Here is a 57174-nt window from a genome sequence, read left to right as displayed (position 1 = left end):
CTACCTTGTTTAGCTCGAATAATGTCAGGATCACATCTAATCTTATAGTTGTTCAAAAATGATCACAGGCTTTGCATTTGGTGACAGTCATGGTGGGCAGCAGCACCGCCGGCCAGAGCTGTTCTGTTATAACTGTTGCAGAATCTGCAGATGAGCCAAAGAGAGTGGACTTTAATCTACCAACAGACAGCACACCTTTGACAGGAGGACAACCTGTCTGGGCTAATTATGTTAAAGGCGTGGTGCAACACTACAGAGGTATCCTTACAGATTCTTCAGAACTTTCACAAACTTCATTGTGTTGCTAATTTGATATCAAACGCTGCAAAAGCAATCATGCAACAAGGAATTGGTGAGGCATAATTCACTGATTTTATTGTAGATGCCTTTTATTAGCTCAGCTTTGACACTTGCATTACAGTTTCCACATAATATCATATTTTTAAGTTTGTAACTAACAGACTAAATCTGAGCATGTATGACTGCATTTCCTGACAAAAAAAGTTAAGTCTTCTATGAAACAGATTGCAAAACTAAAAGAAGCTGATCATGTGGTTGGGTTTGTGCACAGCTCAGCCCCTGCCTGCATTTAAAGCTGTAATTGCCAGCAGTGTGCCACTGGGGGGTGGACTGTCCAGCTCAGCTTCTCTTGAAGTGGCAGTGTACACCTTCCTCCAGCAGCTGTGTCCAGGTAAGAAGAAATTATGTGGGTTTGATTTGAAATAATTGGTGTTCTGGATGACCGCACACCATCCATCCATCCATCCATCCATTATCTGTAGCCGCTTATCCTATTCTACAGGGTTGCAGGCAAGTTGGAGCCTATCCTAGCTGACTATGGGCGAGAGGCGGGGTACACCCTGGACAAGTCTCCAGGTTATTACAGGGCTGACACACCGAGACAAACTACCATTCACACCTACGGTTAATTTAGAGCCACCAGTTAACCTAACCTGCATGTCTTTGGACTGTGGGGGAAACCGGAGCACCCGGAGGAAACCCATGCAGACATGGGGAGAACATGCAAACTCCACACAGAAAGGCCCTCATTGGCCGCTGGGCTCGAACCCAGGACCTTCTTGCTGTGAGGCAACAGTGCTAACAACTACACCACCGTGCCGCCCTGTGACCACACACACCAGTCATTAATCTCAAGTTAATATGCACCATCGTAGAGTTTCATTCAGTGACACCAGCTAAGTTTGAGGTTTTATAGTTTGAATGTAATGCAGATGATAGTTTAGCTGCTTGAAGATTGATGAATGAATGCAAAAATAATTGTCTTCTCCAACAGATGATGGGGATAAAGTAGCAAAGGCACTAGCATGCCAGAAGGCAGAACATACTCATGCTGGAGTACCCTGTGGTATTATGGACCAGTTTATTTCAGTGCTTGGCAAAGAGGGCCATGCGTTGCTTATTGACTGCAGGTAGATTGTCCAGATGCTATTCTCTCTTTCAGTTAAAACAGCAAAATGGGAGATATTCACTATATAGTAGTATTTGAATCCCAGTGGCTTTTTTGGTAAATGCGCTGTTTGTGATCCATCTCAGATCATTGGAAGCCACTGCTGTTCCCCTGGCTGATCCTGGTCTGGTCATCCTTATCACAAATTCCAATGTGAAGCATGCACTGACAGGAAGTGAGTATCCTAGCAGACGAAAACAGTGTGAGGAGGCAGCAGCCATTATGGGCAAGAGCAGTCTAAGACATGCCACATTGCAAGATCTGGAGGGTAAGAATTATTGAACGTGCCAGAGAAGCATACATTTTCTCCACAAGCCTGGTTTCAGTTGACCGTGTAGGACTGTCATTTCAGATAAAGTTATCCACCCATTTGCTCTTTTGTAGATGCCAAAGACCAATTGGACAGTGTAACGTATAGACGAGTATGTCATGTGATTGAAGAGATTGAGCGTACAACAAAGGCAGCTGAGGCTCTTAAAAGAGGAGCTTATCAAGAGTTTGGAAAGCTAATGGTGGAGAGCCACAATTCCCTCAGGTAATGTACATTACATACAGAAGAATTTTAACTGCAAAACAGTGGAAGTGAAGTCAACTTAGAAACATGACAATTCTGTTTTAAGCAATATACAAGAAGTTTGTCCTCTAATATTTTATTCAATAAAGAAATACTTTCCTACCTTAACTATAACAAGCCATGTTTCTATTTGGTAGGAAAATGGCTGAAATATTTTTAAAATTCAGTTTGTAAATAGGGCGGCACGGTGGTGTAGTGGTTAGCGCTGTCGCCTCACAGCAAGAAGGTCCTGGGTTCGAGCCCCGGGGCCGGCGAGGGCCTTTCTGTGCGGAGTTTGCATGTTCTCCCCGTGTCCGCGTGGGTTTCCTCCGGGTGCTCCGGTTTCCCCCACAGTCCAAAGACATGCAGGTTAGGTTAACTGGTGACTCTAAATTGACCGTAGGTGTGAATGGTTGTCTGTGTCAGCCCTGTGATGACCTGGCGACTTGTCCAGGGTGTACCCCACCTTTCGCCCATAGTCAGCTGGGATAGGCTCCAGCTTGCCTGCGACCCTGTAGAAGGATAAAGCGGCTAGAGATGATGAGATGAGATGAGTTTGTAAATACTGAAGAAAACACATTTGAAATAATGGCTAAACTGTCAAGTCTTCTACTCAACAGTACTGTATGAATTAAAATAATCATATCTCTTTCCAGAGACCTTTATGAGGTGAGCTGTCCAGAGCTGGATGTGCTGGTAACTGCAGCAATGGAGGTTGACGGAGTCTTTGGGAGTCGTATGACAGGCGGAGGGTTTGGTGGTTGTACAGTTTCATTGCTTCAGTCTGATGCTGCTGAGAGAACTATGAAGCATATAAAGGTACTGTATATGACCATTCTGATTGCATTTACAATGCCACTTGTCTTGTTTTTTAAGTGACCACCTATTTTTCCTTAACAGGAGCAATATAGTGGATGCCCAACATTTTACATAACCACCCCATCAGATGGAGCTCGGGTCCTCAGTATGTTTAAGGAGAATCAGTAATGAAGTCAAAATGGCATTTCAACAGCTAAACACATAAGAAGGAATTAATTCATAAATCACATGTCATGGCAAATATTCCAAATGGAAAATCCTGATTTAATATAATCTTTCTAATTGTATACTTTTTTCAGTTTCACAATAAAAAGGAGCAGTGTGTGTGCATTTATTTATAAAATACAGGACAGTTATTCTTATGTATTGAATGTGAGTATACTTTTAGTACAGAAGAGGGTACTCAGTAACATATTCAAAGACCATAATTAGGGTTGCATATCAGCAAGATACTGTACTCTTGTGCTTGTAAATATGCTATAAGCTACTCTGTGAAAATATCAAGAGCAGAAGCTACAGAATCTTTATACAACACAAATAACCTGATTTTTTTTTTTTTAAATCTTGAACATAACTCAGCACAATGAGCTCACTTCTGGTGACACACAGCAGAAGCCAATGATGTAGGCTAACATGCAGGATAACGTTCACACAAATTTACACCCAAGTTCAATTTCTCCGATCCAGTCCACCTACTGGGAAGGGTTTGGGAGGTGGGAAGAAACCAGAGAACAAAGCGGTATCCAGACCCATAATCAGGCTCAAACCTGCAACCTTGGAGTTGTGATGCACTGCCCTCAAGCATGTATTATTTTTCTGTAACAATGTGGTTGGTTATTCCTGTGTTATAACTGTGTTTTCCTTACATATTCAGTCAGAAGGCAGAGTATCCTTAAGAGGAAAAATTACGCATTATGGGGACGTTAATGGTCTTTCACGTTATTTTGTAAATGTCGTCGTTGTCACTGCCGAACCCGAGTTGGGCTTGAGGCAAACCATGTTTGGTTGACTTGGCCAGAATTGCACCAGTAGGGTGGCCAGTTCCTTTTTGTGCACTCACACATATGAGCAGTTTAGAGTAGCCAGTTAACCTAACTGCATGTCTTGGACTGGGGGGGCGTCCAAAAAATTGCGATGAAAGTTGCGGGTGTTTTTTAGGTTTTTGTCGCGATTACATTGCGGGAGGAAGTGAAAGTTGTGAGAAATTGTTGCGATTTTCTCTTTTTGTGATTAAAATTGAGTGATATGTTAAATACTAAGTTATTACTGAAAAACTATTGATTAAAACAAAGACACTGAGAAATGGTCCTATAAACATCTTTACCAATATAAAAGATTACTAGGACTACAAAAATGCAGAAAAATAGGCTTTACTTATCCAAATGCACCTGTTGGTTCAAAAGTTAAAGTGCATAGAACCTCACAGCACAACATGAAGTTGCCTTAAAATATAATATAAATGCCTCAGCTTTCATGTAAGAAAAAAAAAACCTATTAATACTCGTACTGTGTGCAGGCAGTCTCTCCTGAAGACTAAATTAAACAATAATTATAAACTAATAAAATAAATGGCTCAGGCTTCATAGAAGAAAAAAAACAATTTGAACAGAATCTCAGTATGATGCTGAAGCTGCCTAAACAATGGAAAATAAAATACCATTTTGGTAAAAATGTTGGCATCCATTAATTTCTTGTATTAAGTAAAAAAATAATATAAAGTGCACACAGTCCTTCACTGTAAACATAACACACTTTCAGTAACAGAATTTAAGCCTATATAAACACTGCCTCGCACATGCTGCTTCTCTTGAACGTATACACGGAAGGTGGAAGGTAGTTTGTCGACGTCACCTCAAGACAACGCCAACGATTGGTCAAATTTGTGGGAAAGTTGCGGTGATTGGATATAATTGCAACACCGCCTGAATTTGCGGGGATGGGGAAAACAATGAAAAGAATAATAAATGACAGGTTAATATATACAGTTGAGGCTAAAGGACTGATAGAAAATTATCAAAGTGGTTTTAGAAGAGGCAGAGGCACCATGGATCCTTTAGTATATTTAGAGGATACCATAAGAAGAGCCCATGTGAATAAGGAATCAGTTGTGGCTGTCTTTTTTGATATTGAGAAGGCGTATGACGTGATGTGGAAGGAGGGCCTTTTGATTAAATTAAATCATATGGGAGTCAAGGGAAGAGTTTTTACATGGGTTAAGGAATTCTTATCAGATAGAACAATAATGGTGAGGATTAACGGAGTGACAAGTGAGCGGTATCAGGTAGAAAATGGTATCCCACAAGGGAGCATTATCAGTCCTTTATTGTTCTCCATTATGATAAATGACATTTTTAAGGAAGTAGAGAATTTTGTGGATGTAGCATTGTTTGCAGATGATGGTGCTTTATGGAAAAGAGGGAGAAATATTGAATTTGTGGTGAGTAAGATACAGCAAGCAGTTGATGTAGTGAATAAATGGTCCAATAGATGGGGTTTTAGGATCTCTATTGACAAAACTAAAATAATGGTTTTCTCAAGAAAGAAAATGGCTAAGGATATAAAAGTGAATCTCTCTGCTAATGAATTGGAAAGGGTTGACTCCTTTAAATACCTGGGCTTATGGTTTGACCAAAGATTAACGTGGGCAGTGCATATACAAAAAATGATTGATAAATGCAAGAAAGTAATAAATGTAATGAGATGTCTATGCGGAGTGGAGTGGGGAGCAAGCAGACATGCTTTAAGAACAATTTATACAGGTTTGATTATGTCTGTGCTTGACTATGGAATTATAATATATGGGTCTGCAGCCAAAACACTGTGGAATAAGCTGGATGTGATCCAAAATCAAGCATTAAGGTTATGCTGTGGTGCTGTTAAAACTACTCCAGTGCCAGCTGTCCAGGTGGAGATGGGAGAAATGCCTCTTCATCTTAGAAGAGAACAGTTAGCCATTGTGTATTGGGCAAATTTAAAGGGTCATAATGAAAATCATATGAGTCAACCAGTCCTGAGGCAATGTCAAGAGCGTGGAAATGCCCAAGTCAGAAGTTTTGGTTGGGTGATTAATGATAAAGTTAATGAGATAGGGTTTAGTGAATTAAAGATAAGTCCTACTGTGCCTATCCCAGCTGTCCCACCATGGGTCTTTAAAGAGATATCCATTGACCTGGGGTTATTAGAGGAGATGCAAGAGAGTAACATGGACAAATTAAGGGTTCAGAGCTATCTTATGGAGACGAGGATATAATTCTATATACAGATGCCTCTAAAATGGCTGGTAAAAGAGTTGGGGTTGCTTTTGTTATCCCAAAGTTAAAAGTCAAAGTAGGAAAAAGAATCAATGATGATCTAGTGGTTTATACAGCGGAGTTGGTTGCTGTGTGGTTAGCCCTGCTATGGGTGGAAGTTAACAGGCCAAGGAAGGCAGTAATTGCTTCAGACTCCAGCTCAGCTTTGATTAGCATTAGAACGTCCCAGTCAAAATCAAGGCAGGACATTTTGTATGAAATATTACAAGTTGCAAATAATCTGTTAAATACAGGAGTTAAGATAACTCTTGTATGGGTACCAGCTCATATAGGAGTTGTAGGGAATGAGATGGCAGATAAGTGCGCTAAACAAGCAGCTGGAAATCCCAGCATAGATATTGAAGTCGCTTACAGCAAGGCAGAAATTAAAAGTATGATTAAAAACATAGTTAAGGGAAAATGGCAAACATTATGGGACAATGGCCAGACTGGGAGACAGTTTTATAATATCCAGAACAAAGTGGGAAAGAGTAGAAACACCAACAGAAGTAAGGAAGAGGAGGATGCTTTTTCGAGAATGAGGTTTGGACACACAAGATTAAATAGTTCTTTGGTGATAATAAAAAAGCATGCAGATGGAAAATGTGAATTCTGTGGCAGCCCAGAGTCTACAGAGCATGTTATTTTGCAATGTCCTAAATACCAGGAAGAAAGACAAAGATTAATTTTACAGTTGCAAGGGAAGCAATTAGTGTTAAACTTGGAGGACATTCTGCAAAGAAGTACAGGTGAAATCTGCTTCAATTATGTATTTAGTTTCTTAAGGAACACAGGTCTAATTAAAAGAATTTAGGTTCTTTTTTTTTTTTTAAGCTCAAGTATCACACCCCAGTCCAGCTGGTGGCGGTAATGCACCATTGAAGCTAGTTGCCAACCGCCATAAAACCGAAAGAAGAAGAAGAAGAATTCGCGGGGATTGGTTGAATTTGCAAATCGCAACATTGTGAAATCCTGGAGGGTCTGATACGTGTGCTGTGATCATTAGGGGGTACACAATGTTTTTAGTTGAGTAATTTTTAGTTGCTTTTATATTTGAGAACCACAGTAGTAGTCATATTATTAAATTCATTTTAATATTGTGTGCTAAATCACTGTATTATTAAATAAACGTTTTGTTGACAATTGTTGTAGGTATGGTACAGGTAATTTACTTAATATATAGATTTAGGCACTGCCTAAAAGCAGAGCTCCCATCTGTTTCAGGGTTGTAGAATTTTCTTATATCATAGCCATCTGTTTCTGGGTTGTGGAATTTTCTTATATTATAGCCAGCCTCTTCGTTTTATTTCTTTATCGGCTAACACTGGCCACTAGTTGGCGTGTATGACTGGCAATTACTAACACTGGCCACTAGGCGGTGTGTATGACTGGTAATTACTAACACTGGCCTCTAGACGGCGTGTATGACTGGTAATTACTAACACTGGCCTCTAAGCGGCGTGTCTTCTTCTTCTTTTGGCTGCTCCCGATTAGGTGTCACCACAGCGGATCTTTCGTCTCCATTGCTCCTGTCTTCCGCATCCTTCTCTACCACACCTGCCACTTTCATGCCCTCTCTCATCTCATCTATCTCCTCTTTGGCTTTCCTCGTTTTCGTGTGCCTGGCAGCTCCATCCTCAACATTCTCCTTCCCACATGCTCTACATCTCTTCTCAGGATGTGCCCATACCATCTCAGTCTCATCTCTCTTAGCTTAATTCCCAAGCTCTTTACATGTGCTGTCCCTCTGATGTACTCGTTCCTTATCCTGTCCAACCTTGTCACTCCCGTCGCAAACCTTAACATCCTCAACTCTGCCACCTCCAACTTTGCCTCCTGTCTCTTCGTTAAGGCTATGGTCTCCAATCCATACATCACAGCTGGTCTCACTACTGTCTTATACAGCTTACCTTTCACTTTTGCTGAGACTTTCCTATCACAAATGACTCCTGAAATCCTTCTCCAACTGCTCCACCCTGCCTGCACTCTCTTTCTCACCTCACTATCGCAGCCCCCATTTTCCTGCACAGTTGACCCCAGGTACTTGAATTCACCAACTTTCTTTATGTCTGCTCCTTGCATCTTCACTACACTCTCATCCCCATTCTCATTGATGCACATGTATTCTGTTTTGCTCCTGTTCACCTTCATTCCTCTTCGTTCCAATGCATACCTCCATCTCGCCAAGCCCAACTCAACCTCCTTTCTACTTTCACCACATATCACAATATCATCCGCAAACATCATGTTCCATGGTGACTCTTGCTTCACTTCATCTGTCAAGCTATCCATCACTATGGCAAACAAAAAAGGACTCAAAGCAGATCCTTGATGGAGTCCCACCTTCACCTTGAACCATTCAGTTATTTCAACTGCACACCTCACTGCTGTTCACTGTTCTCATACATGTCTTGCACCACTCTAATATACTTCTCATTCACTCCACTCTTTCTCATACAATATCATAACTCATCTCTTGGCACTCTATCGTATGCCTTCTCCAGGTCTACAAACACAATGTAGCTTTCTCTGTACTTCTCCATTAACATTCTTAGAGCAAAAATTGCATCTGATGTGCTCTTCCTTGGCATAAACCTGTACTGCTGTTCACAGATTGCTACCTCTCTTCTCAGTCTCGCCTCCAATACCCTTTCCCATAGCTTCATGGTGTGGCTCATCAGTTTTATTCCTCTGTAATTACTGCAGCTCTGTACATCTCCCTTATTCTTGTATATTGGGACTAGCTCACTCTTTCTCCATTCATTTGGCATTTTCTCATTCTCTAGGATCTTATTAAACAATCTCGTTAGGAACTCCACAGCCATCTCACCCAAACATCTCCAAGCCTCAATTGGGATACCATCTGGTCCGACTGCTTTCCCAGTCTTCATTCTTTTAATGGCTGCCCTCACCTCATCCTTACTAACCAACTCTGCTTCCTGATTTGCTGTCTCCAATGAATCTGACCTTTTCTCTCTTGGATTCTCCTCATTTAATAAATCCTCAAAGTACTTTTCCCACCTTCTTAATACACTCTCTTTGTTTGTCAGCACATTTCCATTTACAACCCCGATTCCAAAAAAGTTGGGACAAAGTACAAATTCTAAATAAAAACGGAATGCAATAATTTACAGATCTCAAAAACTGATAATGTATTCACAATAGAACATAGACAACATATCAAATGTCGAAAGTGAGACATTTTGAAATTTCATGACAGCAACACATCTCAAAAAAGTTGGGACAGGGGCAATAAGAGGTTGGAAAAGTTAAAGGTACAAAAAAGGAACAGCAGGAGGACCAAATTGCAACTCATTAGGTCAATTGGCAATAGGTCATTAACATGACTGGGTATAAAAAGAGCATCTTGGAGTCGCAGCAGCTCTCAGAAGTAAAGATGGGATGAGGATCACCAATCCCCCTAATTCTGCGCCGACAAATAGTGGAGCAGTATCAGAAAGGAGTTCAACAGTGTAAAATTGCAAAGAGTTTGAACATATCATCATCTACAGTGCATAATATCATCAAAAGATTCAGAGAATCTGGAAGAATCTCCATGCATAAGGGTCAAGGCCGGAAAACCATACTGGGTGCCCGTGATCTTCGGGCCCTTAGACGGCACTGCATCACATACAGGCATGCTTCTGTATTGGAAATCACAAAATGGGCTCAGGAATATTTCCAGAGAACATTATCTGTGAACACAATTCACCGTGCCATCCGCTGTTGCCAGCTAAAACTCTATAGTTCAAAGAAGAAGCCGTATTTAAACATGATCCAGAAGCGCAGACATCTTCTCTGGGCCAAGGCTCATTTAAAATGGACTGTGGCAAAGTGGAAAACTGTTCTGTGGTCAGACGAATCAAAATTTGAAGTTCTTTATGGAAATCAGGGACGCCGTGTCATTCGGACTAAAGAGGAGAAGGACGACCCAAGTTGTTATCAGCGCTCAGTTCAGAAGCCTGCATCTCTGATGGTATGGGGTTGCATTAGTGTGTGTGGCATGGGCAGCTAACACATCTGGAAAGACACCATCAATGCTGAAAGGTATATCCAGGTTCTAGAGCAACATATGCTCCCATCCAGATGACGTCTCTTTCAGGGAAGACCTTGCATTTTCCAACATGACAATGCCAAACCACATACTGCATCAGTTACAGCAGGGGTCACCAAACTACGGCCCGCGGGCCAGATCCGGCCCGCCACCCCCCTTTGACCGGCCCCCCAGCCCCTCTGCCCCCCATCACTTGAACCGGCCCTATGAGGCAATCCCCAAAAGTGGTCATGGCCTATTTTTTTAAATTGCTTTTTGGCAAATAATAACATGTCTGCATCTTGTATTTTGTTGATTTTATCAATTAAAATTGATATTTAGTTATAAAATGAGCTATTCATATTTTCCGAATTTTCGTCATATGCTCGCGATCAAGCAGTGACAGGCAGCGCATGCGCAGAGAACTGTCAGTGTTCAGGACAGCAAAATGGCTAGCGGTAAGCGAAAAGCTGACAGAGAGTGCAGAGTTTTTAAAGAACAGTGGACCACCGATTATTTTTTAGGTCAGTGTAAGGACCGTGCAGTTTATCTTGTATGTAAAGAAAGTGTGCCGGTTTTCAAAGAATATAATCTGCGTCATCACTATGAAACCCGCCACAAAGAGTATGCTAGTTTGTGAGGGCAAACAAGAGAAGACAGGATTCGGAGGATGAAATGCGGACTGGCTGCACAACAGACTGTATTCCTTCACCAAACCCAGATCAACCAGGCTGCTGCTACTAGCTACCCATGGAAAGCCGTTTACTGATGGGGACTTTGTTAAAGTATGCATGCTTGCTGTGGCCGAGGAGGTGTGTCCCGACAAGAAGGATGCGCTCAATGCGGTGAGTCTCTCCGCACCTACTATGACCAGGCGAACCGAAGATTTGGGGGACAACTTGTATGACCAGCTGAATGAGAAAGCGTCAGAATTCGAGTTTTTTGCTTTGGCCATGGATGAGAGCAATGACGTGCAGGACACAGCACAACTGCTGTGATCTATTGATCTATTGCTCATATTATTATAATTTCACTGTTTTTTAAAATGTATTTATTTTATAGGCCTATTTATTTGACCTTTATTAAGTGCTGCATACAATTATTATTTATATTATTAATAATATCAACAGGCCTACCTACAATTTATAATTTTCCACTCACCTTTGCCAGTGTCAATCACCTCAAATAGGCAGATGTTTCTTACCTTGACAGCTTTGATATTATTTTTATTAGAAAATAAATAAATGGAATATCAGTGGTATTTCAAATTAAAACAAAGTGTGAAGACTTGATTACTACTTTTGCAAACCACTAGTAAAGATAAACAAATATGTGCCAGGAATCAAGTGTTGATATAGTAGTATGGATATAGTAGTGGGGATGGCCGTGCCAGGCTAGTAATCTCTACTACACAATGAGGCCTGCTGGTGGTCATATTTGTCTGGGTCATACAATTCTATGTGATATAGCTAACCCGACCCCGGCCCCCATCACAGTCAGGAACGACAATGTGGCCCCCAGAGAAAAAAGTTTCGTGACCCCTGAATTACAGCATCATGGCTGCGTAGAAGAAGGGTCTGGGTACTGAACTGGCCAGCCTGCAGTCCAGATCTTTCACCTATAGAAAACATTTGGCACATCATAAAACGGAAGATACGACAAAAAAGACCTAAGACAGTTGAGCAACTAGAATCCTACATTAGACAAGAATGGGTTAACATTCCTATCCCTAAACTTGAGCAACTTGTCTCCTCAGTCCCCAGACATTTACAGACTGTTGTAAAGAGAAAAGGGGATGTCTCACAGTGGTAAACATGGCCTTGTCCCAACTTTTTTGAGATGTGTTGTTGTCATAAAATTTAAAATCACCTAATTTTTCTCTTTAAATGATACATTTTCTCAGTTTAAACATTTGATATGTCATCTATTCTGAATAAAATATGGAATTTTGAAACTTCCACATCATTGCATTCCGTTTTTATTTACAATTTGTACTTTGTCCCAACTTTTTTGGAATTGGGGTTGTACATCTTTCATCACTCTTACCTGCTGTACATCCCTTGCTTCCCTGTTTCTCTGCCTAGCTAGTCTGTACAGGTCTTTCTCTCCTTCTTTGGTCTCCAGTCTTTTATACAACTCCTGGTATGCATCTGCTTTCACCTTCACTACAGCTCTTTTTGCCTTCTGTCTCGTCTCTCTGTATAACCGCCTGCTTTCTTCGTCTCTCTGCTCGTCCCAATTCTTCTTTGCTAGCCTCTTCTCTTTTATAATTTCCTGCACTTCTTTGTTCCACCACCATGTCTCCTTGTCTTCCTTCCTCCTTCCCGATGACCACCCTAGCACCTTCCTTGCTGCCTCTCTTACTAGTACAGCAGTAGTATTCCAATCTTCCGGCAGACTTCCATGACCACTCAATGCTCGTCTCATTTCTTCCCTAAACTCCTTCTGATGTTCAACCTCTTTTAGTTTCCACCACTTGATCTTTGGCTCCACTATTTCATGCTTCCTCTTTTTCACTTTCAAGCTCATCCTGCACACGACCACTTGATGTTGTCTAGCTACACTCTCCCCTGCCATCACTTTACAGTCTCCAATCTCCTTCAGGTTACCCCTTCTGCAGAGTATGTAGTCCACCTGTGTAGATCTTCCTCCACTCTTAAATGTCACCCTGTGCTGCTCTTTCTTCTCGAAGTATGTATTGACTATTGCCAAATTCATCCTCTTTGAAAAATCAACCACCATTTGCCCTTCCACATTTCTCTGTCTTACACCATATCTGCCCATCATGTCCTCATCTCCTCTGTTTCCCTCGCCAACATGTCCATTGAAATCTGCTCCTATCAGCATGCGCTCCTCCCTCGGTATACAGGTAGTCGTCGACTTACGACCTATGCGACTTACGACCGATTGACTTTACGACCATCTGGTTATGACTGGCAAGTGTTTCCCAGCTGAGCTAGCTGAGCATACGAGTTTCCGCCCCAGCTCCTGGCAGCGCCTCTTGCTGCGTACAACAGTTTCCGCCCCAGCTCCAGGCACATGCGCAGTCTCTCTCGCGCGCCCTCGCGCACTCCGTCATACAGTTTCCGCCCCAGCTCCAGGCACATGCGCAGTCTCTCTCGCGCGCCCTCGCGCACTCCGTCATACAGTTTCCGCCCCAGCTCCAGGCACATGCGCAGTCTCTCTCGCGCGTCCTCGCGCACTCCGTCATACAGTTTCCGCCCCAGCTCCAGGCACATGCGCAGTCTCTCTCGCGCGCCCTCGCGCACTCCGTCATACAGTTTCCGCCCCAGCTCCTGGTTTATGAAACGAGCAAATGCTCCCGCCAGCCCGAGCGCTGCAACAGCTGATGATGACGTAGACGACCCACAGCCAAGCACCAGTGATGCCAGCGGTCACTAAATTTTGTATTTTGCTATGTTTTACATTTGTATTTTGGTATGTTTCAAACTAAAATGTTTTCTATTTTTCACACCTGTATTTCGTATTTTTTGTTTTGCACATATTAAACGAATTGTACTGTACACAGTGTAGTATGCAGTGTTCGACTTAAACCAAATAATGAGCCAAGGTAATGAAATAAGAAAATGTTGATAAAATAAGACTTTAAGATGATTACAATATCATTACACATCACAATATACTTACGTTCATTTAACATAGGCCGACTTACAACCAGATTGGTTTACGGCCGGTCAGTCGTAACCAAATGCAGTCGTAAGTCGACGACTGCCTGTACTTTCTACCACTTCATCCATCTTTTCCCAGAAAGACTCTTTCTCTTTATTCTCACATCCAACCTGTGGGGCGTACGCACACACAACATTGATTACCACTCCTTGAATCTCCAACTTCATGCCTATCACTCTATCTGACACCCTCTTCACATCAATCACACTGTTGACCAACTCTCCCCTCAAAACAATACCAACACCATTTCTCTTTCCATCGACTCTATAATAAAACAACTTGCATCCATCTCCAATGTTCTTGGCCTTGCTTCCTTTCCACCTCGTCTCCTGCACACACAAAATGTCCAACTTCCTTCTTTCCATCATACGTGCTAACTCTCTCGCTCTGCCAGTCAATGTCCCACATTCAGTGTTCCTACCCTCAATTCTAAGCTCCTTCCCTTCCATCTTTCATGCTCTCTCCTAATACGCCTTCCCCCTCTCTTTCTCCTTCTCCGTTTTGGCGCAACAGTAGCACACTTTCCACCGGCACCCTGTTGACCAACAGTACCATAGGCAGTCGTTGTTAACTCGGGCCCCGACCGATCCGGTATGGTATTTCTCTTTTCATTCCGCATGTTAGATTTGGCACAGTTTTATGCCGGATGCCCTTCCTGACGCAACCCTCTCCAATTTATCCGGGCTTGGGACCGGCACCAAGAGTACGCTTATGCACCCTCAGTGGCTGGACTAGGCGGCGTGTATGACTGGTAATTACTAACACTGACCACTAGGCGGCGTGCACTTACTAACACTGACCACTTGGCGGCGTGCATGACTGGTAATTACTAACACCGACCACTAGGCGACGTGCAGTTACTAACACAGGCCACTAGGCGGCGTGCATGACTGGTAATTACTAACAGGCCACTAGGCGGCGTGTATAACTAGTAATTACTAACACTGGCCACTAGGCGGCGTGTATAACTAGTAATTACTAACACTGGCCACTAGGCGGCGTGTATAATTAGTAATTACTAGCACTGACCACTAGGCGGCGTGTATAACTAGTAATTACTAACATTGGCCACTAGGTGGCGTGTATGACTGATAATTACTAACACTGGTCATTAGGCGGCGTGTCTCATCTCATCTCATCTCATTATCTCTAGCCGCTTTATCCTTCTACAGGGTCGCAGGCAAGCTGGAGCCTATCCCAGCTGACTATGGGCGAAAGGCGGGGTACACCCTGGACAAGTCGCCAGGTCATCACAGGGCTGACACATAGACACAGACAACCATTCACACTCACATTCACACCTACGGTCAATTTAGAGTCACCAGTTAACCTAACCTGCATGTCTTTGGACTGTGGGGGAAACCGGAGCACCCGGAGGAAACCCACGCGGACACGGGGAGAACATGCAAACTCCACACAGAAAGGCCCTCGCCGGCCCCGGGGCTCGAACCCAGGACCTTCTTGCTGTGAGGCGACAGCGCTAACCACTACACCACCGTGCCGCCCGCGGCGTGTCTCATCTCATCTCATTATCTGTAGCCGCTTTATCCTGTTCTACAGGGTCGCAGGCAAGCTGGAGCCTATCCCAGCTGACTACGGGCGAAAGGCGGGGTACACCCTGGACAAGTCGCCAGGTCATCACAGGGCTGACACATAGACACAGACAACCATTCACACTCACATTCACACCTACGGTCAATTTAGAGTCACCAGTTAACCTAACCTGCATGTCTTTGGACTGTGGGGGAAACCGGAGCACCCGGAGGAAACCCACGCGGACACGGGGAGAACATGCAAACTCCGCACAGAAAGGCCCTCGCCGGCCACGAACCCGGACCTTCTTGCTGTGAGACGATAGCGCTAACCACTACACCACCGTGCCGCCCCCAAATAAATTATTATTATTTTTAAATATTCGTGCTCATCCGCTGGTTCCCCTTCACCCAATCTATGTTATGAAAGCTGAAGCAGCTATGCCACAGAAAGATAAAGATACATGACTTCAGGGTAATTCTCAAGAGGTCATATTCTAACAGCAGATGTTCGGGAATTATCATCCTTTTCATTTTCTCCCCTCTGAAATTTAACCTAAATTCAAAATGTCATACAGCAAACATTCATTCAAAGCACCTCATTTCATACAAGATTAGTCTGGGCAGTTTCAGTAAGGACTTAGAACTCAAAATGTTACTCATGTGCTTCAAATACTAGTTAGCTATATTAACAGCTTAGCTTTACAAGTCTAAAGAACTTTAGGTCAGACATGTCTTGGTTTTATTTCTCGCATGTCAGAGTTGACTGTTTACTGCCGATTTCTTAGCAAGCTCAGGAGAGCTACATAAGGTGGACATCAAAGACATAGAGCAGTTCCCACCCCAAACAAGCATTCACACCTCATTCAGAGGAGCCAGTTAACCTAACTGCATGTCTTTGGACTTTAATCTTTATGACATAGCACAGAGAAAATATATTATTAAAAATTAAAGTCCAAAGACATGCAGTTAGGTTAACTGTGGGAGGAAATCCACAGGGAAATCATGCAAACTCTCCACAGAAAGGCCTCCATTAGTCATGAGATTTGAACCCAGAATCATCTTGTTGTGAGGTAACAGCACTAACCACTGCACCACCTTGCTACCCATGTCTTGGTTGATTGATTAAATTTGGGTGAATAATCTCTGAACCTTTACGTCGCACAGAAAAAATACATGGAATTTCATTAAGAGAAAGGCTTTTTTTGTTATTATTATTATTTCTAGAAAAATAAATTAAGTTTAAACTTAACTAATTATATTATTAGGCCATCATAATCCCAAAATTTGAACATCACATGGAGCACCATTAATTCCATTATTTTAAAATGTATTGTATTTGCTATATTTTGTTAAGCCAATTTTGTTATTGTATGTGCAATAAACAATAAAACAAAAAAAATAAACCAAACAAAAAAAATAGTAATACTATTCTGTGACTATGTATAGAGAAGAACAATCAGACAATCCATGATGGCGTTTTAGCAAATTGAATCAGGAATGCCCAACCAACATTGACTGACTAATGTGTTGAAGCCAATATGTGTTAAAACTCAAAAAATTTTATGATGATGATTTAGTTTCAGCATCCACATATTGTTTCAAGACCAGTTTTGAGACAATCCAATGAAAACCCTGTACCTCAATTTGGCTTGCCAAAGGACTGAATACTTTTTTTTTAAAATAACTTTTCTAATAAATTGTTTTTGCCTTGTCATCATGGTTTATTTTGTGTAGATTAATGGCAAAAAAGTAAATTTAATCTACTTTAATTTAAATCTGTAACAATAAAATGTCAGAATTCACTGTATGTGCCAAGTTTTCCTATTTGGCATAATACTGGACATTGAAGTGCAGATGCTGAGAAACAAAACATTGTGAGTATTATACTGACGTGGTATAAATTTTGTAGGTTATCACAAACAAACTGCTTGATTGTATGATCTGCATTTCTTGGAAAAAAATCTGTGGAGCTTAATGACTCTTGGGGCTTTTTTGTTTGGTTTGAGTCAAGGAATTGAAGGAAGTAAGAATTTTTTCCGAAGTGTCTTATGGTGCATGAGTCACATGCTAAAATTTAAAAGATTGTTCCATAGCCACCATCAGGCCTGTGGGGTTTTTCCATACTGCATTTTTCCTCCATATTAGAAGAAGAAACATAGAAGGAGAAATAGAATCATTAGAAGGAGAAATAGCTGCAAGCCAAAATCATCAGGGTCCAAGTTACTTTGATAAATATGTTCTAATGTGCAATTACTGTTAGGGAATCCCCAGTGATCAGGTAAAACAGTACTGATTTCATGTAACCTGGTTTAAATTAAACTGACTGTCTGCATGTCCAAATACACATGTATTGTTGAAAAACTAAATCCTAAGGAGCTGTGGTGTTTGATGGTATTTCTGGGTTTATGTGAATCCCTTCACTTGTCTTAGTACTGAAGTGCACCTTCTCTGCAAATTTGGTGTTTCTCCGACTTTGCTCCCCATACCATTTTAGCGGAGAATCAGACTTTTAATAGTAATAATAATAATCCTATCAAAATTACCTGCGGTAAAATAAATTATTGTAATTATTATTGTTCTACTGCCTTGACACATACAGTATGCAGCATGAACTTTATTACACAAGTGGTGGAAAGAGTACAAAATATACTTGAATAAAAGTACTGAGTAAAAGTAATCAATGAAACAATACTTAAGCAAGAGTAAATAAATAGTCTGGTGAAAAACTACTCGAGTAATTGCTTTACAAATTACTTTTCATATGTCTACAACTCTCGGGTGGCACGGTGGTGTAGTGGTTAGCGCTGTCCCCTCATAGTAAGAAGGTCCGGGTTCGAGCCCTGTGGCTGGCGAGGGCCTTTCTGTGTGGAGTTTGCATGTTGTCCGTGTGAGGGTGCTCCGGTTTCCCCCAAAGACATGCAGGTTAGGTTAACTGGTGACTCTAAAGTGAGTGTGAATGGTTGTCTATGTGTCAGCCCTGTGATGACCTGGTGACTTGTCCAGGGTGTACCTTGCCTGTAGTCAGCTGGGATAGGCTCCAGCTTGCCTGCGACCCTGTAGAACAGGATAATGCAGCTAGAGATAATGAGATGTCTACAACTGACACATCTAATCTGAAAATGTTACATTTTCTATCTTTTCTTATGTTAACTAACCAAAAGAATTCTACTGAAGTGAGCACCATCTTGCTTATAAACACTATATAAAGAAAGGTAATCTTCTATTTTTGTCTAACCTTTTTGATTTTTCATTTAATTTTCTAGGCATCAATTTTAGGGGAATTTTAAGCCTTTATTCATCACAATGAAATTCTTTCTCTGCATTTATGTGAGAAAGAAAGCATACCCAGAGCATTGGGCAGCTGTGCTCAAGGGCACTTCAGCCATGGATGTAGAGAGAGGAGAAAGTGCTGTTCATTCACTCCCCCCACACACATCCAGGGAATCAAACCAGCAATCTTTCGGTCCCAAAGCTGCTTCTCTAACCTTTAGGCCATGGTTTCCCTGTGGAGGTCCCCATAGCTTTCCCCATAACCTACACAAGTTACATTGGCTTAAGATACATCCATCCATCCATCCATTATCTGTAACCACTTATCCTGTGCAGGGTCACGGGCAAGCTGGAACCTATCCCAGGCAACTATGGGTGAGACGCAAGGTACACCCTGGACAAGTTGCCAGATCATCACAGGGCTGACACATAGAGACACACAACCATTCACACTCATGGCCAATTTAGAGCCACCAATTAACCTACCCTACATGTCTTTGGACTGTGGGGGAAACTGGAGCACCCAGAGGAAACCCATGCGGACATGGGGAGAACATGCAAACTCCACACAGAAATGACCCCGTCGGCCACTGGGCTCAAACCCAGAACCTTCTTGCTGTGAGTCAACAGTGCAAACCACTACACCACTGTGCCACCAGCTTAAGATTCAAAACATAAAAAAAACACTGTTTGTCCCACTTTTGTTAAAAATAGCCAAACTTTAATAATTCACTTTAATGTAAATGATTCTCAAAGTAGGGTTCAGGGTCCCCAGGAGCTCATGAAGCATAACTAAGGGGGCTCTGATTTTTATTTTGTTACAGTGGTGAAAATTAACAACCTACACAAGTATAGTATACACAAATGTGCGTTATTATGTTTATTAATGAGTTCTTATAGTAATTAGTCTGCTTTATTGGACACTTCAGTAGGTTTAATCCAAACCTCAATAACTAAGTACGTGGCTTAAAAATAATAATACAGTGAACCCAATGTGTTCTGTCTGGAGGAAGTGCAGAAAAAAATTGTTCATATAATGTTTACAAATTAAATATATGCTGAGGAAGTCCATGGAGTTTATGTTACACTTAGAGTCCCAGGCTGCAAAAAGTTTGAGAACCCCTGCTTTGTGATGTTTTTCTTTTAATTTGTCACATCGTTTTAATATTCCTGAAGCGCATTATCTCATTTCATCTCATCATCTCTAGACGCTTTATCCTGTTCTACAGGGTCGCAGGCAAGCTGGAGCCTATCCCAGCTGACTACGGGCGAAAGGCGGGGTACACCCTGGACAAGTCGCCAGGTCATCACAGGGCTGACACATAGACACAGACAACCATTCACACTCACATTCACACCTACGGTCAATTTAGAGTCACCAGTTAACCTAACCTGCATGTCTTTGGACTGTGGGGGAAACCGGAGCACCCGGAGGAAACCCACGCGGACACGGGGAGAACATGCAAACTCCGCACAGAAAGGCCCTCGGCGGCTACAGGGCTCGAACCCGGACCTTCATGCTGTGAAGCGACAGTGCTAACCACTACACCGCTGTGCCGCCCGCGCATTATTTTCTCATCTCATTATCTGTAGCCGCTTTATCCTGTTCTACAGGGTCGCAGGCAAGCTGGAGCCTATCCCAGCTGACTACGGGCGAAAGGCGGGGTACACCCTGGACAAGTCGCCAGGTCATCACAGGGCTGACACATAGACACAGACAACCATTCACACCTACAGTCAATTTAGAGTCACCAGTTAACCTAACCTGCATGTCTTTGGACTGTGGGGGAAACCGGAGCACCCGGAGGAAACCCACGCGGACACGGGGAGAACATGCAAACTCCGCACAGAAAGGCCCACGGCGGCCACGGGGCTCGAACCCGGACCTTCATGCTGTGAAGCGACAGCGCTAACCACTACACCACCGTGCCGCCCGCGCATTATTTTATTTTATTTTATTTTATTTTATTTTATTTTTTACACTTCCTTGCCTTTTTCCTCCCCCTGCTGGACAAACACTGGTTAAAATAAAAACAGCATACTGCTGTACTACCGACTTAAATAGTGCACTAACACTGGTATATATCAGTTCAACTGACGCCATACTATTTAGTATGGTAGTATACGGATTGGCCGTAGAGGTTACACTTTCCCGGAAGTAGATGTACAGGGCGGAGCCAGAGTTGGAGGCAGTTAGCTGGTTGGTATTTGCTGTGGCGGCGGTAGTTTAGTGAAAGCTGGATAAATCGTATACAATTGTGTTCTAACAGTAGGGAAACCTTCAACAATTATCTCTTTAGATAATCTGTAGGACGCACTTTGTTTGTTGGTGGTTTTCTAAACAGAAGAAGCCTTGGGAAAGTGGCTCGACATCCGTAAACACAGTGGACATCGCTGGGACAGGAATCAGGTGAGTTGTGGATGGGCCCGCGGTATTGCCTCTAGTTTAGCTTGCTGTTAGCAAACTTAGCCCAAGAGCTACAGGTGCCTACTACCGCTGGAATGGTGGCAGCTAACAGGACGAGGTGGTTGGCGCTGCTGTTTAATGTGTCGTGTCATAAAACGAAGCTTTACATCGAATTATTATTGGTATAAATTGTCCTGTTTTGCCTGGTGATTCAGCCCATTCAGACTTGTAGCTGCTTCGCTAGCTGTTAGAGCTAACTTTCAATATCGCTTTATGTAGCTAGCTAATTTAGCCGATTTATCTAACTTATTATGATTAGCCAAGTGAAAACAACCTAGAAAATATCAAATCGTGATTTTGAACTAGAAATCAGTGCTTCTGACTGTACTGTCGGTTTGTTTAATAAAACATCCAAGCTTTAAGTTAGACAGAGGTGTATGCTAGGAAAGTTTGATAAGCAAACTAGGGTATTAAGTCATCTGGTGGTTTATTTGACATTAGCTAGCTCACTAATGAGTAGTCACAAACTGCAGTGGTAGCATGCGTTGATTAGATTACACATTTGTATGTAGGAGACATCATGAAGACACTATCAGTAGTCTGATGGCGCCTGCACAGTGTTGTGTTGAGCAACAGTTCTGAGTAAACGAGGTGTGTCCTTGTCGGCAGGTGAATCTCCAGCAGTGTGGGTTACAAGCTCTGGCCGCTGTGTGGGGGGTTGGGGGCGGAGTAGTGTGCTGTGTTTCTGTTCCACCGGTCTGTCAGGTTTTAACAAAGATGACGATCACATCCGCCTTAAAGCTGCTCGTATTACTTTCTGCCCTGTGGTGGCCTTTAGTTTTCTTATGGCTCGTTCGTTATGCAAACCAGGGAGCGTTGATCATCCGTGTAGGGTGTAGCTCTGCTGAATAGGTTAAATGCCATTTTTACTACTCAGTCGGGTACAGTATGGTGAGGTATACACGTGAGTGTCCCAGATAGTGTTTAGAAAGTCCTGACCTTAGGTCCACGTTCCTGTTATCTCCCATTCAATTCAGTTTATAAACAAAGGGACGTTTATACGTTTGTAATAAAATCTGTCTGTCCTTCTCGCCAAGCCTGTTTTAAAGGCTAAACCAGTTGTTCTGCAAATTATTACAAACCCATGTGTTGAAACAATTTCACTGACCCCAGCTATCTATTAAAGACAGGCACTTTTGTCAAACATATGCTCTTTATTGTATTTAGCAGAATATTTAGTGCTGTTTATTTGTAAGATTTTCACCCCCAGAACCCAAACCAGTTACGTTGTGTTGGAATGTAGGTGCGAAACACATTCGTATATTACTTTTGTTAAGGCTGCAGTTAGATTTAATTTGATATAATCAGTACTTATTAAGCATTTAGATTAATTCTTTCATTCAGTTTCTATACTGCTTATCCATTGTGGGTTGCGGGTGAGCTGGAGCCAATCGCAGCTGACACTGGGTGAGAGACAGGGTACACCCTGGACAGGTTGGCACTCTATTACGGAGCTAAAACAAGCCCCTTTTACACAGCCTGTTCATGGTAGGATACTTAATGCTGCATTTAGACTAAAATCACCCTCAAATTGCTACCTACTTCTCTTCACTTTCTCCTCCAACGTGTTTCTGATTGCACAGCAACTTTGCTTGCATTTGAAGAATGGTATAAATATGCACAGCTAACAAAATCACCTGAACACTCAGTTCATCTGCCGTTATTGTTTTGAAAGCAATGTGTGTATGCTCGGGGTATTCATATTTCTGACGCATATAATGTTGTACATCAATCTCGACACTTATGCGCCGTTATCACATATTGCACCTCTGGTTGCGGAGTGGCTGCACACTGTAAAAAAGAAACACCGGCACGGCTTTATTTGGCTCAGTGAAGCTGGAATATTTAGGGATTTTCTCAGTGTTGTGGAATATTTTGTGAAAAGGGCTACAGAGGGACGAACAACCTTTACACCCATGGGCAGTTTTAGGCCAAGTTTACATTAGACCGTATCTGTCTCGTTTTCTTCGCGGATGCACTGTTCGTTTACATTAAAACGCCTGGAAACGTCGGGAAACGGGAATCCGCCAGGGTCCACGTATTCAGTCCAGATCGTGTCTGGTCCGGTGCTGTGTAAACATTGAGAATACGCGGATACGCTGTGCTGAGCTCTAGCTGGCGTCGTCATTGGACAACGTCACTGTGACATCCACCATCCTGATTCGCTGGCGTTGGTCATGTGACGCGACTGCTGAAAAACGTCGCGGACTTCCGCCTTGTATTACCTTTCATTAAAGAGTATAAAAGTATGAAAATACTGCCAATACTGATGCAAATACTGCCCATTGTGTAGTTATGATTGTCTTTAGGCTTGCCATCCTTCCACTTGCAAGTGGTAAGTGACGCGCATGCCCGACATGCACTGGGATCTCACACACAGCGGCTCAGTCCCGAATCACTGCTCGTGCACTTCACTCGCGCGCTCTGTGAGCTGCGCAGGGCCGGAGTGCGCACCCTCCAGAGGGCACTCGCTGTTCAGGGCGGAGTGATTTGGAGCGCAGGATGCCTGCGGAGCCGAGCGTATCCGTGTATTGGCATTGCTGTGTGCACGCTAATCGTTTTAAAAACGTTAATCTGATGATCCGCTGACACGGTCTAATGTAAACCCCACTTTAGAGTAGCCAGTTGACCTAATCTACATGTCTTTGGTCTGTGGGAGGAAACCGGAGCCCCTGGAGGAAACCCACATAGGGACAAGGAGCAAATGCAAACTGCACACAGTGATGAGCACAGCTAGTCTACTTGAATGCATATAAGTAGTGCGAATATGTGTTCTTTCATAAGCTGTAATGCACAATTCAAGCTTTGACCGAATTTCAGTTGACTCCATATTTTGCTCCGTACTTTTTCATTTGTCCTATCTGCAGGGGTGTCCCACTGTGATGCCAGAGAGTGCTCGCTCACACTCTCTTTCTCTCTTTGTCTGTATTCTGTATGTGTGAGTAAACATGTTTTGCCTAATCATAACGCTTAATTATAGCAGCTGTTCTAGTAGTTGTCAGTCATTTGTATCAATGCAGCATCATTAAAGATTGTTGCCCTTTGGCTTTGCTTCACTTTGAAAACCAGCTATTGCATTGACTTTGAAATGAAATTTCGAAGGAGAAGAATTGGGCGAGTGAGTATGTGCAAAGATCTTTTGATGATGACCATATGAAAGCTATAGAAAGTGTTACAGCCAACTTATTTACAAAAATTAGCACCGAAATAATTTCATACTGCTTACACAAAGCATGAATGTTGCCTTGCGTTAATAACTTAATGAAGACAGTAAGCTTGAAAGAGCATGAGCGCTCATTTTCATTCTTATGTGACTATATTTAGCTAGAATTGAATTACATGTTTTGCTGAAAATATACAATACCAGAGAATTAAAATTAGTCAGCTCCATTTATTTACTTCTGTTCAGTGCTCCATAGAAATTTTGCAGCCCTGGAAGTTATTTAATAAAGGTCTGTGTAAATTGTGTGTATATACATTTTTTTTTTAATAACACTGTCATATCTCTATACTAAGCTTGTGTTTATACAGCCTCATGCATTTAATCTCATGTCTCAGAAAAGACAGGAAAGAGGTGAGCCTGGGGACTGTAGCTCTCTGGCCACACCCAGTAGTTGTTCATATTTTTGTTTATCTGAGAGGCGGATGTAGAGAAAGGAAGAAAGGATAAACGAGGCATTTGCACTTCAACAGTAACATTATTCTTCTGACCAGGTCGCTGTGAGTGTGAAGGGAGCCGTCACTAAGAGTAGTGTCTCATGCTGGTTTGTGAGAAATGGAGGAAGTCACCTGCTTCCACAATTCCACATCCCCTCCCTGTGCCTTTGCTTAAGCAGTGTAAATTTTAATTAAGTGTGCTTCTGGTGCTATAATAACTCTAGCTGTCCAGTGTTTACTCCCTCATTGCTTTGTGTACCCTTAATGGACAACATGTTGTCCATGGTCGTACTGGTCAAACCTGAAAAACACACACACCCAGTGTGCTAGTCTTGCTTGCTTGTGTTAGAAAATTGGGAATCTTTCTTTCATTTGAACAGGTATTTAAGACTTAAAGTGCATATCACTGGTAAATTTAGGAGCAAGATCAATGTAATTCTCCTATTTTATATTAAACTTTGGTCAAATATCTGTCGCATTTTGCATTTTGTGCAGTTTTTTTTTACACCTTGTGCAATACCAGAAAAATTCAGTTGAAATCAAGCCATTTTAGGCGAATTGGTCCGCCTTTGAAAAAACTTGGCATTTGGATTTCCCGGGAAACATTAATTTTCGTGATGTCACGTGCGGGACGCCTCCCTCTGAATCCCACGTCAGTGTTGGTTTGTTTATGAGAAAATGACCTGGTGGTTTTCTGCAAATTTCTTCAATGTTATCACGTAATTATTAAAATGGTTAATGGATGTATCGTAGGAGGGTGTAGCAACATTATATTCTTCATCCAAAGGTGAAGTAACATTGCGCTCAGGTGACAATTCCATATTTCAATGCAAAATCGCTAGCTGCTAAACTTGGTCTACACAGGCTGTGCACTGAAACCGTGCAAGCTTGCGCAGCCTGCTGGCGCTTCCGCAGGTGACGTCACGAATCTGGCTCCAGACTCCCTTGGGATTTTTCCAGACGTGTTTTATTTTTTTCTACTGTAGACAGATGGCTTTGTGCAAAATTTACCCTTCTGGATGAGTGTGTAAAGGAACATTCTTTCATATTTAAAACAAACAAACAAAAAAAAACTAATTTGGTCCAGGATATGCACTTTAAGGCTATTTGTTCTCAGGACACTGCAAGCAGATTCCATTTCAAATGTCCTAGACTGCACTGCTTCCCATGGCAAAGGAGCGCGAATAATAATGAACAGATTTACTGTTCAGTATGAAATCATGCTTAGCTCTGCTTTTGCATGACTATAAGTTTGTTTATAGCCACATGTAGCCATATTTATGTGAAAAAACAAGGTGTGCATAAAACATTAAATTAAAAAAATCCATAATTCACTCAAGCATTTTTAACCAATGTGATCTTAAACTGTCTGTAAATCAAAACATTTTGACACGTGTAAAATAATAAAGCCTAAATAATCTGTGGCTCGAGAAATATGAGGAAGTTCTTTGTGTTGGCTAGTCTGTTATACATTGTAGTTTCTGTCCATGATTTCATATTTAAAGCTAGAGAAATGGTGGACATTGGATGGAAAATAATTTTAATTATAATCCTAGTTGTGTTGCATGATTGTTCATTTTATTGCTGTCGTAGGAGGCCATGCAGATTATTAATTTAAAAATATGCACATGCGGGTCCTATCATGGAGGATGTCTGTTCATGCTGATGACAAAAATACAGGTGACTTATAAACATGAACGTGAACCATCAAAGCAGAAAGGAAAAAAAATCCTAATTGATCAATAAAGCTTGTAATATGACCATGGAGAATGACAATGCCAACGTTGTGAGAAATGTGTAAATTTGGAGCTTTGTTTGGATCTTGCAGAACAAGAATATGAGCCTTGGGAAGACACTTCTTTTCATGTTAGGACAGATTTGGTATTATCCTTCCTTTAGATCACCATTACTGTGTGCATTTTACACTTCCTTTCCTTTTAGTGCTTCAGTGCAGTAGTATGCCAAGAATGCGCTGATATCAGTGTTGTGAGGGACAGTCAAAACTTAGTAAAACTCTGAACTAATACCTCTGTTAACACAAAAACACTTCCTCCTAATTACTCACAGTTCATGAAACTGTGCCATCCTGTATTGTATTTAATATTTGGCTCTAAATGTTAGGACGTGGCGGCACGGTGGTGTAGTGGTTAGCGCTGTCGCCTCACAGCAAGAAGGTCCGGGTTTGAGCCCTGGGGCCGGCGAGGGCCTTTCTGTGTGGAGTTTGCATGTTCTCCCCGTGTCCGCGTGGGTTTCCTCCGGGTGCTCCGGTTTCCCCCACAGTCCAAAGACATGCAGGTTAGGTTAACTGGTGACTCTAAATTGACTGTAGGTGTGAATGCGAGTGTGAATGGTTGTCTGTGTCTATGTGTCAGCCCTGTGATGACCTGGCGACTTGTCCAGGGTGTACCCCGTCTTTCACCCGTAGTCAGCTGGGATAGGCTCCAGCTTGCCTGCGACCCTGTAGAAGGATAAAGCGGCTAGAGATGATATGAGATGAGATGTCAGGACGTATCTGGTATTTTCTGTATCAGCAGCCCTGGATTGTAATAGAAACAGTATAGCATAATAATAATCAATAGTAATGATTAGTTTATGGCTTCTTTGGTCTGAGTGAAATTAATGGGTTTTCTTTTTAGCACACAGCAGTGGGAAGTTCAGGGCTCGACATGGGGGCAAGTGGGGGTTAATTTCCACTTGCCTTCCAATATTATCACTCTCCCCCTATTTTGCGAGTACTACATTCATTTTATTTTTCTATTTATTGGAAAACCATAGAATAGTTGTGAATTGCAACATAAAATGAAGATCACACATTGAGTTGAAGTTTGGTTATTGATTAAGTTTATTATTCAGTTTGGCTATTGGTTACTTTTTACTTTTGCTTGTAACGGACAATAACAATTTTATAATTGTTTTTCTTCTTAAGCAAACTCTTCCATACTCACTTTCGATTGATTTTCTTTTTGTAAAATACATTTTAAATCTCATCTCATTATCTCTAGCTGCTTTATCCTTCTACAGGGTCGCAGGCAAGCTGGAGCCTATCCCAGCTGACTACGGGCGAAAGGCGAGGTACACCCTGGGCAAGTCGCCAGGTCATCACAGGGCTGACACATAGACAACCATTCACACTCACATTCACACCTACGGTCAATTTAGAGTCACCAGTTAACCTAACCTGCATGTCTTTGGACTGTGGGGGAAACCGGAGCACCCGGAGGAAACCCACGCAGACACGGGGAGAACATGCAAACTCCGCACAGAAAGGCCCTCGCCGGCCCCGGGGCTCGAACCCAGGACCTTCTTGCTGTGAGGCGACAGCGCTAACCACTACACCACCGTGCCGCCCTACATTTTAAATACAATCATGAATTTCTCTGGAGTTTTCAGGCTTAGCTCCTCTTGCCGTATTCTTTAACCACTCATTTCCTTGTTGTTCTTGAAGCATTTGCTTCTATTTAACATTTTTCTTGATAGCGGGGAGACAGTAATGCCTTTTATCTATTTCTCTGTTTGAACAAGCAAAAACAGCACAAAAATTAACCATATTGAAGACAGATTAAGCCTTGCTTGCATGAAAGACGGTGTCTGTCTGACCCCAGCTGTAATTCACACGTGTGACATCATACACAAGGGGTCTATAAACAGTATGTGTACCATACTACAACAGCGGGGGTATATAAAATAACTTGCAAAGCAGTAAACGAAACCGAGACTAAGAAAACAGCCAAGACATAATGGCGGATACGTAGTGAGGGACGCTTTTAGGAACTGAAATAAAAGATCAAAAAGCCTCATTTTTGTTGTGCTAGTTCGTAATATATGCTCATTCCAACTTGCCCGGTTGGGCATGTCGGGAACATATCCCAGTTGCCCAGGCAATCGGGCAGTGCTTAAAGCATATACGCAGAGCCATGGCCTCACTTTTGTTTGTAAATGCCTTGAGACCTCAAGAATGGCACAGGAATAGTTTTAAGCATTAACAATAAGTCTAATATAGTAATTTTTATGATTAAAGTGATTTCATATAGGTAGCGGTCTGAGCGAATGGCCTTGACATCTGTAACGTCACAGCAGGAAGTGTATCGGTCTCATTGCCATTTCCGCTATACTAAAACACAGAGCTGACTGCAACACCAATCTCCATTTTGAGCTAATTTATCGCCATGCCATGTAGATGTGTTGCTGGTGGGTGCAGCAACACGACAGAAGGTGGATTTACATTGCATTCATGGCCCGAGAATGCTCAAACTGCAAAGATTTGGATGCATTTGCGAGTTGTTCACGGGCACATTGGGTGCCTACGCAGTGGTCTCTCCTCTGCTCTGCACATTTTATTGAAGACTTGTATGAAACCTCTGATCTGTTGAGTGTTTGCTATAAGCCTGTATTGAAAGACGGTGCAGTACCAACAATTAAAGGAAAATAAAACTACAAGAAAAGGAAAGTATTTATTTTATTTATTAATTTTTTTAAAAGGAAAGTGAGTTCAATTGCACCAGTCCTCCCTGAGTGAGCCGAGGGTTGTTGCTAAAACCCGGGACGGAACGGGATCGGACATATCGCTCGGGCAGTGACCTCCCTGCAGTCGTTGCTAAAACTGGTGACATCCCGTGCCGTCCCGGGTTTTAGAAATTGCTTGAGCCCAGCAGTAATGGCGGAGTAGTCAATATGAAGAAAAGTGAATGAGTGGAGCAGCCGTCTTATTTCTAAACTGGGTATTGCTGCCATCTTGCCCTTATATGGAAGAAGCGAATGAACGGAGAACTGAACGAACAACCGAAAGTCAGATTGTTTTTGAAACAATCAGCCACAAGATTGGCCTTCGAGAAGCGAGAACACAGACGGGTAAGCTCCGACTCTCATTTGGATTAAAAAAAAAAAGTTTATCTGCGTTTAGATTAATACATGTAACTTGTATTGTGTGTTTAAGTTACCAGTATAAGATTATTTAATTTGCTTCAGAATGTGATTTATATAATTAGCCTTTTACGTTTTATCAGTGAAAATGCATGCATGTACATGTATGTTGCATAAGTTATAACACCTATCCTGTTTTAATGAGAGTCAGCCAACAATCAATGAAGTCAAATCAGTCTTAGTTGAGCAAGCCGGTAACAGTATTTCTTACTTTCACCATAAATTTTTGTTTATATGACTTTGGTCTATAGCTGTAAAAGGCCTCGGCCTTAAAACCGGTTACCGCAGTGACGTCACGTACTCAGGGCTGGCTGGCTCAACGGGGCAGCTTGAATGTCAACTTTGCGGTCGATTTTAACTCTCAAAAAAATTATATATTTTTTTATTCCCATTTATGCAGCATACAAGAGTCAAGGATGGAGATACTATCCACTCAGAAATTTATCTAAAAATAAAGGCTCTGCGTATTTCCTGTAATGTTGAGCCCTGGAAGTTGGGATCGGTCTAGTTTGACAGTTCTTCTCTCCAGTTGGCTATGCTGCATGCAGCAGTGGTTCAAAATATTTAAGGTCTCCTAAGCTAGCTGCACACTACGCCGATTTTCAGCGTACCGAGCCAACTGAAGTCGTGAGTCAGGCGTAAAGACTAGTTTTCGATGGTACCGACTCATCTCACAGCCGATTCGAAAAACTAATCAGGAGCCAGACTGATCGGCGAGAGTCGCTAGCAATAGCCAATCATATCTTTCGCATATAACACGTGACATCATTAAACACAATTTCTAGCGCGAGAAATACGTGTTGGTAGCACCTAATGCAGGTATATACTGTAATTCCATAGACTGAAGCTTTATCCATAGACACAGTGGGCTGGAAAGCCACTCTGCTCAAGTTGTGTGGCTGAATTCCAAATCGCTTTAACTCCCCTATACAAGTGCACTATTTAAGGTTGGAAATAATAGCTCATGCAGCCTAGATAGTGCGCTACATATTCCATGTTGTGTCATTTGTAATTCAGCCTGTAGCATCTTCAAGTGTTGGATTTAACAGTAACTATATCCAATAGCCAATCACAAAGCTATTGTCACGTGATATTTAGCGGAATGTTTATGATGCTTAGTTCGCATAATCTCGTTTGGTGTCGCTTCAATCGCGACTGCACTGGTCAACAGTCGGGGGATATGTGCGTGCCCTGTCGGGAGTCGGTTCTGAAATGGGTCGGTTCGGTACCGCGTGGATCGGCGTAGTGTGCGGCTAGCTTTAGATGCTTCTGCTGTCTTTCTGGTGTGTTTATGGTCAAAATCCTTGCAACAACATTAGGATATTTTCCCTGCAATCTTGCTCCAAACTGTGGTTCAAGCTTTACTATAGTGTCATAATAGTTATTTCGCAGGTTTACTAACATTCATGATATTTTATGCTGTTTTGAAATATTTAAAATAATGTTTGATGTTTGATCAGTGGGTTTTTTTTTTTTTTTTTTTGGGGGGGGGACAGTTCCAAGCTAGAAGGGAACTTGGCAGAGTGTATACCTCTGCTAAGCCATGTATTGGCAACATCAAAATCAAGTCACTTGAACCTAGGATAATACTAAACCTGTACACCAAACTTCATCAAAATCCCTTCACTATGTTGAGTTATGTTGGGAAAAGATAAAAAAAAAAAAATCCTCGATCCACATACATGTGCTGATTTGCATCAAAATCTAATCAGTTGTTCCTTGGCTCATGGCCCACCTTTTCTCAAAATTTGTTCACTACTTTAAGTTGTGTTGGAAATGGAGACAAAAACATAACCTTCTCCAGCAAAGTTGGCAGAAATATTAAAGATTTATTAGATCATCTTGCCAGTGGTCAGACCAATCACAAATGGCATTCACCTGGGAAATGAAAGGTGTGCATTTGCTTCAGGTTGCATTTACTTTCACTTCATACCAACTTTCTCTTGATGAACTCTGACCTGTGAATTTTCTAGCTTCAGTCTTGTGAGCGGGCGGCACGGTGGTGTAGTGGTTAGCGCTGTCGCCTCACAGCAAGAAGGTCCGGGTTCGAGCCCCGTGGCCGACGAGGACCTTTCTGTGCGGAGTTTGCATGTTCTCCCTGTGTCCGCGTGGGTTTCCTCCAGGTGCTCTGGTTTCCCTCACAGTCCAAAGACATGCAGGTTAGGTTAACTGGCGACTCTAAATTGACCGTAGGTGTGAATGTGAGTGTGAATAGTTGTCTGTGTCTATGGTGGGGTTTACATTAGACCGTATCAGCGGATCATCAGATTAACGTTTTTAAAACGATTCGCGTGCACACAGCAACGCCAATACACAGATACGCTCGGCTCCGCAGGCATCCTGCGCTCCAAATCACTCCACCCTGAACAGCGAGTGCCCTCTGGAGGGTGCGCACTCCGGCCCTGCGCAGCTCACAGAGCGCACGAGTGAAGTGCACGAGCAGTGATTCGGGACTGAGACGCTGTGTGTGAGATCTCGGTGCATATCGGGCATGCGCGTCACTTACCACTTGCAAGTGGAAGGATGGCAAGCCTAAAGACAATCATAACTACACAATGGGCAGTATTTGCATCAGTATTTGCAGTATTTTCATACTTTTATACTCTTTAATGAAAGGTGATACAAGGTGGAAGTCCGCGACGTTTTTCAGCAGTCGCGTCACATGACCAACGCCAGCGAATCAGGAAGGTGGATGTCACAGTGACGTTGTCCAATGACGACGCCAGCTAGAGCTCAGCACAGCGTATCCGCGTATTCTCAATGTTTACACAGCACCGGACCAGACACGATCTGGATTGAATACGTGGACCCTGGCGGATTCCCGTTTCCCGGCGTTTCCAGGCGTTTTAATGTAAACGGACAGTGCATCCGCGAAGAAAACGAGACAGATACGGTCTAATGTAAACTTGGCCTAAGTGTCAGCCCTGTGATGACCTGGCGACTTGTCCAGGGTGTACCCCGCCTTTCACCCGTAGTCAGCTGGGATAGGCTCCAGCTTGCCTATGACCCTGTAGAACAGGATAAAGCGGCTAGAGATGATATGAGATGAGTCTTGTGAGCTGATTGAAAACAAGAAGGCAAAACGGTTGTCTTTTTGTTTGTTGTTAAATGTGAAGATTACTTTTTATAAATTGGTGAATACCTGTAGTCACCTGCCTCTCTAATTTCCTACTGTTGGTTGGTGCACTTTTGGAGAAAACAAGCAAATGTTCCCTCTGTGCTCTCTACAAATCCAACAAACTGTATATGCTGTGTAAGCATGTTCACTCAGCTGGTTGGTTCCAAATGCAAAGATTTCTGCGTACTGTAGATAAATATTTGATTAACCAGTACAATTTCTATTTAATCCTGTTTACTGATGGGGTTTTTCCTGGTAAATTCTGGGTTTTCTTCCTGCCTGCTTGGTTTTTCTCATTAGAAATGTTGGCAGTCTGTGTGTGGTGCAAAATTGAGTTTATTCTGTAGTGCTATACTAACATACAGAGTAATTAGTTTTCCCTGCATGGAAGAAATTGCTACAACTAATTTAGCTTTGCTCAGTTCTTTGCTCCTACATGAATGTCTTGTATTAATAAAAACCTTCAGGGGTAAAGCCACTTTATACATAGATGAGTGTAGGTTTGGCAGCTCCAATGTTACTTTTATGGTGAAAGTAATGGCAGTTTTTTCCCCCTCTGTAATATGGTCTTTCATCCAAAGTTTTTTTTTTTTTTATAATTATCCAGCCTCTGCTTCAGGTCTTTTACTCTATGCTTTATAAAATTAGATTCGGAGGCTGAGCTTATTCCTAAATAGAAGACCTCCCACTCTGTCATTGTCTACTAAGCTGCGGTTCATGAAGGCCCTATATGCCTGGCTGCCTCTGTCAGGGCCCTTCACCCCCTCTGACTCTGTCCCTACTACTGAGTGAGGATGTAGTGCAGGAGCCAGGAGTAGTCACATGCTTGAGGATGACTAAACTAATAATGCAAATAACTGTAAAAATATGTGTCTGGGCTGAGTCACTTGAAGGGAAAAAAAATAGGTGTAACCAGCTGACACATCTGCTTACCTTGCAGGAATAACCATTTCATTTGGTTTGGATTGCTGTATATATCATTGCTTAGTTTGTGGATGTACAGGATGCAATTGCAGTTAAATGTTGACTTTGTAGGCAGGGTTATAATTTTATCTTCTTTTAGAGTGATGTATTTTATAATAGAATGCTGTGTTTTTGTTGTGTTTTGGGTGTGATGCAATTTTAAAGGGTAACATATAGCCCTAAGCGTAAATAGTCAACGTTATGTCAACTAGTCCAAGTAGCATTTTTTTTGAGTGGTCTCTGAATGGTGGGATCGAAGGAAAAGTGGATGGACCTGCTCTGAGCTTTCTTTAGAAACTGGCTCATTTTCCAATGGTTTCAGTGCAACAGGTGTTTTTATCAGCTGCTGTTTGTATGGGAGGTGGTACTTAATTCCTCAGGAGAACAATAGGTGCTTCAGTTGAGACTGAAATGACCTCCAACCCCTTGATCATCTGTGAGACTGGGCAGTTTATTGGGAGTGGGGGCTGAGAGTGAGAGACAGAAAGGGGAGGAGGGAGGGTTTCAGTCACCAGCCTGTGGCCCCTCCTCTGGAGTTCCTGTCCCTCTTATTACCATCAATTTTTGTTCCTTTGCTTTTTTGTGTACATAAATATCCCTGTTTTTGCTGGCAAGTGCTAATAAAGATTTTTAGTTTGTTCTGTATTCACCTGAGATTTTTTTTTTTCTGTTGTGGAAAATTTTTGACTTCTCTTTGTACTTCCTTATAATTGTCTCCTGTTGTTCCTCTGTCTGTCTTTTCTGGTGTGTGTGTGGGCAGCAAAGAGAAACAGGGAGAGGGCAGTGTGAGGCCCTTGCTCGTCCCGGGAGGATGAAGAGGTTCCGGCGACATGGGCATGACTCTCAGAGGGACAAACTGAAGCAGGAGCTCTACCAGTTCAATAAGGTGATTAAGACTGGCACACCAGCCGTGGTACTTTGTTGCTGTGAATAGCATTTGAAAATGTCCATCTTTCTCTTCCTCTGTTCTCTGTGTAGACTGTAGAGCATGGCTTTCCCCACCAACCAAGCGCACTGGGCTTCAGTCCCAACCTGGGACTCCTGGCCATTGGCACCAGATCTGGAGCCATCAAACTGTATCCTTAACCCAAAGTGGGAATAGGAATGTGTTTTGGGGTTAGAACTTAGAAGAAAATGTTGAGCTGTTGTGCTCTTCTGTGTCAAGTTTCCATTTTCCTGGGAACCCTGAAGTGTGTTTAATAGAGGGTTATATTACAATTTTGTGTGAGCCATTCCTGTTTTCTCATCTTGTGACACACCCACGATTGCCGTGTTCTGTAAAGGGGTGTGTATATATTCTTCCCACAGAATTGCATAATGGCTGACTATTATTGCTCTGTAGTCAGGCTTATACATTTGCAAAATTGTAATTCATCCCCATTTCATATCCCTTGTTTGTGTGCTTTTACTTTATTCTATAAACAGCAAGGTACATAATTAGTAATCTCAACTTTTTATTTTGTAAACATGAATGTTGATGCTGATAATTCTCCTCAGTCTGTTTCAAAGGTTGCTGAATCCTTGTCTTTCCATTATTTTTCAAGATCCATATCCTTCTGACATGGTGGTACTTTGCATAATGATTTGTTTTACTTAACTGTCTCTCAGCTATGGAGCCCCAGGAGTTGAGTTTATGGGGCTGCATGATGAGAGTGCTGCAGTTACACAGGTGCACTTTCTCCCATACCAGGTATGTCTGCAAACTACACTATAATACTTTTGGATTTTTGTATGTGTTTTTCTGCAGCCGACACACTGCATTTCACAAGGGAACACGTCACTGAGGAATGTCTGGAAAAACAGATGGTTTGTGTATGTAGCATTCATCACTGCTGAGGCAGTTTTTTATTATTTTCATAAATATTTACATATGAAATATTGAGCTGCGGAATATACTTGGTTTGTCTTGGAGTGGTGTGATCCCAAGAACAGCATATGCCCTCAAGTGTTTTATTCTTCACATATTAAGGACATGCCAGTTTATTAATAAATACCATGTGATACTTTTTCATGAACCTTATAGCAGCTATGGACAGTCATTTTACCTTCCCAGCCCCTCTCTCTCTCTCTCTCTCTCTCTCTCTCTCTCTGAGGTTAATAAGACATAAACCACAGCTTGTCATGTTACCTCTGTCCTGAAGACTTTCCTATGGTGTAAAACCAACTGACTGTTACAAAGTGCTGACACTTGAGACTCCTTCAATAAATGCTACAGACACATCTCCTTCCAGAAAGTTTCAACATAATTTATTCTACATTTTTCTTTAAATGCAAACACATTTTTAAAGTTTATTATTAGCCTTAGAGGATTGTGGAGTGTCAGCTGTACTAGTCCCTGTGAATTAGCTGTTTCTGTTAGAAATGACATTTATTAGAAACAGTTATTAAACCTGATTTAAATTACAGCCAGTTCTCAGTTATGACTGTCAGAGCTGTGCTGTTGTGGAAAATGAATCAACACCTTCTGACCAGTCAGATTTAAGAATACAAGAGTGCTGTGGTATAAATGTCTTTAAGCAGACGGAGAATGGTTATTTATTGAAAACATTTTGAGATTCTGAGTGACCCCTGACTGTTTACAGGCAGGATATTTACAAGTTTAGCTGCCAGTTATCCAAATACCACCTTGTTATGTTTAAAGGTTGAGCTGGTGACATTACTTGATGACAATAGTCTGCACATGTGGACACTTCGAGCCCATAAGGGTGTGTCGGAGCTGCTGGAGATTGGACGCTTTATGCTCACTGGCCCGCCTGGGTGAGTCAGTTATGGTCACAAAAGCAGTCTGTAATACTTTATCATGTGATTTATTATTTTTTTAAAATCCAGGAACACACTGACCTGTGAGATGTGTATCTACATGACATATACTAACTCATACACTGCTGATACTCACATGCTGTGATGATGCTATATGGTCCGAGTGGACGTACTTTCCTTTTACTCAGACATATTGACTAACATGCTTTTTTCAAGAGCATGTCATGTTTGACTCATGATGTGACAATTAATCAACTGAAAATGATCAGTTATTGGTAATTCTTCGGTAATGGAATGACATTCACAGCGAAGTGTGGTTATTTTTTTATTTTATTATTTTTTTTGCTGCAGTACTCAAGATAATGGTATTTAAATAAAAAATTTCACGCTGTATGGGGTATCTTTTGACCCTAAAAAAGCTTAGTAAAATTGGTTGTTTAACTCTGAACGCAAAATCTTTTATGAGGAAAGAAAAGTGAGTAACGGAATTACATCAGAAAAAACTAAACTTTAATTTATTAAAATTCAAACCAAGATTTCTCTAAAGCGACATTGCTATAATTGGGGTGATGATTTTTAAATCTGGTTTTCAGTATATTTTGCCTTGGATTCCATACTTTAGCAATGTCACTGAGCTGACAAGTTAAGGCAGTCTTAATTTCATAATTGTGGCCTCTCTACTGAAGAACTGCCCTTATAATGCATAAGATGAAATAATGTTTCATATTTTGGTAAGTTTTTAAAGCTTTAAAGTTTCAACATTTTTAAATTCATTTTGGTATCTGTGCTGTTTATATGGCAGTGCCATTCCTAGTGTGACGCGGGTGACTGCTGTCCTGGCCCACTCTTCAGGTGAGCTGCTTCTGCTAGGTACTGAGGGGGGCCATGTATTTGTGGTGGAAGTGCCTGGATTTAGGGAGCTGGAGGAGAACAATATCAGTGTGGAGGATGTTCAGAGCAGGTAGAGTGAAACTCCTTTCTCATTGGATCCTAATTCCCTTCTTTCATGACAGCTTGGTGAGTTTCTTGCTCTAACATGCCTACTAACCCTGGCAATTAGCTGATGGTTTTAATAGGGTGTCTGAGCAGGGACATGACTAAACTGTCCTGACCTTAAGGACTGGAGTCAGGCACTTTGACCTTTTATAATGTTGTTGTTGCTGGAATCACAGTTGCTGTACATTGCGTGCTTGCCATAGGCCCCTCCCCCTCGCAACCTTTAGGCATGGTTGGGTTCTGGCCAGTGTGGAACTGGCGATTTAGCTGGCTGGTTTTTGGCATCCTGCTAATTTTCTGTTAGGTATTTGGCAGTGCTTCCTGTTGTATTGCACAGATTGCAGGCTTTATTATTATTATTATTATTATTATTATTATTTATTTTTTATTTTATTTTATTTTTTATTATTATTATTTTTTTTTAAGTGTTCACAATTGTTATCATCGCAGCTTGGAGGATTTTGCTGTACGTCACTTTGCTTGTTTATTTTTATTATCCTGGTGTGTGTCCTGAATTTTGTTCTGTTCTTTGTTGCAATATGTTCCGACCTCTTGATTGGTTTTTATTTGTTGACCTTGAGCTCAGGAAAAGGCCCTTGACTAAACCTAAACATCTCTATTTTCTTGAATCAAGTCTTCTGACATTTCTGACTTTCTCCCTGTTTTGCTCTGTCTGTGCTCTGATTTGAGTTTGGGGGATACATGACCTTTTTTTTTTCCAGAGATTTTTCAGATAGTTTGCATGCCTTACATGCAAACCAGAAGGCATGCTTTGTTGTATGTGCTATCTCCAGCATTCACTATATCTGTTGTTCTTTTCAGAGTTCCAGAGGAATATGTGGGCCGCAGAAACCTGGAGTGTGTGGAGGCCCTGCAGGAGAATCCTCTCAACCCACGGCAAGTGTTGATAGGCTATGGCCGAGGCCTGATGGTTCTGTGGGACGTGGATCGTCAGTGTGCCATTCAGCACTTTTTGGGCACACAGGTACGTGTGTGTCATATATGTGTGTGTGTGTCATATATATATATATATATATATATATATATATATATATATATATAGTATGTATGTATGTATATATTTTATATATATATATATATAGTATGTATGTATGTATATATTTTATACATATTATATATATATAGTATGTATGTATATATTTTATACATATTTTATATATTTATATATATATATATATATATATATATATATATATATATATATATATATATATAAAATATGTATAAAATATATACATACATACTATATATATATATATATATATATATATATATAATATGTATGTATAAAATATATACATACATACATACATACTATATATATATATATATATATATATATGTGTGTATATATATATATATATATATGTATATGTGTGTGTGTGTGTAGAAATTCACTTTTTTTTTTTTTTTTTTCACCAGTCAGCTGGACTAGTTACCAAAGTAACTAGCCAAACAGAAAATCAACTAGCCAAAATTTGTTCATGTATGAATTTTACTTCTGTCAAAAATAACACAAAAGAGAGTAGTTACCATTGTTCATGACTAATGTGCATTTATTTCAAGACCCGAGTATTTTGATACTGTTGTTAAATACATAAATGAGAACAACACAGAGCACCATAATATAATATCAACAAATAATAATATATTGGAAAACTTGGCAACTTGGTGTATGAGTATTGAAAACAAATATACTTACTATCATGACTATAGCACCCAAAATATGTCCAACATGCTTTCTGTATTTAACCATTTATGAGAGAGAAAGCATTAGGAGCTTCATATTGACTAGGAATCAACTTGGAAAAAAATTAATTATTCCATAAAAATCCTATCGCAGCCAAGGCCTACCCTGCTCCCACGTTTACTTATAAGTCCTTTGTCGTTTCTCCTTCTCGTACGCTTTATCGGTGGCCTTGTTCTTCTCTTCAGACCGAGGTTGCTTTGTCCCCGTCTCTGGCGGTTTCTGTACACCTTTCAGAAAATTCCACATCGCGACGTAGCTTTGGCAGATGTAGATGTAAACAACAACAAAAACATGTGTTTAAATGGGCGATAATGTGGCCACATCTATTGAATTTGATAACGTGATTACTGTGATATTCAACGAGATGCGTTATATGCATGCGCAGTAGTGAAAAAAAACGACAGCCTGACTCGTACACGATATGATTCGGAATTCTTCGGTATTTTCCGTCCTGCCGATAAACACATCGATTAACACAGACACGGCACACGCTTAATATGTGGCGGCTTTAGTTGACGGTGTGTCTGAATCTTCGCTTCATGTGTATATATATTTTTTTTTTATTTTCAACTAGCCAGCCGGGCTGGCTAGTGACAGGAATTACCTGCCAAATGACAAATTAAGTCACCTCGAGAGACCGGACCACTGCGAATTTCGAGCCGTTTTTTTATTTTAAAAAAAGTGTGTCTCAGAAACTGGGTACTGTGGGGGTACCTCACTAAATATACTCAGTAAATAAAATATATGGTTTTGAATGGTGATGTTGGTTTTAATTTGAAATAAAATGATGAAAGAAATAATACAGATAAAACTAAATCTTTGATGTAAATACTCTATTCAGAATTTGGCAAAAATTCTGCGCACTTGTGGAAAAATGGCAGCTTGATCTGGGACATGATAAATGGTTGACTACATCGCATTCCCTTCAAAAGGTTGTAGTCCACTGAAAAGTCTACAGTTTTCACTAATTATATTTTAAGTTGTAATTTTATACACCTAAGGATTGGTGTGCTCACAGAATAATCATAACCATAATCATAAATGGTCAATGCATTTATTTTTTCTCGTCTTGACTATTGCAGTTATTCTCTTTTATGGTCTCCCTGCCACATTGCTCAATCGCCTGCAGTACATCCAAAACTCAGCAGCAAGAGTCCTCACACTCACCAAGTGCACTGCTCACATCACTCCTGTTTTACAGCAACTGCATTGGTTGCCAGTTATCTCTCGGATCAAATACAAAATCTTGCTTTTAACCTATAAAGTTCTTCATGGTTTCGCCCCTTCCTGTCTCTGTGAGCTAATTCATTTGTACTGTCCCTCCCGCTCCCTCAGATCTTCTGTCTGTGGACTTCTGACTGTTCCACGTTTTAAACTGGCATCTATGGGCGGCAGATCATTTAGTGTTGCTGCTCCTAAACTTTGGAACTCGTTACCACAATCACTTCGTGACTGTTCCACTCTCTCTTCCTTCAAAGCTAACTTGAAAACTTTTATCTTTACCTCACACTATTCTTCCTAGTTTTTTTTTTTTTTTTGGTGGTAACTCTTGTGTAAAGTGTCCTTGGGTTTGTGAAAGGCGCTATATAAATTGAACTTATTATTATTATTATTATTATTATTATTATTATTATTATTATAACCGTAATAAAACGTCATGCAAAATATTTGATCACCGTTGTAACTCCATTTTCCACATACCCAAAACCAGCACAATCGTGTGTTTTGATCTAAACGGAAAGCCTCAGGGTCAAGGTCACTACCTCACCAAAAGTAGTAACTTAAAATTACTATGCAATATAAAAAATTTGATTATAAATCTGCGATTTTGTTTTTTAAAACGAAAGCTGAAAGTTGGGTATAGAACGTTTCTTACAGAATGTTACAGTGGTAGCTGGTCTTGTGTGAATTTCTGAGCTATAAAATGAGTTGTGGTCTATTTTTTACCGTAGTGTTATTTGTGTGCGGGGAAGGACACACATTAACAATTTGCATGTGTAGAATGGAATTTTCCACTTCAACAGTTAGAAGTTGATCGTGCTTCCATTTGCGGTCTTTCTGTTACGCGGGTGATCTGTTCGGACGTTATCACTGAAAAGGTGAGTTTTGACAGTTTTATTTTGTCTTAGTCTTGCAATCAATTTTACAAAAGCATTTGAATTGTAATAAAAAAAAAATTTCCACAGTGGAGGCCAGATAAAGCAAGATACTCTCTTTATTCTTATTAAATCTGACAAAAGAAACATTGAGTGTTAGGTAAATGCAAAAAAAATAGTAAAATTAGAAAATTTATTTTTTGACCATAATGTCCCAAATGAGAGACCAGTTTCTGAGACGGAATTCCATAAACTCTTTTGCTGCGAACTTTCACATATAATGAACTAAGTTTGTGCCCCCCTGCCTTTAGTGACAATGAGTCAGTCTTCAAAAAAAAAAAAATTTCACTGAGCCCTTCTCTTCCCACCAAAGACAAAAAAATAAGTAACCAAGTCCACAGTCAAGTTAACAATACGTTCTTAACATCATAAAACAAAGGCTTAACTAGCCTTGCTTAGGTGTCCGTTACTAACAATTCTCGAGAACGGCAATAATTGACTTCAAAAAAATCCCTTAAAAGGGCTTTATTTTATGAGCTAAACACAGTTTTACTCGAGTCTTTACTCCCTAACAATTGTTGTCTTGGCTACTTCTAAATGTAAGATACTCTCCATCTGTCAGAAAATGCAGGTGATAGATGTAATCGCCAGAAGAATTTTATTTAAAAACATGCTGGCAAACAGATCCATATCAGTGTAGGGCTGGGCGATATGGAGAAAAAAAAATATCTCGATATATTTTTGGATATCTCGATATCTATGCAGGAAAAACAACCCCCAAAAAACAGACACACCAAATTCAGCAAGGGTTTTTTTTTTTTTTTTTTTTTTTTTTTTTTGAAGTGCAAACAGGTAGGCAGCCAAGTGCCTAGAGGTAGACAGGTACTAGTAACAAAGTGCTTGTGCACCATTTTTAACATGAATTATCAAACCAAGGAAGTAGTATATTGCCTTATTTTAATTACAAACATAAAACCTGAGGGTAGGCAGTTCTTATAAAGTGCGTCTTAAACATTTTAAGTAACAAAAAAAACCCCCTCATTTCATAAATATTAATTTGACTTATAGAAATAATACATATTGCCTTCCTTTTCCTTAAAAACAAAACTCCAAACTCATCTCACCGCATTAACTCTCAGCCTGGCACACTCCTCGTACAAAAGTTTGTGGCGTACCTGTAAATGGTTGAACAGGTTCGTGGTGCTCGACGCTTTGGTTGCCACCAATTTCTTGCATTCCCAGCAGTAGACCTCTTTCTGTTGTTCGTCCGACGGTTTAAAACCAAAATATCTCCATATAATGGAGCCATTTGTCCTTTTTTTTTGGTACGAGTTCTGCCGCCTCCGGGCTTTCTGTGGGCGCCGCCATGTTGAATGAGTTAACACGCCGCCTACACGCGAGGGGAGGGGGTACAAACACAAGAAGGAGGTGGGGCGGGCAGCACCATAGCACAGTGAAGGAAATTAAGCACAGTGGCGAAATCATATTAATTTGGAGCATTATCTCGATATATACGATATGCCAAAATCTTTTTTGTGTTCATAAAACATATCGATATATCGCAAATCTCGATATATCGCCCACCCCTATATCAGTGATCAAAAATCAGAATCGAGAAACGGGCAATGGCCAAGCAAGGCACAGACAGGATATCAAAGGCTGAGACAAGGCGCAAAATACAAAAGAGTTGGAAACCAGAATATCAGCAGTGTTACAAAAGACTTGGTACAATGAAACACAAGGTACAGCGCATATACTTCACAAAGTCTGTGTGTAGTGAGAGTCCTTATAAGTTCGCACTGTGATTGCACATAATCCGGATCAGGTGCATGGTAATTAGTCCGAATGGCACTGTGCGTATGCATATGAGTAGCAGTTCGAGGCATGTCGGTGCATGGGCAGATGTGACACTGTCAAAGATGAACTTTATATCTTGGACTGTTTAAAGCATGGTGAGAAAGCAATGAATTTGTCTAAAGAATATGGTATCCTGGAAAATTCAATTTCAGCTTTTAAAGCAAATGAAAAAAAGAGCTCAGAGACTTCATCCACAACTGCAGTCAACATGATGGGATGAAAAGAGAAGGATGAGGCAAGGAAATGATGGCAAATGTGACTTTTATTTCCTTTACTTCACAAATATGTAAGTGAATTAAGCATAAATATAAATTAACAGTTGTTAACATCATCGCAGCTTGGAGGATTTTGCTGTACGTCACTTTGCCTGTTTATTTTCGTTATCCTGGTATGTGTCCTGAATTTTGTTCTGTTCTCTGTTGCAAGATGTTCTGACCTCTTGATTGGTTTTTATTTGCTGACCTTGAGTTCAGGAAAAGGCCCTTGACTAACACCCCCCCCCCCCCCCCCCCCCCTTAATCTTTTTATTAAACAAAAAAAAACCTCTAGGTTCTTTTGAAGTATTTTCTGTAGATTGAGTGTTCCAGGCAGAAATATGGTTTATTGGGATTTCCTTGACCAGTCATGCATATTTCTATTAAAGAAAAACAAACCTGTTTCTACATTTCCATCAGGTCTTAGTTAAATTTTGATGTGACTGCTGGAAGTGAAGATGGTGTACTTTTTTTTTTTTTGGGTTGGAAGTTTGTTTGGAAATTTGTTTAAATTACACCTAGAGGAACAGTGTATAATTAACTGCCCAGTGGTAATATGGTTCCTTTTAGAACTTCCTCACAATGCTTCTTCTTTATTGTTCCCTCTGCAGCAACTGGAGAGTGTGTGGTGGATGGCGGATGGAGGAATCATTCTTAGTTCCCATAGTGATGGCAGTTATTGCCATTGGACTGTAACTGGAGAGGACCCACAGACAGAACCAGAGAAACAAGAGACACCATATGGTAAAATGTCCAAATAATTAGCCAGAAGAAAAAATATTGGGGGGCGGCACGGTGGTGTAGTGGTTAGCGCTGTCGCCTCACAGCAAGAAGGTCCGGGTTCGAGCCCTGTGGCCAGCGAGGGCCTTTCTGTGTGGAGTTTGCATGTTCTCCCCGTGTCCACATGGGTTTCCTCCGGGTGCTCCGGTTTCCCCCACAGTCCAAAGACATGCAGGTTAGGTTAACTGGTGACTCTAAATTGACCGTAGGTGTGAATGTGAGTGTGAATGGTTGTCTGTGTCTATGTGTCAGCCCTGTGATGACCTGGCGACTTGTCCAGGGTGTACCCCGCCTTTCGCCCGTAGTCAGCTGGGATAGGCTCCAGCTTGCCTGCGACCCTGTAGAACAGGATAAAGCGGCTAGAGATAATGAGATGAATGAGAAAAAATATTGGGGATTTCCTCCAATTAATACTGATTTAACTTTTTGGTTTATGTTCTTTGCTATATGAAGACGTGACATGTTACTATGTAAAGGAAACACAAAGTGAATTATTTTCATGTAATGGCACAGTCTGGAGTGTGCTATTCCACTTGTACCACAGCTATTTGTTCACGATTACAATTTTTGTTTAATTAATGAACACTTCACACTTTAACGGTTTATAGTTAGTTTTAATGTTGTAGAACACCTGAGAGATAAGTTAGTTCCTGTTAAGTGATAACGTTACGGTGATGGTCATTCTTCACCAGCCTCTCTCTGCTCTGAGTCCCTGTGTATGAGCTGTTGCTATAGAAACAATAACATATTAGAACAAGCACATTGATGTTCATGTTACAGTTGGAACTAGCAGCTGTTGTACAAAAATAATCCACTCTTTCAGATCAGTCAGTTTGGGCATATAAGCAAGTGGTGGCAGAAGGCATTGTAATGGTTATCTTAAGTTTATTACCTGTGCTGATTTCTTCAACATGTATTGAATTAATGATGTTCTTGTGTTCAGGATCCTTCCCATGCAAGGCGATTTCCAAAATTTTGCAGCTATCAACAAGACAAGGGTCAGTATCTCTGTGTGTGCGTGTTTGGAGGGGGGGGTTGTTGAGATCCTTGTGACCCTGGGACAGGTGTTTGCGCTTGCAATGTCATTAACCAGAATTTTCCAGTGTGACTCACCACTGCTGGTTAATTTTTAACCTCTGCTCAGAGGTTTATAGTTCCGTCTTAAATTCAGTTATAAAGTCCTTCCAAATGCAGCAGTTTTTCATTCTTTACTCTAACTTTATTTACTCAGTTTTCATTCAAATTATTCTAATGCATTTCGCATGGGAAAAGTTAATAACATTTCCATCTCAAGTGTACGTTTTATCTGAAATGTCGTATATCCAGGTCCATAGTGCAGTTCTGATACAGTACACAAGACTACAAACGTGGAACAGTGAGATGAGTGCAGGACAATAAATACACAGTACAGTACACATTAACTCGCCAGGACAACAGAACAGTATTGTGTAGGAAAACTAGTGTAACAGTTGTTGAAAATATATTGTGTAGTATACAGCAATAAATGTGCCAGCAATGTTGATGAAGGTAGCAGCAAAAAGTGGCTCATCCATTTGAACCTGGATCTGTTGTTTGTGGTATGTTTTATGTTTAGTAATTATTTTGTCTTCTCCCAGACCCCCGTTCCTCATCTTTAGTGGCGGCATGCCGAGGGCCAGCTATGGAGATCGCCACTGCATCACTGTCATCCACAGCAAGACTCATGTGGCACTGGACTTCACCTCCCGCATCATCGACTTCTTTGTCATCAGAGAAGGAGAGCGCCAAAAAGGCAGGGACACCTTTCAGAAATTACATAACTGGACATTCTAAATGATAAACACTTTGCACACATTGCATGAATCAATGCTTCTACTCACTAATTTGTTGAAATATATTGATATCAAGAGTTGTAGTGGTGTCAATAATGTGTGTGTATTCTGCAGGGGACCCAGTTGCTCTGGTAGTGTTGGTGGAGGAGGAGCTGGTGGTGGTTGATCTGCAGACTGAGGGCTGGCCTGTGTTCCAGACCCCATACCTAGTGCCTCTGCATTGCTCAGCAATCACCTGTTCTCACCACGTCTCTTCAATCCCACTTAAACTGTGGGAGAGGGTGTATGCTGCTGGCAAACTGCAAAACACAAACTACTCAAAAAAGGTATTCAGTACACAAGACACCCGCTCTTATACTTAGCTGCTGGAACACTTTGCTTCCTATGCAAATGATGTACTATATAGTTCGATTTGTTTAAAAATCGAAGAGGGAGTCAAAAATCACCCATAGAATAAAGATAGTGGTGCTTCAGAGTTTGTGAACCCTTTAGAATTTTCAATATTTCTGCATTAAATATGACCTAAAACATCAGATTTTCACACAAGTCCTAAAAGTAGATAAAGAGAACCCAGTTAAACAAATGAGACAAAAATATTATACTTGGTCATTTATTTGAGGAAAATGATCCAATATTACATATCTGTGAGTGGCAAAAGTATGTGAACCTCTAGGATTAGCAGTTAATTTGAAGGTGAAATTGGAGTCAGGTGTTTTCAATCGATGGGATGACAATCAGGTGTGAGTGGGCACCCTGTTTTATTTAAAGAACAGGGATCTATCAATGTCTGATCTTCACAACACATTTGTGGAAGTGCATCATGGCACAAACAAAGGAGATTTCTGAGGACCTCAAAGTGTTGTTGATGCTCATCAGACTGGAAAAGGTTACAAAACCATCTCTGAAGAGTTTGGACTCCTCCAATCCACAGTCAAACAGATTGTGTACAAATGGAGGAAATTCAAGACCATTGTTACCCTCCCCAGGAGTGGTCGACCAACAAAGATCACTCCAAGAGCAAGGCGTGTAATAGTCAGTGAGGTCACAAAGGACCCCAGGGTAACTTCCAAGCAACTGAAGGCCTCTCTCACATTGGCTAATGTTCATGAGTTCACCATCAGGAGAACACTGAACAACAATGGTGTGCATGGCAGGGTTGCAAGGAGAAAGCCACTGCTCTCCAAAAAGAACATTGCTGCTTGTCTGCAGTTTGCTAAAGATCACATGGACAAGCCAGGAGGCTATTGAAAAAATGTTTTGTGGACAGATGAGACCAAAATAGAACTTTTTGGTTTAAATGAGAAGTGTTATGTTTGGGGAAAGGAAAGCACTGCATTCTAGCATAAGAACCTTATCCCGTCTGTGAAACGTGGTGGTGGTAGTATCATGGTTTGGACCTGTTTTGCTGCATCTGGGCCAGGATGGCTTGCCATCATTGATGGAATAATGAATTCTAAAGGAAAATGTCAGGACATCTGTCCATGAACTGAATCTCAAGAAAAGGTGGGTCATGCAGCAAGACAATGACCCTAAGCACACAAGTTGTTCTGCCAAAGAATGGTTAAAGAAGAATAAAGTTAATGTTTTGGAATGGCCAAGTCAAAGTCCTCAAAGTCCTTAATCCAACTGAATATTGTGGAAGGACCTGAAGTAAGCAGTTCATGTGAGGAATCCTACCGACATCCCAGAGTTGAAGCTGTTCTGTACGGAGGAATGGGCTAAAATTTCTCCAAGCTGGTGTGCAGGACTGATCAGCAGTTACTGGAAACATTTAGTTGCAGTTATTGCTGCACAAGGGGGTCACACCAGATACTGAAAGCAAAGGTTCACATACTTTTGCCATTCACAGATGTATATGTATTGGATCATTTTCCTCAATAAATAAATTACCAAGTATAATATTTTTGTCATTTGTTTAAATGGATTCTCTTTATCTACTTTGAGGACTTGTGTGAAAATCTGATGTTTTAGGTAGTATTTATGCAGAAATGTAGAAAATTCTAAAGGGTTCGCAAACTTTCAAGCACCACTGTACTTGTTTCACTTGGATATAAACATCTGTTGGCTTAAGTCAGGGCTTGACATTAAGAGTAGTCCGACTGACTGGGGCAACCAAATGTTTGGTCCGGACCAGTCAAATCCGCATCTGCCTGTCCAATGGGACAAGCTGAATATTTGTTGAAAATCATCATCTCATCTCATTATCTCTAGCTGCTTTATCCTGTTCTACAGGGTCGCAGGTAAGCTGGAGCCTATCCCAGCTGACTACGGGCGAAAGGCGGGGTACACCCTGGACAAGCGCCAGGTCATCACAGGGCTGACACATAGACACAGACAACCATTCACACCTACGGTCAATTTAGAGTCACCAGTTAACCTAACCTGCATGTCTTTGGACTGTGGGGGAAACCGGAGCACCCAGAGGAAACCCACGCAGACACGGGGAGAACATGCAAACTCCATACAGAAAGGCCCTCGTCGGCCACGGGGCTCAAACCTGGCCGGACCTTCTTGCTGTGAGGCGACAGCGCTAACTACTACACCACCATGCCGCCCAAAAACCATTTTTATAATTATTCAAGAGTTACATCAATAAAGTTCCAGCAAAACTAGTTTAATCACCTCAATCCGGCTGTTACTGTTTACGAAATTCCAGGGTAGCCGAGTACAGCAGGTGCGTGTGTGGGTGTTTTTTTTTTTTTTTTTAATTTATTTTTTTTTTTAAATTTTTTAATTATTAAAAAAAAACAATAAAAAAAACCCAACCCACGTTGTAATATCTAATTATAGATCATTAGATGTGAATTCATCAAGATTGGCTAAATGGCTATTAAATGCCTCAATAAAATAAATATCTATGGTGAATCTTCATTTCCTTCAAACATTCATTGTATTTTCTTTTTGTATGGTACACATTAACGATCACAAACAACAAAAAATATTTTGTGGGAATTTTACAACTGTGCTGAACTCTTATGATTTTTCATTCACAATGTGATTCTGGCACCCTTATCCTGTCCAACTTGTTTTCTTTGAGTTTCATTTCATTAAATTAATTTATACTTCAAGTTTTACTGGATTAATGAAGATTTAACTTTATTTCCTCCAGAAGGTTTGAATTTGGATGAGTCTAACTCTTTAAACTGCAGATCGGGTAATAGGTTATAACGACATGTACACCATAATGGGGCACTGGACAGTTTTTTATTGTTATGGTTAAAGTTTGAGTTTTATTGAAAAATTAGAAGTCATTAAAGTATAATGATTATCATAAGTATACCTGCTTTTTTTGATAAACTTTAACCACTTTCACTGAACTAATAAATACATGGTAATAAAAAGGTTATGGTCAGGACAAGTGAAAAATCTTGCTGCTTATCTGACTGGACAAGTGGATTGAAAAGTTAATGTCAAGCCCTGCTTAAGTGTTGGCAAAATATATCAAATTGTGTATTTATTATTTACTTATTGAGGTAATTTAATAGTCTTAAATTTACAAGTCCTACTTTTCATTGCCACTTTCTCTCTCTGACAGATGATCACTTTGTTTGCTTTCTTTGTAGCCTTGGCCAATAAGCGGAGGACAAAACCTTGCTCCAGACCCCCCACAACGAGACCTTTTGCTGACTGGGTGAGTGACCACCAGTTCACGTTTATGTTCATTCTGCATTATGCTTTGGTGTAGATATATTACGTATTACTTGGTCTCAAATGAACACATTCTTTGTGTTGTCAGTCATTCAAAAACCTGGGTCTGTTTGTTATTTCCTTCGTTTAATCCAGTGTTTTTATAACTTTCAACACAGGCCTAGGAAATCCTGTCCAGTTTTGACCTTTTATTTATAGGAGATTCCAAAAACTAAAAGGTTTTCCTGCCTTCAGTTTTTTAAAAAGATTTTTTAAAAGATTAATTATTAAAAAAAAATCTTGATTATAAGCAGTTATGATATTTTGAAATCTGTATTATGACACATTACTGTATCCAGACAGAAAATGCATTTAAAGATTCTGGGACTTTAAATATCTTTAGCCCAAAAAAAGCAAATTGGTCCTTAGATTAGAAACATTTTGGAACTTCTAATTTGCACAGTTTGTACAAAACCAAATATTTGGTGGCTTTTCTTTCTGGATATGCTACTGTGGCTAACAAGTGCATCATAGACCTGCCAGTATCGGTTCATTCAATGTCCAAATCTTAATAATGTTTAAGCACCAATAACATTCAGGTTAAAAAAACAACAGAAACTTGCTCAGTGGTGTGCAGTATTTCTGTTTTGAGGAACTGACCAACCTGTATATCATGAAATGTGTTAAGCATATTGTAATCTGGAGTCCTCTTTTTTCCATGTGTAGGCATGAAGATGGAACAGTGCGTTTTTGGGATGCCTCGGGGGTCTGTCTCTACCCCATATACAAACTGAGCACGGCTGCCGTGTTCCACACTGATGCTGACCCCAATGACAATATGAACCAGGGCACTGAGGGCGAGTGGCCACCTTTCCGCAAGGTTGCAGTCAAATGACTTTCTTTGTGACTTCTGTGTGATCATGTAATACAGTCTGTTTTTCAATTTATTCTTAACATAAGACCTCTCAACTGTGTACTGCATTCATTTTAGGTGGGCTGCTTTGACCCATATAGTGATGACCCTCGACTTGGCATTCAGAAGATTCATCTGTGCAAATATAGTGGTTACCTGACCGTGGCAGGAACTGCAGGACAGGTACGTTCTCTCACACACACTATTATTTAGCTTCATTTATTCCTATATAATCTGTGACTATTATATAGTCACAAATTATATTACTACAAAAGATGCATAGCACAGAGTTGTCTATAAGCCATACAGTATATGATATGAGAGAGCGGAATAACTGTTTTATTCTATCCACATACGCCAGCCTAATCGTTGGCGGTGAGTGGAGCAGCAGATATTTTGGGGGAACTATATTCTTTTAGCTATTTCTGTTTCTTTTAAAGACTTGATAAGTGATATCTAGCTTGATGCGTGCTGCCATTTTGTTTTTCTCTACTCACGGTATATGAGCTGATAATCTATCAGATTATCACACCCTGCCATTTTTCTTTTTGTTCTTCTTTTGTTTTTTGTTGTTTGGCAAACCAACTTAAAAGGTACATAACCGCCAACGATTAGGCTGGCGTGTGGAGCAGCAGATATTTGGGGGGGAACTATTCTTTTAGCTATTTCTGTTTCTTTTAAAGACTTGATAAGTGATATCTAGCTTGATGCGTGCTGCCGTTTTGTTTTTCTCTACTCACGGTATATGAGCTGATAATCTATCAGTAGAGTAGCCAATCAGAGCATGCAATTGCTCATATCCAGTGAATGTGGGTAGAATAAAACTTGTGTATGAAATGTATTTTGTAGTAACAATTTCTCAAATCTTTTCATTTTATAAAGAACACATTGACAAACAGTAGAAGCCATTGTGTGTACATACCAAGTTACTTATAAGTGAACATAAGTTGCTGTAATTGCCACACAAAACAACGAACGATGCCCCGTAATATGGGAACTGAACTCTTTGATACTCATGATCAGTGCACTAATTTAGACTGCTAAACAGTCCAGAGGTTTTGTCACGATATGGCTCCTGTAACTTTAACTGACTTTGTCTTAGATTCTTGTGCTGGAGATGAATGATGAGGCAGCTGAACAGACCGTAGAGGCCACAACAGTGGACCTGCTGCAGGGGCAGGAAGGTTTCCGCTGGAAGGGTCAGGCCCGTCTGGATCTTCGAGATGAGCCGGTCACTTTCCCCCCAGGCTTCCAGCCCTTTGCCATGGTGCAGTGTCAGCCACCTGCTGTGGTCACAGCAATTGCTCTGCATTCAGAGTGGAAGCTGGTGGCCTTTGGAACTAGCCATGGCTTTGGTGTCTATGACTACCAACAGAAGAATAATGTTCTGGTCAAGTAAGATATTTATATAAAGTTCACAGCTTTAGGATTGTTGAATTAGTCATGAGAATTATTGTGATGGATTCTGGGAAACTTGGCGTATAAATATAATGTGTGTTGTAGCTACTTGCCTTGCTATGGTTAGTCATCTTGGTTTGTTATTGCTTGTTGAAAATATAAAGGGCTCAGACTTTGTCATTATGATGTAATACTGGCATAATGAATGCAATAGTTCAGTGTGTTACTTCTGATAAGGTTTTATAATTCGGTCTGATGAACCTTTTATAAGACTATGACTGTCTGTATACTGAATATTGCTAATTCTCATTCTTATTTTGCAAATCGACTTGACACAATTTTGACCATCTCCTCCTGTAGGTGCACTCTTAACCCCAGTGACCAGGTGGCTCTGGAGGGACCATTGTCAAGAGTGAAGTCCATTAAGAAGTCTCTGCGCCAGTCCTTCCGTCGAATTCGCCGCAGTCGAGTCTCCATGCACAAACATCACACTAACAACGCAGCCAAGGTAGCTTTCTCCTGTCTTTTGTCTCTTTCAGATGTTTCAGCACCACAAACATTATTTGATTTATGGTCACACATTTGGTCACATTTTATACCTGAACTGCTTTGTATTAGCTGGTATATTTTTACAAATCAGTTGCAGGAATTGAATGCACGGCTGGAGGCAGAAGCTCTGCATGAAATGGAGCTGGCCCCAGTCCAGAGGAAGATTGAAGCTCGCTCTGCTGACGACTCTTTTACTGGCCTTGTTAGAACTCTCTGTTTTGCTGACACATTCCTCAGTGACAGTAAGTGGGATAATCATGAAGATAAAATTCTTCTTTTTCTATTAATTACAGTATAGAATGCATTACACTATTAAACTTTCTTTCCATATTCAGTAATGATTTTTTTTTTTCACAGGCTCTCATAGCACACCCTCCCTATGGGCAGGAACCAATGGTGGTGCTGTCTTTGCCTACATGCTCCGCCTTCCCCCTGTAGAACGGAGAATGGATGACCAAGTGACTGCTCATGCAGGTAAAACCCATCACGTGCACATACACAAATGCACAGTCTGATATTCTACACTTTCTCACTTTTTAAGCACTCTGAAGAGGAATAGTTAGGAATGATGGATTTTCCTTTCCCAATTGTTTGTTCAACTCCCTTTTCAGCTAAAGAGATCCAGCTGATGCATCGGGCTCCAGTTGTAGGCCTGGTGGTTTTGGATGGAAGGGGCGCCCCGTTGCCTGAACCACTGGAAGTTGCACATGATCTTTCCCGTAGCCCTGATATGCAGGGATCCCACCAACTGCTTGTTGTCTCGGAGGAACAGTTAAAGGTCAGAAAAGGCTTGATCATTTTTGCTTCGAGTAAAATTATTATTGATTCACATTTCTTTGTGAACATGAATGCCTTTAATGTACTCGGGTGCTTCTGTGTTAAACCTTTTTTTCCCCTGTGTGCATTTTTTTTTTTTTTTTAGTACTTTTCGAGTAGGAAAAATATGTAGTAAGTTAGTTCTGGTATCTAGCGTCTTGAGTGAAACTGTTTAAATTAGCGTAATTTTTCTTTTTTTTTAAATCTGCAAAAATTGCAGTAACTCTGTGACCTTCCATAATCCACTGAAGAAGACTACAGATTCTGACAGAAGCTTTTTATTGTGGTTTCTTCTTATTTAACGTTTCTGATAATGCTTTTAAATGGTCTGTTTTCTAATTGTAGAATGAAATGTATAGAATTTATCACCTTATCTTTGTCTATAGCTATTCACATTGCCTAAAGTGAGCAGTAAGGCGAAGCTTAAGCTGACAGCGGTTGATGGTTCGCGGGTGCGTCGGGTGGGTGTAGCCTGGTTTGGCAGCAGTCGTGTGGAGGACTACGGTGAAAGCAGCTTGATTGTGTTGACCAATCAAGGCGAGCTACATGTTATCTCTCTGCCATCAATCAAAATGCAGGTGCATTACCCCTGCATTCGAAAAGAGGATGTCAGTGGGATTGCATCCTGTGTCTTCACCAAGTATGGGCAGGGTAGGTTTTGGGCACACATGGTACCGCACAGTCAAACTAATAAATTAGTTACTTGCTCTGTACAATGAAAAATGTTACTTTTATTTTTTTTTTATTTTTTAGGACTATACCTGATCTCTCCATCTGAGTTTGAGCGTTTCTCCCTATCTGCACGTTGGGTGGTGGAACCACGGTGTTTGGTGGAGGCTCCTTCCGAAACAAGACCCACATCACATTCAAGTCAATCTCACAGGGACCAGCCTGATGGAGCATCCACAGAACACAGGTAAAACTGTTTGATCTTGGCTCAACTAATTAGAGCACGAGATGCCTTATTAATCCAGAAGAATTTCCATTCAACTAATCAGATGGCATTTTAAAGGATACCAGTATTTGTTGCTTCTGTTGTCAACTATTTTTTTTTCACTTTGTGAATGTATTTGCTTTTTCAGGAACTATAACAGGAACAGTGAAAAGTATGGTAAGATTTCAAGGATCTAAACAAATTTGAATGTTTATTCCGAAAAAGCATTGCATCAGATACTAAACATGCATGTTGTCAGTGCCTCATTGTCCATCCTTTTTCACATTTGTTTCAGATGTTCATGCCTCATTCTTCTCTAACTGCACTATTTTAACAAATGATGTGATTTTGTGAATTTGTACTTGTTTGGCTGTATGTATTTAGACATAGCTGGAGTGAACTACTTTTTTTTTTTTTTTTCCCCTGTGAGTAATAATTTACCAAAGATGCCTTAAGCTTGCAAAATATGTCCTTGTAATAATTTTGAAGCAGCCAATGTGTTGACTGTCATGTATGTTTAGATTTGATGACTTTATGGAAGGGTTTTGAATAGCAAGAGTTATAGACCGAATGCAAGTTACATTTTATATATAAAAGTTCCATTTTTGTGGTCTGTTGTTGAATGACACTAAATCACAAGACTGGGATTTCAGTTTGGCAAAATTTCTCATGGGGGGGAAAAAAAATTCCTTCACTCCAGTTGTTTTATCCCGAGTGGAGCAAATTTTAAGTGGCATTTTCCTGAAAGATGCATGCTTTCAGGAAAAAAAAAATCTTTGAAGTGTTCTCTCAAACACTAGCATGCTTTTGCTGAACTGACCCAAATGCTTGTATATTCCAGAGAATTCTGCTAGACAAGTAATGGAGCATGCTTTGCTGAACGATGAGAGTGAGTACATCACTAACCGGTGGCCATATTAGTTTCTATCAACTGGCAAAGTTGGCCATGGAAAGATTTGATGCTCAGGATTAAATCTGTAGGGCAGATCAGCATTAGGAAATTTTTCAGATGGTTTCATGTTGCTTGCTGTTTTATTTTTAAAGTTTGATGTGCAATAATATGCGTAAGTGACATCTTCAACCCTGTGTCCGCCAAACCATGATAATTTGTGTGTGCATGATCCATAACAAACTCGTACGTCTGCACAGTAACAATACTGTTATACATGTACAGCATATTCCTGTCTTTTTTTTTCCCCCAGTTGGTGAAGCTGCATTTACTGATAAATATAATGTAATTCTGTTACATTGTATGCTACAGTGTTTGCACAATTTCAGCTTAGTGATGGCTAAGCTGGACATTTGAAGTGTTGTGGTCATTTGTCACTTCTGTCCTCCCACAGATGTACTTCAAGAGATCCAGAAGTCTCTAGAAGATGATCAGATGTGAGTATATTAGTGTATGACTCTGTCTTAGTTTTACAAGACAATTCATAAATCAATATTATTTTTACTTACAGGGTGTTTTTGGAAAACAGTGTAAAGACCAAGCCAGCACCAAGCAAGATGTTGTGAAAAAGAGGTAAGCTTGTGCTTGTTTTTAAACAGAGCAATTTAACAGTTTTTCTTACTGGTTTGTCAACTTTTCCCCCCCGCCTCCTTGATTACAGATTGAGTTTGGAATCCCTGTGCCTGAAATGTCCACTCTGGCCTTGCTAAAGACCTGAACACTACTGCTAGAATCACTACTGAACCGTGTGAAGCCCTGGAGAGAGAACCTGCTCCAGTTAAGGGATTTTGAGTGAGAGGGAACCGCTTGTGCCTGCCAAGACCAACCACTGTATCCATAACAACCCACAAAGCTGCCCCCAAGGCTCCAGCTTTTAGCACGCCCCTTGCCTTCCTGTGAGCTGCAGCTCATCCAATAGCCAAGGAGCAAAGGCATGGTGGCAGGGTGTTTTTTATTTCTCATTTTTAATGTCTTTTAGTTTTTGTGTGGATTATTTTTTTTTTATTTTATTTTTTTAAATGTGATTGAAGACATTGAAATCTAAAGGAATGGTGTGTCACAAGGGAAAACGTGCTGATAGTTACTGGACATCACTTGGAGTCTTAGCATTTATACTAAAGTGCTAAATTTAAACTGACAAAGTGCAGACAAACCACATGTATATCAGATATGTTCAGAGTACTCTAAACAAAGTAGTAATACCTTTCCCCCTCCGTCCAGGCAAAAAAGAGAAGTATGTAGTTGTGTTTAGGTACGTTTTCACTACTGTGTAGCGCACATGCTGTTATTTTGGGGGGATGCAACTTTTTTTAAGGGGCTTTGGTTTCTAAAATTTTTTTTTGTCTTTTTTTTTTCTTAATTTTTTAAATATATATAAGAGAAATGCCAGTTATGCATTATGTAATTTAGGACTGTAATTCTAAAATTGTAGTTAAATGTTTAATATATAATTGTATGAAGATTTGTACCTGTTTTAATGGCAGACTGTATTTTCTGATCTAAGGAAATATTTTGGTACTGTCTCTTTAAAATGCTTTTAGCATTTTCTTTGGCATCTAGAGTATATTTTTGTAGTTAACTGATCATGTACAAGAACACTATCATTTGTAATTTGACACTACAATTAAGTCTGTTAAGTAAATTTGTTTTTTGTTTTGTTTTTTTAAAAAACAATTTCCCCCACACCAAAGGTCTGTTATTTCATGATTTGTTTTTGCAGTAGTAGACATTTAGGTAGGGTAGCATGTACTGCCATTGAACAAAAAAACAGCTCAATCCTAAACACTCAATTCAATTGTAAGTCGCTTTGAAGAAAAGCGTCTGTCATATGAATAAATGTAAATGTAGCTTGTTGATTACAGTAAACGTTCACATTACAA

The 57174-nt window shown here is 40.7% G+C and overlaps 2 protein-coding genes across 3 annotated transcripts in view; both read left to right on the top strand.

Annotated features, from left to right (window-relative positions):
- galk1 (galactokinase 1) overlaps positions 1-3183 on the top strand; it is a 3793-nt gene extending 610 nt beyond the window's left edge. The window contains exons 2-8 of the mRNA XM_060939980.1: positions 69-258; positions 572-691; positions 1295-1430; positions 1555-1736; positions 1853-2003; positions 2678-2840; positions 2922-3183. Of these exons, the coding sequence (XP_060795963.1) occupies positions 69-258; positions 572-691; positions 1295-1430; positions 1555-1736; positions 1853-2003; positions 2678-2840; positions 2922-3008 (1029 nt within the window). The 3' untranslated portion in view covers positions 3009-3183. The remainder of the gene's footprint in view (positions 1-68; positions 259-571; positions 692-1294; positions 1431-1554; positions 1737-1852; positions 2004-2677; positions 2841-2921) is intronic.
- A 17636-nt stretch (positions 3184-20819) lies between these two features.
- On the top strand, positions 20820-56910 carry llgl2 (LLGL scribble cell polarity complex component 2). Of its 2 annotated transcripts, none has more exons than XM_060939979.1 (26): positions 20820-21068; positions 34544-34669; positions 34762-34859; positions 35392-35473; positions 36425-36540; positions 37346-37504; positions 38362-38524; positions 44129-44261; positions 45241-45295; positions 45914-46068; positions 46223-46434; positions 49672-49739; positions 50462-50615; positions 50727-50831; positions 51751-52043; positions 52407-52554; positions 52687-52837; positions 52953-53069; positions 53207-53373; positions 53798-54062; positions 54165-54327; positions 54494-54522; positions 55187-55234; positions 55689-55731; positions 55824-55867; positions 55956-56910. In XM_060939979.1, exons 2-25 carry the CDS (start codon positions 34595-34597, stop codon positions 55858-55860), a joined length of 3036 nt encoding a protein of 1011 aa, XP_060795962.1. In that variant the 5' UTR covers positions 20820-21068; positions 34544-34594; the 3' UTR covers positions 55861-55867; positions 55956-56910. The 2 variants fall into 2 exon arrangements, with proteins under 2 accessions (XP_060795962.1, XP_060795961.1); XM_060939978.1 differs by having other exon boundaries at positions 55806-55867.
- Positions 56911-57174: the final 264 nt, after the last annotated feature.

The sequence above is a fragment of the Neoarius graeffei genome, chromosome 14 (assembly GCF_027579695.1).
Source record: "Neoarius graeffei isolate fNeoGra1 chromosome 14, fNeoGra1.pri, whole genome shotgun sequence".
In the NCBI taxonomy this organism is placed as follows: Eukaryota; Metazoa; Chordata; class Actinopteri; order Siluriformes; family Ariidae; genus Neoarius; species Neoarius graeffei.
Note: the sequence above shows the minus strand (reverse complement) of the source record. Positions and strands in the feature narration are given on the sequence as shown.

Bases quoted from the DNA above. Each gene is read 5' to 3' on its own strand.
- llgl2 (XM_060939978.1), top strand. From the start codon at position 34,595: ATGAAGAGGTTCCGGCGACATGGGCATGACTCTCAGAGGGACAAACTG. The intron at 35,474-36,424 runs GTATGTCTGCAA...TTATGTTTAAAG, and splicing joins TGCACTTTCTCCCATACCAG to GTTGAGCTGGTGACATTACT. The intron at 38,525-44,128 runs GTACGTGTGTGT...TTCCCTCTGCAG, and splicing joins AGCACTTTTTGGGCACACAG to CAACTGGAGAGTGTGTGGTG.